Here is a 72089-nt window from a genome sequence, read left to right as displayed (position 1 = left end):
TGCTGCAGCCACAGAGCAATTGAGGGAGTGGGAAACTTGAATTGGCTTTTGCATATTTTGTGGTGTGAGGGGTTGCCTTGAATTCTTCACACTTGGGGCAACTCCACGTTACATGTAATGACATATATTTGCCAAGCAGTTGGGCAGAAATATAGTTTAATTTCTGCCATGGATCTATCCTGAGTTCACTGCCAAGGAATCAACATTAATTTTCAAGACAGCCCTAGCGCTCTCTCTCTCAGTGATACTTTAAGAAGTTAACTTTGTTAAGGAAAAAAGGCATGATGATAATAAAGATCTACTTGGAATTTTAAAAGAGCAGGGCCCCTCCCACTCTTCCCTGGAGAAATTATCTAAGTGCTAATGTGCTATGCAGAGGAGTATTCCAAACTGCCTGCTGCCTAATTAGCTTTATTAAAAATATACAACAAACTTGTTTTGAGTGGTAGGTTTATTGTGTGGAAAATGATACAAACATACAATTACTGAATGAAAACAAGTAAACTTATCATCAAAGATGTTAGAATTAACCAAAAGAGCAGATTAGTAAATTGGTCTTTCTTCTCAAGTTACCAAGCAGGTGGGAGGTTTGAATTGGTGTCTTTAATAAGCTCTTGGTTTGAAATGAAGAGAAGTGTGAGCTTCTCTCCACCCCCGATAATTTCATGTTCATTTTAATTTTCAGTTCTCAAAGATAATTCAAAGTGAGGTACTGTTCTTTCCTTTCTTCTTTCCAAGTTTCATCAATTAGTGTTTGACATGTGTATGAAATGATAAGGATTAGCTAGTATAATAAGGAAGCTGGAAAGCAATTTGCCTGTTACAGCCATATATTTGAAAAATTAATCAGTGCTTATAAATCCTTCCCAACTTTTTTTTCCCTAACAAATGAGTTTATGTTCTGAAATTGTGAGTTTAAAGAGTAATTGCAGTATAGACTAAAAATGGTGACTATGGGAGGGTTTGGCTGAATCAGTTCTGTTTAGTATTTGGCCTTTTGTTTCCATCATTGCTAATTCAATGAATTCAGTCTAGGCTGGAGATGAACTAGTGTATACAAAATTGCTATGAATTCTTTAAGATGCTTTAAATTGGAGAGACATTGTACATTTGGAAGATCCTCGCTCGAGAGACTGGGGATCAAATGCTGATTCTGTCAATTCTGTGTGGCATTGAATAAACAACTTCCCTTTTCCGAATCCTAGTTTCCGTGTTGTAGCACAGATATAATATCACATGAGAAATGACTGTAAGTATTATGTAGTATCATGGCATGGTGCCCCATAATATTAGGACATCATCTTGATCTTCTCTTCTACATCTGATTTGTCCTCCAAAAGACCAAATTGACCTTCTGATACAGAGACCAAGGACAGATAACAGCTACTCTAGTTTAACTGTCAGATAGAGTATAGATCTTGGTGACTGATACACATGCAAATTGTGCAGTTTTTGTGTGGTAATATCTTTGAAAACTCTATTTTGTCTGTATGGGATTATTCTTGCATAAGTCTGAGTTCATATGAGGGAAGGTTTCAGAAGAAACTGGGATATTTTTGGGTTGAAGGTATTCAAAGCTCTGACTAAATCTTAAAACAGAATAATTTTCTTCCCTCAGATATCAGTATGATGGGAAAGATGGTTAGACTACTTGGATGAATATGAAAAAGCTTAAATGAAAATAATGGGGAAAAAATAATGTCATACATACATATTCTAGTTTACCTATAAAATATTAGCTTTCCCTAGCTTCATAAAGAATAAATCCTCTAAACTAAGAATAAGTTAGCACAAAATCCAAACAACCAATACCATTGCTTCATTAATACCAAAATCTCCTCTTCTTCCTCTATGTTCAAAAAAGTCCTTCATAAACCACAAAGTAAAACAAAGAAAAGCAAAACAAAAAACAAACCTCCAATGGAAATAACAAAAAAGTACCATCAATACCATCACCACCAACTACAACAAAAAGCCAAGTCCAAACCAGAACTAACATATTTTTAGTAGTAATTGAGGTCATTAATGTTACCATGTTTCAACAGCATGTGAGACTCAGTTAATGTGCAATTAGGCAATGATTAGGAGAAAAATAGGAATAAAAAAGATACTAGATGCCAAAGATTTAAATTTCTAACACATTTCTACCATGACTTTAACATACTACTAAAAGATTTGAGGTCTCCAACATTCATTCCTTAACTGAAAATTGAAGATTTATTGAGAAATTTATTGAGAACTGTTATTTAAAATTCTTCAGTACCTCCTTATAAGTCAATTACCATTTTCAAGAATATCTTTATTCTTATAACAACCTATGAAAAAGGTATACTTATCTTCATTTGACCAATGGAGAAACCTAATTTCAGAGAGTTTAAGTTATATGCCCAAGGATTCAAGTTGAAAAATGGTAGGACCAGCTTTGAACCCTAATTTAAAAACTGGTGTTCATTTCATTTCACTGTGGATTTCTCCCAATAATTGCTACCTTGCCTACTGTGTAGGATTATTATGCCACCAAATAAAATAATGTGTTTGAAAGCATTTTATAAAACTGTCAAATTCTGAGCATATATGTTAAATACATATGTGATCTCTCCCTTTGGGGCGATTTCATGAGAAACCAAGCTACATGTAAACAATGGAATAATGTATAACGGAAAGAACTTGACTTTTAGGATCAAATGGGGGTTAAAATAAAGTCCTTCTGGGATGTTATTTTACACTTTATATCACATTGGAAAGGGATCTATGGCTTTGCCTTTGGCATTTTCCTCATTCAACAATAGTTTATTACAGCTGATTCCTCTTCATGATTTATATCTTGGCCCTAAATCCTCAGAGATCTCTTCCTTGAATACCCTGTTTAATATCCTCGTTTGCATTAGAATACTCTCTACTGTCTCCCCCAATTTCAGAACTTTAGTTAACATGTTATTGTTTAAATTATTGACTTTTGCTATTGTTGTTTGCTTGCTTACTGTCTTCTTTTGGAATCTTGTCTCTCTTTACTATATCTGTACCCACTGGTATACAGTGGATGTTTAATAAGTATTTGTCAGAAGAGCATTAGACTACTAAGAGACCTCAGTTTCATTTTGAGGCTGGCCACCAACTAGCTGTGTGTCATAGTAAGTTGCTTAACTCTTGTGGACCTCAGAATTCTCAACTTTTAAGATAATAGCAAAACTATAGAATCCACAGAGTTTTCAGATACATTATTGTCTTAAAATAAGGAAATGAGAGAGTCAGACTAAAAAAGCATATAAATCCTTTTCAGTTCTAAAGCTTGATATATTTAAGTCTTGATGTATAGCTTATACTTAATTGACCTACATGATATCACATAGAAATATGTATACATAGGTACAAAAACATATGGGGATTTGGAATCCTTATATGTTATTTCTTTTCTTCTACTGACTACACTGTTTATGATCTAGGCATTCTGTGACTATTATACCTGTATATTTGCTAGGCAGTGCAAGTTTATAAGGTTGAACAGTGTGTTACTTTTTAAAAAGTATTTTTCTGTAGAATTTTAATCATGACCTTGATTGCAATTATAATCAATGCTCAATAGTATAAGCCTCTGAAGAATTCTGCCCTTTGGCTTCCTTTGTCATTGCATTTCACATTTCTCATGACTTAGAGTCTGTTCAGATAGTGATGGTCCACTGTTCACTGTTTCTTTCAATCAGAATCATTTGCATATCACCTTCCCTTTTTTTTCCCCCTAAAATAGCAAGTTAGACTTCTGTAACGATAACACTATGTTTAAAACTAATTAAATAAAGAAGAATATGAGGTTTTTGATGATGACACTATTGAAATGATTGCTAATATGCATTTCATTATGGAATTAAAAGATAATGCTTTAGGTTGATATATTTTTAATTGAAGTATAGTTGATTTTCAGTGTTGTTAGTTTCTGTGTACAGTATATTGATTCAGTTATACATATATATATTCTTTTTCATTACAGGTTATTACAAGCTATTGAATTTTAAAAAAATGATCATGCCCTAGAAAAAATAGAAAGGTCAGAAAGGAAACTCAATGAATCTAATTTCATTCAGTATTTATTTTTCAAGTTTCCATTGCTAAATTGTTTTAGGATTTAGAATGTTGTCAAATAGCCTTGGAGTAAACTCAACTTTTTCTCCTTTAGGTACTGCAACTACTTGTCTAAAAGAGATCCTTGGAGGAGTCAGTTGAACAGAAAATTGTATTTTTGTTTTCAGTCATTCCCTAACTTAAAATTTTCTTTAAAATTTCTACCTTTCCAAAAATACATTTTAAGTTTACAAAGTTAGGATAATTGTAATTCTTGTTTTATGACATATTTGCATCATTGATCTTTGTAAGGTTCTTATTTATTTAATTTATGTATACATCTATTTATTACTTATTTTAAAAAGGCTTCAAGAACCTATGACCCAACACTAAAACTAGAACACTGATAATGACTAACAGCCACCTATAAAGTCATCCCCTTGCCTGTCCCAAATGATTTCAAAACTGCTTGTACCATAAATTTACCTAACTCCTCTACCTACCTACTCTTTATTACTCTGATTTTTACCCTTACCATAAACCTCAGTCTCATTCGCTATCCTTAGTCCATAAGCTATGTCTTGCTAAAATGAAGGATCTTTTAAAATTCTTTGGTTCCAAGTAATAGAAATTGATGCTAGCTAATCAGAGTTAACTAGAATTAAGCAAACTTAATAGTATTTAATGGAATTAAACAAAATGAATTAGGATTAATTTCTAATTAATCAGAAAAATATTGTTTTGATTATGAGAGAGCTTAAGCAATGGAAGGAGAGGTTAGGAACCAAGCTTCAAAGGACAGGAACTAGAGTAACAACTGCAGAAACACATAGACAGGTTTTGTTGGAGGGATGGGGCGTGAATCAACTCCAGTGCCTTTAAATGTGTGATTGGTTTAGCTTGACTTATGTACCACCTTTCATTGGGAAGAGAGCAGAACATTTTAATGGAACTTCCCTCCAGACTGTGTCCAATGGAAGAACAAATCTCCCAAAGCAAATTTAGGTTGTTATTCCATAAGGAAGGAGTTAAACGTTGGGGCCAAAGGTAGCACAAGTCCACGCCAGGAATACTTTCTTCACTCTAGACTTTGGTGCTAGCCACTTTAACACAAGTTTATGATTCCCCAGCTGAATCCAACATTGCAGTCCTTAACCCAGAGCTCAGGGCCCCTTATTCCACACCTATTAATGTTGAACTATTGTTAGTTACTTGTATTTATTTGTGATCTGAAAGAAATAATTTCCCAAAACTCTGGCCTGAGGCTTTTATCATTAATGAAGCATATTATCAAGCTGGAAAGGTATATTATATAGTAACATTTTTAGCTTGTTTAATAACTCTTAAATGTTTAGACATATGACAAATTGGCTCCATATGTACTCTTTTATTGTGTTAGAATAGTTTAATTCTTTAATGATAGATAAATGGGTTATACTTAATGTAAATATAATTTGTAGGGAACTAATTTCAGAGAGAGATGTCATGTTACATCTGCATGTTGGATTTTCATAAGTATTAATAAGTATTTTTATTTATGACAGTGAATTCATTCATGCAGCAAATATTTATTGAGTTACAACTATGTCCAGGCATTCTTAAAGGTACTGAAGTCACAGCAGTGAACAAAATAGACAAAAAGTCCTTGCTTTGGAAGATCTTGTATTCTAGCAGGGGAGGAGGATAATAAATAATAGACAGGTAAAATACTATAGGATCACTTAGTAATAAATGCCTGGAAGAAAAATAAAGCAGGGAAGGGAAGGGGGAGGGTATAGCTCAAGTGGTAGAGCACATGCTTAGCATGCAGGAGGTCCTGGGTTCAATCCCCAGCACCTCTTCTAAAAAAATAAATCAATAAACTGAATTACCTCCCCCCCAAAAAAAAAAATTAAAAATAAATAAATAAATAAAACAGGGAAGGAAGAATAGAGTACTGACAGGAGGTATTGCTGATTTATATGATAGTCAAGGAAGACCTTCATGGGAAGATGTCATTTGAGCAGAAGCCTGAAAGAAGTGAGGGGAAAACTGTGCAGATATCTAGGCAAAGAGCATTCTGGCAGAGGCAGTGGTGAGCACAAAGGTCCTGAGGTGAGAGTGAAAGAGGCATGTTGAAGGACCAAGATGCTGGAGAAGAGCAGGTAAGGGGGAAAGAGAGAGGAGCTGAGGTCAAAAAGGAGTCATGGGTGACAGGGTTCAATGGTCTTGGTAGGGCATTCTGAAGACTTTGGCCTTTATTTTGAGTGAGATGAGAAGCTACTGGTGTTTAGAGCAGAGGAGTGACATGGTCTGAATCAGTTGTAAACAATACCTCTGCCTAATATTGTATGCATTAAAGGACGGGAAACCTATAGGCTGAGTAGTGCAGTTGGGCAGGGATTCAATCTGGGAGATGTTAGTCCAAGCAAGAACCATCATTTTAGACATTACTTAAGAATAAGCAAAACCTGTCTTAAAGGGAAAATATTTAGATATTAGAGTATGAGCTATGCCTCCTCGAATTATTTTATGTTCATCCTTATAAAAAATAGTATTTTCCTTCAAAAAGAAAAGATGTTGAATATAGAAGGTTTGAAATAAAGTTTTTTTGATGTTCTAAAACATAGTAAGAACATATCAATTCAAATAAATTGTCACATTTAATTTTTCTGATGAAACCACAAACTCTAACTTTTAGAGAACAGGTAAGTTCTATCATAGAAACCAAGAAATAAAATATTAATGAAAATACTTTAAACATGGATTTTGTAAGAACATAATCATAAAATTGGAATGGATTTAAATGCAAAATTAAAATGCCTGTTTGAGATGTTGGTTCATCTTCTGTGGCCTTTACAATGTCAATATCACAACATAAAAAAGAAGATTCAAGTTAAGTCAGTAAAGAGTGAATCACTGGAAGCTGTAAATACAACTTTGGCTTACTTTGTTGGTGAAACTGAATCAACATGAAAGACTTCCAACAAAATCACACTTCCCTTTTCCTGCCCATTCTCACTCCTACCCTTTCTTTTTGACAATAAATACTGCTAATGTTTGGTCTTGACATATTCTATTCACCATATGTCATAAAAAACCACAGTCTCCTGAGCAGATTTCAGTTTCTCCAGTGTGATCCTAGAGACTGTGGCTCGTTAATTCTGTATATTATTGTCCATTATGTGTAAACATTGTGATGATATTTAAGATAATAATGTTCTAAATAAATAGAAGTCCTAGTTATATACTCTTGTATAGTGGATGCTGACCTATAATTCTTCAGGTATAGATCTGCTTAGCTGAGCAAACTGAGACTGCCATTTGCCTTGAAAACATAGAATGATTTTAGATACATACTTTCCCACATATGTTTAATAGCATTTTATTCTGTTTCTTATTATGCATCCATGAGCCAAAAAATAAATTTTTATTAAATTTCTGTCAATCACAGTGCTGGGTGCTTAAGAAGGAAAAAAAAATGACTCAAGGGTCCTTGCTCTTAGGGTTATTGGATAACCTGGAGGAACCATTTTTCTGACAAAATTAAGGTTTTTCTCCTTACTATTTACAATTTATAAATTTATTTATAATTTAGAAACTCTGTTAAAGAATTAAATTTAACTAACATTAATAAGAACCCACTTTTCCTCAGGGCCATGCTAGGTGCAGAGGAGTTATAAAGCTATGAAATCCCTGTCTCACAGAGGTTATGGTGACCAACCAGAGAACCACGTGGGGCAGCTATGCTGGAGTTTGAGAGTAGATGGTTGATTCTGCTTTAGGAGCTCAGAAAGGGGCGGGACCATTATGGACCTGGCTTGGTCAGGAGTCTCGAGAACATGGTTCTGGAACTATGGCCTGAAGATAGGGGAAGTCTGTAGAATGCAGGAAAAGAGTTTCAGAGATTCAGTCTATTGAGAGTAAGAACGAATGGCTACACATGGCTGTAAAAATAGATGGGGTTACATAAGCCCTGCAATGAGTAATAAGTGGCTTGATATTACTCCTACCCACTTCCAACCTCCCAGCCTGGGAGTGAACTGACTGTTAAATGGTATTTTCCTTTTTCAGCACAAAATCAAATAGTTATTTTGGCATCAGGGAGGCACTGCAGAAGTTTTCACTCTTACCTTTCGTCGCTTTCCTGTGACTTAAAATTATGGAGCACAAGTTATCCTGACCGCGTTTCATTTAATAACACTCTGTAAAAGCACTTTTGCCCCAAGCTACTGCTGAGATACAGAACATAGAGTAGAGCTATTCTAAGCAGCCCACTTCTGGCAGGAGCTGGAGAGAAGCCAAGAGAAAAATCAATCACAATTATTCTGAAGTGAAGGTTCACAGTGTTCCTTTTACATTTTTATCTATGAGCTTTGTGAGAGCACTGACAATGTCTTACCCACCTTTGATTCCCTCGGTGCCCAGCGTTGTGTCTGGCAAATAAAATGGTAACAAATGTTCGCTAAATAATGGCTTAAATAATAAATTTTGACATTCATGTCAGGAAATTCAAATATTGGTCCTTTTACTCATTAATTATACCTGATTGTTTCCTCCCACATAGTTTGAAGTATAGAAATCTCTGTCATGGCTTATTAATGTATGAAATCTTCATAATTTTTTTTCATGTCCTACAAAGTAAAAGCTGAAATAAAAGATCTGTTCATGGGATTGATTTTAGCTTTCAGATTTCTATCCCACACACCTCTGAAATATGCTAAGGTGGTTGGCTGTTCTGTGCACAGATTCATTATTTCCAGGGAAGTTGCAACTTTTCCTGAAGTTGCCCTTCGGAATATTCTGGAATGTCTTTTGGAGGTGACCTTTAGAATCATGAAGTGAGAACATTCACCCACAGGGCAGAGAAGCGGCTCCACCACAGCGCCCTCACGTTCTGACAGACACACAGCTTTCTTGCTTCGGTTAGCATCCGGGACTGCTGTTCTCAGGGACCTATCTTTGATACTCATGAGAGGAGCTGACCTCCCAGAGGTTTTGCATATACCTTCCTTAAGAAAGATTTCAGGCTCTAAAATTATCTTTGCACAAGAGCTCCAATTTGTCAGAGTCAGGAAATAATAGTTTTTGGTAAACAGAATTCAATATGGGGGTTTCTGATGTTTTAGGAAATGAAATATATATTATACACTTTAAGCATACTGAACAGGAATAAATTTATCTTTGTTGTTTCAGAGTCTCCACTAGGCCTCAGAGAACCTTGAGGTATGAAGGCCATTTGTCTTTGGTTGAAATGACTCTTGTTTTTGAAATCTCATGTCTGCGTTTTGTTTAGAATGGAAGTTAGCTTTTTGTGTCTCCTCTCTGTGTTAGCTGTGGTTTCTTTTTTTTTTTCCGATTTTTTTAACATTTTTTATTGATGTATAATCATTTTACAATGTTGTGTCAAATTCCAGTGTAGAGCACAATTTTTCAGTTATACATAAACATATATATATTCATTGTCACATTTTTTTCTCTGTCAGCTACCGTAAGATCTTGTCAGCTTGTTTCAGGTGTTGTGACTCCTTTTAGCAATTCTCTTTGCTTTTAATTTGCTATTTCTAATCACCTGTTGCTTGATTCAAATCAGGTAATCCCAACCAGAATTAGTGTTCAAAATCTGAAAACATAGTTGAGTGAAGGATCATGGAGGGACCCAGTGACAAAATTACCTAAGCTTTAGTGTATGCACCTTCTAAAACCATTCTGACTGCTCAGGAGGACATTAAAAAAAAAAAGGAAAAAGAAAAACTTGGTTTTGTTCTGGACATTTAAGATGGATTCTTGAAACCTCTATATAAATTAAGTGTTACCTTCCCTGATAGAAAGACATTAATAGATTGATGGACCAACAAGAATGTGGCCCAGATGGAAATCATATAGCTTCATTCTAATTTAATAAATAATTTTGTATTATAATTTTCATTTTTCCTGAAATTGGTAAGAATGACTCAGTTTGCCAGGTTTGTAAATTCAGAGATGAATCTGCAAAACCAAGGTCCAGACTCTGAATGACAGGATTGTAAAAGCAAGGCTGACATTTCTCACTCATTATATTACTTTTTATGGCATTTGCTTTAGATTAACAAAACAGTATGAGAAGCAAGCAAGGAAAAAAAAAAACTCAGAACAATCACGGTGATACTTTTGCTGAATAAATAAGCTGAGTCTGTATCAATCATGAAGGACAGTATAAAGCTGACAGCATTCATCCTGTTTCACTATTCGGCAGGTAGTTGTTATACTTTAAAATTTTTCCTTAGGTTTTATGAGAGTTTTGCTGATGAGGGGATGTAAATGGTGCAAGCCTTGGGCTGAACATGTAAACTTTTAAAGCGTGAATGTGTCCAGCATTGACATGGTTACAAGTCCTGAGGTTTTTTCAAGAACATCTATTTATTATTGTCGTGGAGGCCCAAGACACTTTTTAACTTAAATCCAACTGTATTCTATGTTTTGAATTCAGTCCTGGGTTTAACTGATGAAAGATGTGAGGGTTGAGTGCTGTGTTTCTCAAGCTTGGCTGCACATTAGAATGATCTAATGAGCTTTTAACATTCTTAATCCTCCAAACAAATTAAATCAGAGTATTTGGGAATGTGACACTGGCAAAATGCTTTCTGAAGAGCCCCAGGTGAAGCCAGAGAACCACTGCTTAGTGATAAAGCCTCATAGGGTTAGAATTACCAAATGTGCCATTATAAACACACGTCTCCAAGCCCAGCCGGGCCATGCAAGCTTCTGCACAACTTTTAACATATTCTTACTTAACTCCTTCTCACATGATATCATGGAGGTCTGTTCTATAGCCTTATAAATCTTCTTTATTTTATCATTTCACTTTTTACGTCTTCACTCTTGACAGATGATCAGACTTCCTAGAAAAAAAAAAAAGATATGGTATGAAATTGCTTAGTTTTTCCTCACTACCTTGACCTCCTGGGTTGCTAGTTCCTTCTCAATTGCTGGAGCCATTGCCCTTGACTGCATCCTCTTTTGTCTTCTAGGACTTTGCCCCGGTCAGTCCCCGACTCTCTTGTCTCCAATTGTGCTTCCACGTGCTGCTTCTCCTTTCCTTGGCCCAGCCCTCTGCTTAAGCTGCCACCCTCATTCTCTCATTCTCTTCTCTGCCAGACCATTAAATGCCTAATCTGTAGTCACTGTCTCAGCTTCCTCAGCATGAGCTCTAGTCTGGCTTCCACGCTCTACCAGAAAGAATCTCTTCAAGGTCACCATCAGTGACTTTCAATGGCCAGTTCCAACAATCCCTTTCACTGTTCACCTTCCTGGTCCGCCTCTCTTGCTGAAACTCTTGACCTTTCCACCTCTCCATTGCTTTTTACATGCTCTCTGTCCATAGCTTCTACAACCCCATGCCTCAGTCAACTTCTTTCTTTTTCTCTGCCTATGTCTTAAGTATTTTTGTTCTATAGAGTTTAACTCTTAGCTAACTTCTAGTCTCTTCCTGCATGTCCTCCTTGGGTGATTCTGACCACGCTTTTGGTTTCAGTTAATACTTACGTATTGTTGGCTGATATCCTAACCTCTTTCCTACCTGCTGGGCTTTAATATTCATCCACAGACACTGCAGAAATCTCGAAAATCTTTATGCCTGGAACCAATAACTCCCACCTCTGCAAAACTAAGCCAAACAAACAAAGTGAAGTAAAACAAACAAGAAAACCACAACAAAGAGACTCCTTCCTTCTCTCTTTTATTTGTGTCCTAATTTCCCCAGTCAGCTAATCCCCAAACTGCTGTGTTTCTACTTACTCAGTGAGATGTTCTAACACTTTAATGATCTTTTAAATCCATCTCTTTCTCTGCATTCTAATGCCTGAGCTAAAGGCCTCCTTTTATAGTGCCACCAGGGTGATTTAAAAAGAAACAAAACACAAATGTTATTGTATTATGTTTCTGCTTAAAATCTTTCAATGGCTGTCCATTGCTTTCTAAGGCCATCACACTGTTTCCCACCGCACAGACACTTCCTTCCTCGTGTGTTCCACCCATTCTTTGCCAGCTCCTTGCTGGTGCAGCCCTCAACCCCTCCCACCTCAGGTTCTAATCACACCGCCCCCCTCCCTGCACTGATCCCTTGGGCAGCCTTCTCTGATATTGTTTATTATCTGTAGATTTCCTCCCCTCAAAGAATCCTACTCATTCTTTAAGATTTGGACCAAATATTATTTCTTCTGTAAAGATTTTTTTCTGAACATCGTTCTCTTCTTCCATTTCTATCTCTGTTGTAGAGGTAGTCACTTCCTAATTTGGGCTCACATCAAGAAGATAATAGAATTCATCACATTGTTTTGTAATTATTTTAACTTTAATTTCACTTGTGAGAATCAGTGTGTTCTCTTTGTATTGATTAAAATACTACAGATAATGAAAAACTCTGCTTTGATAACTAACCCCAATTCCAGTCTCTTTCCCAGAAGTAACCATGCTTACTATTCTAAGATATAAGCTTGTAGACCCTTTACTACAATTTGCATGTACAAATAAAAAAATATAGAATTAATTTTAAAAGCGTTCCTGAAATCTAATTGATTTATGATAAACTGCACATATTCTAAATATATAATTTGATTAATTTTGACATAAGTTTATGCCTGTAAAACCATCCAAGTCTCTTCCTGCCACTTTGTAATTGCTCTCTCCCAATCCTTCCTGATCCCCAATCCCTAGACAACTACTTTGTTGTTGTTTTCTGTAATTATGTTTACCGTTTCCTAAAATTTTCTATGAATAGAATCATACAGTGCAGTATTTTCTTCTCTGACCCCTTTCATTCAGCAAAATTATTTTCAGATTCACTCATGTTGTTTTATTCTCTCTTATGGCTGAGTGGTATTCCATTGTATAGGTATTTATTTATTAACATGCTAACAGACATTCGGATTACTTTCGGCTTTGACTATTACAAATAAAGTTGCTGTGAACATTTGTGTACAAGTCTGTAGGAGCACAAGTTTTATTTCCCCTGAGTAAATACCCAAGAATGGCTCGGTCATGTGGGTCATACGAGTCTTTGTAAGTTTGTTTTACATATAATCTCCAGAGTTTTTAATTGTATTGAGTGAGAGATATGGATAAATTACATCTACTTCATCTTCCTGGAAGTGGACGTTGAGCCCCAAATTCAGGTTTTATATCATAGAAAGATACTTGGTCTTTTTCCCTCGTTCCTAGCATAGGTCTCCTAAAACCTTGGAGTTTCCTGAGTGACAGGAGTAGAGAGAGTGTTTTCTGTGCTGATGAGATGACTGCTGATGGGCCCCTGAGTAGCTTCAGGATGGAGGCTGGTTGCCAGAAAGCCCAAGACTTAATTAGAAGCCTGGGACTGTCAGTCTCCTCCTCCTCCCTGCCCTCTGGAGAGGGGAGGAGAGTGGAGATTGTTAGTCATCAGTAATGCCTACGTGATGAAACTCCCATAAAACCCCCTAAAAGATGGGGTTCAGAGAGTTTCTGGGTTGGTGAAAACTTGGAGGTGCTGGGAGGGTGGCAGACCTAAAGAGGACAGGGAAGCTCTGTGCCCTCCCGCCATATCGTGCCCCACGCGTCCCTTCCATGTGGCTCTTATTGAGTTGTATGCTTTATAATGTACCAGTCAAAGTGAGGTAAACGTTTTCTGTGAGTCATTCTAGGGAATTATTGAACCTGTGGTGGGGTTGTGGGAATCTCTGAATTTGCAGTGAGTTGGGGAGAAATATGGGCACCTCATTTGTGGCTGGCATGTGAAGTGGAGCACTCTTGTGGGGCCTATGCAGTCGGATCTCACTCCAGATATTACTGTCAGAACCGAATTGAATTGTTCGACACCACTTGGCATCTGACAACCAAGGACTCAGTTGGTATCTGGAGGAAAACCCCTGCAATATCCCTTTAGCTCTGTGAGATTGTCCAAATACCTACCGAAAGTTCTGACTCTTGGCTGCAGTTCTTGATTTCTCTGCCCCCAGTCCTATGCCTAGAACTGGCAAGTGCCTGAGGGGAAAAAGAATGTCAGTGTCACCTCTCTTGAGATTCCCTTCTCTCTCTAATCTTGGCCTCCCACACACTGGTCTCATCTCAGCTTTCCTTTTTCAAACAGATGTGGGTTTTTTGTTGTTGTTTTATATCTAGCTGTATAGTACAAATATTAGTCTGTTTCAACCTATTCCATCAGAGCCAAACGTGGAAGTCTGAAATTTAAAAAATTATAGTAATGACATCTTGTATTATTAAATAAAAATATTTGCTAATCTGGTTGTTTCTGTGTGTAAGGACTCTGCAGGATACCACCAATGGAGCCAAATAGACCCAATTATGCCTTTATGGATCCTCAAGTAGGAGAACCAGTTGTTAAACAAATAATGACATGAATAAATATAGAATTATAAGCTGTAATAAATGCTAATAACAGTAACCAACTGATGGATTTTTTTCCCCACAAGCAGATTTCTGCCTAAATGCAATCTTACAGATGTGGCCTTCCTTGCCCCTCTTACCTCCGGTGTATCTTAACTTCCTTACTCTGTTTTATTTCCCCCATCATTTGATAGCTTGCTCTCACTCTATCATCTGTCTGTTTTTGGTTGTATGTCTCCCCCACTAAAATGAGAACTCTTTGAAGTAAAGGACTCTACTTTTTTTTTTTTTTTTTTACTGACTTATCTATAGCTTTTTGTGTGTAGTAGATACTCAACTTTTTAAAATGTTGAATGAATGACTTTTTACTACATGCTGACCACTTTGGTAAGATTTTTTGGTGCATTTGATTTTACCTACCCTATTGTGGTAGGCTGAATGATGGCCAACCATAGAGATCAGGCTCTTATTCCTGGAACCTATAAGTGTTACCTTTTAAGGAAAAAAGGGTCTTTGAAAATGTGATTAGATTAAGAATCTTGACATGGGAATATTATTCTGGATTATTCCAGTTGGCTCTAGATCCCATCACAAGTATTCTTATAAGAGAGAGGCAGAGGGAGATTATGTGTCAAATCTGAGATTACAGAAAAGGAGGCAATGTGACCAGAGAGGCAGAGACTGGAGTAATGTGGCCACAAGTCATGGAATGCTGGCAGCTACCAGAAGCTGGGAGAAGAAAGGAATGGATTTTCTCATAGAGCTTCCAAAGAGAGAATGGCTCTGCCAGCACCTCAGTTTTGGACCAGTGAAACTGATTTTGGACTACTGGCCTCCAGAACTGTGAGGGAATAAGTTTCTGCTGTATTAAGTCACCAAGTTTGTGGGTAATTTGTTATAACAGCCATAAGAAACTATACATCTATGACCTTGGTGTTGTTAATCATGATTCCCATCTTACCAGTGAGGAAACTAAGACACAAAAAGTTAAGCAACTTCCAAAAGGTAACATATCTTTACTTGGTAGCATCAGTGTTCAAACCTTAACAGTTAGATATGTGTCTAACTGCATTGATGGATCATAGAAATCTTCTTAAATATGTAACAGTTTAAGTCAAGATTTGAAGAATGGGTAAGAATAAGTCAAATGAAATGTGAAGAGAGTTCCTGCAATGGTAACGATCTTATTAGCTCATTCAAGAATTTGAAATGTAGCTCATTTGTAAGCTTTGTAGCACATAGTTGATGAGGAAGGCTGGATCACCTTGTAGAGATTTCTAGAGATTTGGGGTATTATCTGAGTGCAGTAGAAACTAGGTTTATTTGGTGGAACTATATAATCAGATTTTCATTTTAGCAATCACTATGATTTCTGTATGGTGAATAAAGAGATCTAGTTAGGGCAAGAGCAAGTCAGAGAATATCATCAGTGGTTCAGGCAGAAGGCATTGTAGCCCTGGATTGAAACTATGACCATGGGGATGTAGAGAAGTGGACATATTTGAGGAAAAAAAATATATAAGGGCTAATTTTGATATATGAGATGAGGGGAGAGAGAGAGAGGTCAAGAATGATTCCTAGGTTCCCAGAATGAGCATTTGTGTGAATGAAATTGTTAACTTATTAGAAGGTGAATATTGTAGGGAAAAACCCTTTGTGTGGGAGAGAGAAATCAAGAGCTCAGATGTAGACCGGTTACATTTGAGATGACTTGGAGACAAAGAATAGAGACAGCACACATGGAGTTGGTTAAATGGGTCTAGAGTTAAGAGAAAAGCTATATGTCAGAGATATATATATTTGGAATATCAAAACCTAGGGAAAGGCTGTAGAATGAGAAGATAGAGAACCTTAGGTCCAAGTCCTGGAGAATTTCAAACCTTTGAAGTCAGGGAAAGCTAGCTAAAGAAATTGAAAAGAGTGACCAGAAGATAGAAGAAAAATGAAAAGACTCATGATAATGACAGTACTGTTAACTATGTTGAATGCTGCAGAGAATTACAGAAAGATAAGGACTAAATTTTGGTGTTTGAATTTAGTAACATGGATGTTAGAAAGAAGAATGAATAGAACAATGTGGGCAGAGCAGTATTGAATTGTGCTATCAGCACCATCCATTGTCCTACCAAAATCCTCACATTTTTTTCCTTGATTTTTTTCCTGTCTAACATGTTCTTTCACCACCCCCAAAAGCCCATGTAACTCAAGGGATGCTTACTCTATCCTCAGCTCCAGGTAAAATTACTCAAAACAAGTTGTGGTAATCCCACATTCCTTATCTCTACTGATTTAGGTTTCAGATTTAAGGTGATTGGTATATAGCATTCCTTTGGTGACTGTCCAAGATAGGATATAGGATCTTTTTTTCACAATCAAACTGAAGAGAACTTTTATCATCTGGTTGAAAGGGAGACCCTCCCTCTTTCCTGATGGATATGAATAAGGAAGCATGTTTTCCTAGTTGATGCCAGAAATATCTTATGACCAAGAAGGATGTCTGCCAGGGTCAAAGTCAATACACAGAGGAAGAAAGAGCTCAAAGGATTTCAGAGATACTAAGTTGTGGCCTATGCATGCATAAAACAATCACCTCCTCCTACTTTTGGACTTTCTGACTGTGAAGTCACACTTTTTATTATTGTTTAAACCAAAATCATTCTCATATAAATACTGGAGATGAAGATGTAGAGTCAATGTATTTAGACATTTCTTTCAAGGTGATTAGCTATGGAGGAGAATATAGAAATAGTATGGGTGGTTGAATGCTAAAAGGAAGAAAATGTTAGATGAGACAGAAAGGTAATTGAGTAAGGTCCATGAGCAGATGAAATGAGTGAGATCCAGAGCACCTGGGAATAGAAAGGATGATTCCTCAATTATAGCAAGAGAGTAAAAGAATAGATGGATGCAGATGCAGGAGGTTCTGCATATTTAATTAGAGTAGTCAAGTGAAATTTTACGATTAAATAACTTCTATTTTCTCAGTGAAGTTAGATAATGCGTTGTCTTCTGGAAGATGGAGGTGGCATGGAATGGTGGTTTTTGGGAGCTTGAAGAAATTATGAAAGAGTAATTACCGAGAATGGGTATTAGTAGATGGCATTAATGTCTTCAGTTCTTCACTACTTCCTGTATTCACAGTCTTTGTCATATAACTTTATCATTATTCCCACAGAAGAGGCAAATAATGTATCTACCTTCTGACTTTCGCTAAAGTATGATTGTATGACTTGCTTTGGCTAGTAGAATGAGGTGAATGTGACTTTATGCCAGCCAGTTCTTAGCTTAAATCCTAAAAGGCCTTGCGAATTGATGCTTGATTTCTTCTTTTGCTGCTAATGCCTTAAGAATGTGTCCAGGATGGCTCACTTGTTCTAAGAGGCAGTTGAGAAATATGTGGAGCAGAACTGCCACAGCTGAGCTGTCCCAGCTGGGTCTGGCCTATATCAGACAGCTCCCAACTGACTCACAGATTTTGTGTTTCTTTTGGATATGAATAGGTAACTGATACACTGTGAAAGCAAGCTTACTAGGGAAACTTAGTATTAGGGCCATCTGAAAGTCCAGTTATAAATTAGTAGTGATGTTAATCTTTCCAGTTGAGGAGTTTTCTCCTGCAGAGCTGAGCTTCAGAATACAAGGATATAGAAGACAGATGAATGAATTGGAAAGTAACAAGAAGAGGTGGCTGATGGATATTGGGAGATTGGAGATGGTAGTACATCAGATAATGCATTGACATTAAAAATAATGTAAAGTGGTATACTTAAATAAGTTGGAAAAAAAGAAAATTGTGACTAGGAAAAGGGAACATTTGCACAAGTGATAATAAATATAACCAGTTGAAGGTTATGACCACAGAAGTGGGTGGCTAAGGTAGAAGGGAAGACCCAAGGGATGAAGCAGTGTAGGAACTGAGAGATTAGAGATGGCTAATCTATGGGATTGTCAAATCACTCAGCATGCCTGACAGGAGATGCAGTAGAGGAGACACCAAGTTTGGTGGAGGGCATTGGAAATCGTTTTGAATTTTTGTAGCTCCTATGTTATTGGGATATGCTTCTGAATTATTTTAAACAGTAGGAATCCGTGCTAACCAGAATCTTTCAAAGGTAACCTTCAGTGGCTCTATGTTATATCCACAGGAAATCTCAGGAGGGTTGCATATTTGTATATTTAACAATAACTTATTAAGTTATTGGGAAAAAACCTACAAATTACTTCTGATGATAAAAGTTAATCTTTTCTTAGCAATAGAGGGGTCATATGGTTGTATAAAATCTATAACCTTCACCAGTAATTCAACATGTGCTTGAACAAAACCCAGTATAATACTCTCCTGAATGATATAGTAGTCCTTGGCTTTTAAATCTTAAGGGGTGAATTTTCAAAGGCTTTGTTTACATATAAAAAAATTTTTTTCTTGGCAAATCCTTCTTTGGAGAACTATTTTCTACAAAAGCGAACTTCTAAAGTAACTGAAAGTTAAGCTTTTTAAGAAAAACTGCTTTCATTCCTATGAAACATCTGATGGAAACATTTATAAAAGGAGATATACATATTTTTTATATATATATGTAGTATATTCATACTTATGTCTATGCATCATAATTATGAACATCAATTATGTAATTGTGCTATAGTATAGTGACTCTCAGGACAATTGAATGAATTGTGTTTAGTTTCCTCTTTCATTGTCAAAATATCTCATTTCACCACTCAATGTACACATCTACCTTTGACTGTCCTCCTTTTCTTCCTAATTTTTTTTTTGCTTCTAATTTATTTCAGGCCTATGAAATCATATAGCCAAACTTAATTAATCTATGTAAAGTAGAAATAAATAGGCTCTGAGTAAGTCCCTGAAGGAACTTACTATTATATGATATTTGTTAGAAATATTTTACCTGCTGAAGGACCTTTTAAATGTTATTTGCTGGCTCTAAACACTTGAGATTACTCTTACATGACCTCAAGATCAGCAAGATATTACTATACTTTTTATAAAGACTTTGATTTAAACTTTTTTCTTATGTGGACTCAAGATGCATAGAGCTGTTATTAATATTAACAGTTGAAACCTTCATAACTTAGTTAGATAAGCATAGCCTCATAATGTTTTAAAGCTGAAGAAGGCCTTAGAGTACATTGTTCCAAAGTTAGGTTTAATATCTTACTGTTAAAAAAAAATTTTGAAAGAGTCATCTATAAAGGATATTGAATATCTTACTCTAAGAACGAGGGATATTAAAAAGTATGATATGAATCTCTCACTCAATCTGATTGTCTTGATTCTGGTTGACCAGAAATTGAAACTGGAATTTCCTAATATTAAAACTAAGTATAGTTTTTATACTACATTCATTTAAAACTTATCTTCATGATCTTCAATAAACTGTCTAGAAGAAACATCACTACCATGAATAACTAAAGAAAAATATTCCTTCAACTCACACATGAATATATTCAGTACTGTTTAATTTCAAGCATAGTTATCAACACACAGTTGGGTCATTAAGCATTTAATGCTAATGATAGAAGTATGGTTCCTAAATTTCAAAGACATAGTCAAACATGTTAAAGGCAAGACTGCTTTATATATGAATTTAGAAAGTAATTTTAACATCATAGTAATATTCAAGATGAGCTGCTGAACTTTGGAGGAAGAGATGACCCCAGTGATGGTCCAATTGCAGACTTACTGAGCTTTGAATTCATCTCATCTTCTTTGGAGAAATTGAATCTTAGAAGGTTTAAATGAATTTCCCAATAGGTTACACAGGAAGTATTTTCTTTCTTTCATTTGTTTATTCGTTCATTCATTTAGTCCTCCCACATCTGTTGTACATCTAGTGTGTTCCAGGTAGTACGTGAGGCCTTTGGACTATACAATTAAAAAAAAAATAAACTTCTAAAAGTTCATGGTCAGGTAGTAAAAATGGGACTAGTCCCTAACATCAGAACTAGACTTTTGATGCTTGTTCATGGCTGTTTTCCCATATCCTTCATACTTCATTTGCTTCTACCAACAGTTCAGAAGACTGTGGCTCTATTCTGAGGACTCTAATTTTGGGCAAATTATTTTCAGGTCTTTAGGATCTGTTTTCCCATTTTTAACCTAAAAAATAAGCTTCTTAGTTTCTCTGGGCTACTTTAATAACAATAATATAATATGTGTGAAAACATCTTGAATTGCGCATATAGAGTTATGGGTAAGGAAACTAGTTAAGAGATTTACCCAAGTTCACTCAGCTAGGAAGAGACAGAATCCAGATTTCCTGATCACTGTGTCAAGAAGCTGTTTGTTCCTATTCCATGAATATTGTCCTTCTTTTGAAGGATAATTTGAATGATCTCTGCACAAACAATGGCTTCTGAACTTATTAAATAAAATGTTAGTGTATTAGTCAGGGATCTCCAAAGAAATAAAACCAATAAGATATGTTTATATATATATATGATATGATGTATATACATATGGTATCTATATATCTTATATACAAGTATATGTATGTATATAAAGATTTATCTTATGGAATTAGCTCACATGGTTGTGGAGGCCTGGAGAGTCCAAAATCTGACAGAGGAGGAGGCTGGAAGGCTGGAGACTCAGGAAAGAGTAGCAATTTGAATCCAAAGGCAGTTTGCCATAGAACTATAAAGAGCCTATGTTGTTGATAAATTCTGAAGGCAGTCTTAGAATTTCCTCTTTCTTCGGAATGTCAGACTTCTGTTCTGTTCAGGTCTTCAACTGATTGGACGAGGCCCATGCACATTATGGAGAGCAATGTGCTGTACTCAAAATTCCTAATTTAAATGTAAATCTCATCCAAAAACACCCTCACAGAAATGTCCAGAATAGTTTTTTTTTTTAATTTTGTTTTTTCTTGAAGTGTAGTTGATTTACAATGTTAGTTTCAGGTGTACAGCAAGATGCAGAGTAGTTTTTGACCAAATATCTGGGTACTGTGGTCCAGACAAGTTGACACATAAAATCAACCCAGGTTATAAATACATATTAATCAATAATATTTATAACCTGGATTCTGACCTAATTTACTTTGGAATAAATATAGGAGAAGTTACATTGCCTCTATAGGCCAGTTTTTTCACCTGAAAATTAAAGATTCCAAATAGATGATTTATAATATGTTTTGTATTATATCCTGTTGTTCATCTTGGACTCTGAATTAAAACTAATTAGAATTTGATTTAAAATAGTTGTAGCAAGGAAATAATCATACAGTTTATTTATTCAACAAATATTCATTAAAGAATAAGTTATTTTAGTGCTTCTACTGTTAGGTGCCATCTTAAACATTATTCCACATTATGAATTCAAATTAAACTCTTAAAAAGATTTCGATTTCTAAAAATGACAGTTGCAAAACTCAAGATTCCGTATCTGCTCATTTTCCATTTATTTTTGTTTGGTCACCAATCATATTTATTTTTGTTAATCTTACCTAGATTTGTAAATGTATTCAATTTAAATTTCAATTAATCAACAAATCTACTAATAAACCAGCCAACCAACAAATACCCGCCATGCACAAGCTATCTGGCCAAGCAATTCAAAGTCTTGAAATGTGCCTCTGATGTATGCCTCTAACTGGGGAAAAATTAGGCTTCAAACCTCAAAGGAACACTTCTCATTACTTTGGATAAAACAATCTAGCACTAAAAAGAAAGGTCAGAAAATGCCATCTGCCTTAAGGAAATAGCTTTAAGGGAGGTTTAAAAATTTTTCAAAAGAAAAAAGCTATGAAACACTATGCATAATAAATGCTCATTTGTATGATGCAATATTAATAAAGTACAAACATTTTCATGTCTCAAATCAGGCCAGACTCCTGAGCAGCTTTGAAGAGTGATAATTAAGTATTTAGTCTTAAATTAACCCAATTGTATTCAAAAATATAATGTTATAGGCACACTGGCAGTGCTTGGAATTAGAACAAGAACAGGGCTAAGTAGTTTTTTTTTTTTTTTTTCCTGGTTCCTTTACTCACTAGCTGCACTACTTTGTGTTGTATTTTTACTTTTTCTGGACCTTAAAGCAGAATGAAATTTCTGGCTGTAAACTGGGGGTAAAGGTGAATATCTTAATGAAAACAAAATACTGTTTCAATGCATACTGGATCCTAAACCTGTCAGACTCAAAGTGTATGTCCTGCACTTGGAGTTGCTGCACAGATAGTGACAAGAGGCATTTATTGTAGCCTAAGGTTACGGTCAGTGGTACTTTTTTGGAGTGAACATTTTAACTAGAAGTTTGGATTAAGTGTAATTTTAGGGATCTGACTGTATATGAAATTCAGCAGTCTCATGGACATTAGATCAAAATTTTCACAAATGTAAGTAGAAGATTTACTAAGAAAACCAAATTTGATCTATATGATTTCAAGCTTTAAAACATCTTCTTTCATAGAGTTACAAGAGTACTTCCTAACTACTTGACTCTATGGCTTAAAAAAAAGGGAAAAGGTAACTTTAGATGATTTACTTTGCATGTGCAACAATTTGAAAATTTCCTTTTGTTTGTGATATATAAATTACTCACTCTCATCCCCTTCCTAGACCATTTTAACCTAACCTGCACATGTCCAGGGAAGTGCACTTCCTCTTGGTTGCTCCAGATTTCTTTATTCTTTTATTTGTTATGCTAGACTGCACATACTGTTTCTATGTTTTTGTCTATTTTCACCTCACTTTATCCTTCCTTCCTATACAGTCTTATTTAATTCCAAGGTTCAAAATACAACTCTTAATTCAGGGATCCTATTTCATAGCCAGAGTCTTGATTTCTTACTTGAGCTCCAAGTCTCTGATCTTTCCTTTTACTTATATTTTTCATTCACTGTCCTCCATCAGAGGAAATCAATAAAAATAAACCAGTTTTGAACATTGGGAAAGAAATGGTTCCTTCTTTAGGGGAATTTGTGTTCCAGTAGGTAAGGGAGAAATTAAATAACCAATTACCCAGTAATTTTTTTGATCATAATTTTATGTAGTATACATTCCTGACATTATCTACTCAGTTGTGATCTAAGAAAGGCCACTTTATTCATATTAAACACACAGACATACTAGTTTCTTACTTGAAGGGCTGGTACCCTTAGAGTTCCAATCTCTGCTACTGGTGGTGATGACATCCTGGAGGTTGACTTGCCCTTACAGCCCAGAGGATCGTTGGTAGATGGCCCAGCTGACCACACAGAGGCTTGGGGTATGGCTTAGTCCTCTCACCCCACCACACTGGAGGAACTGGTGTGTGTGTGTGTGTGTCTGGGATGACAGGGACAGCCTGTGATTTGGAATATGCTTTAATTCTGGATTCCATGAAGAACTTAAAATTCCCTGCTCTTCTGACTTTGCCTCAGGGAAAAGGGGGAAATTTGAGGAAGGATAATCCTCACTGTGCCATTCACCACTTTTTACAGTCCTGCCCACACTTCAGTTGGACAGGGACACATTTGCAGTACTCACTCAGCAAAATCTGGCTGAATGGTACAACCTTCTCCTTTGCTGCAGATGATTCCAAACTCTGGAGTCATAGGAAGAGAAAGATGAGCAAGCAGCAAACGTGCCAGCATTTCAGATTCCCCAGTGCTCCCTCAGACTTGTCCTCATTCTGTATCTGGCTACACTGAGCTCATTCAGTTCCTGGAAGATACCTGACTCTCTTTTACACCATGTATTTGCAGATGCTCTACCATCTGCCTCAAATTTTCTTCTTTAACTCACCACACCCCTTTTCTGTATTCCTCCTTATCCTTCAGTTTCTAATGTAAATACTACTTCCTGGCGCAAAGTGCTCCTCTTTCTTTCATATGGTTTTACAGTAACTCAAATGCCATTTCTTGTGGACCTTATTTACATAAATCTTTTATTATCTACTGTGATTTACGAAAGTCTGTCTCTTGCACTTACCTTGACATTAACAATTGAGAGTCCCCAGCAACAGAAGGGACACCAGTATCCAGTAGTCAAATATATACAAATATATGAATCCTTATGAATATAGATATTTCTAAGAATAAATTGAGCTTCCTGTTGCTCATAACTGAGTGAAGAATTTCAATAACACATCCTACCTATCATTTTGAGGCCTGGGACACATTTATGCTAATCATTGAATACCAGTGGTGCTGGCATCTAGTAGATACTCAGTAAATACCTGATGAGTGAATAAATAAATGAATGTTAGCCCTAATGTATTTTGACTAAAAAAAAGAAGGATTACAGAAGTTTTATTATCACAAAACATAAATTTATATGCAAAAGCACTGTAGATCAAGTTTATCACAGTCAGTGAGCTGTTTCTTTTTCCTCAGGAGGAAATACAACTGTGGTAAGGTCTATCCTTGTAGTTCTGATGACTTATGTTTTGATGATCAGATAAAAAAAGAAAAGGGCTCAAAGAAGAGAATGAAAACTAACAATCAGATGCTCTAGGAAAAACAAAAAAACCCTGCTATATACTTTTTTAACATGAAAAAGTGGCTTTGGTCACAGTTTCCATCATGGCTTTTATTTTCACTTTAAGGCAGCCCAGATGTTTGAAACAATGCCATGTTTTTAATAATGATGAAATCAGAAACTGCCAACATGGAGACATTTGAGTAATGAACCATAGACTCAAGCCTGAGTTTATTAAGAATCGATTGCAAGACTTCGTAAAAAATATATCTCTAAATGTACTGTCTGCACTAAATTTAAGAGACTTTAAATTCTCTTAATTACTAAATTCACTTTTTATCTTATAACAAACACATTTGTCATTTTTTTCTCCTACTCCTACTACAAACAGCCAGTGTGAAATACACATCAATCTGTGTTCAGTCTAAACTCACTAAATTTGGGAACATTGCCATTTCATCTTAACTCTGTCCTGAGACCACAGAATTGCAGCAAAATGGCAAGGACCTGGGCTTTGAGCTAAGAAACAGATCACTTTCTTCCCATCCTATCAGCCTGACTTTAGACAGGACCACACCTGAGTGCTACCTTCAAATGAAGGCCTTGTTCCCTTAAAGACATTCATAAAAGGTGATTATACAACATTAAAAAAAATTTAAAAATATGTATTCAACTGAGATTGGGGACACTGAGATTACTTCTGGTTCTCAGGTTATCAATCTCTAAGTAACTGTTAAGTACATACCAAAAATCATATTAAACTATGCTTGGCTGTTTCTTTTCTACCAGAATGAACCTAGTTTTTTTCTAGTGTTTTGTTGATTTTCAAGTGTCAAGCTACCTGCAGTTACTTGACTAAACTAGTATTTTTTAAGTATCCACTATTATACAGGGTTTGGGTTTTTTTTTTTTTTTTTTTGGAGTAATACAGAATAAAGCTGGAAATTATGTGAATGAGTTCTATCGATAGAAACCTCTAAACACCAAGTAGCTGAATACATGAGCAGATAAGCAGAGGATTTTGGCCTTCTGCTATATATATATATATATATATATATATATATATATATATATATATATATATATACACACACACACACACACACACACACACACACACATATACATACACACATACATACATACATACATACATACATACATACATATATCTCCTTTCCAATTTCCTTGTTTCCGCATCATAATTCCTCAGGACTGAGAGGTAAAAGGTGGTGTCTAATTGGGCAACATGGTCCCGGTGAAGCCCAGGTTGTTTAGGCTCTGTTGTTAGTGTGTGCACATGCCCACAGTCACACTCCCCACATACACACATGCACACAGAAATAAAATAGTGTACCTTGAAAAATAAGAAATAATAGAAAAAATAGTTCTTACCCACCAAAATTTGGAGCAAGTAGGCTCCATTACAATTTCTTGAGCATGGGAGTAATATTATTTTTTAAGGGTTTCAGCCGATCCATGTGGCAATAAAAGCTGCATTGTGCTTGCCAGATTATCAACTTTAGGCAGAGTTTACTGATGCCCTGCTATGTAGCAGGGAGAAACAGGAACAGGGAGATTTATCAGGAAGCAGCCACAGTGAACCAGGCATGAGTGAACAAAGGTCTCCTCTGGCTGATGTGATGTAGAGATGAGTGGGAGCTGAAGGACTGAAAGATGTGGAGAGGTTTCTAAGTTTGTGAGAAAAGAATGGGAGGTGACTTAGGGGTAAAGGATAAAGAAGATACCTGTTTTTAGGCATGTTAGTTTATGATAATACTGGCCTATCCAAGTGAAGATGTTATGTGGGCAGCTGGAGGTGAATGACTGAAACTCAGGAGAGGGAAGGCAGAAAAACAGTTTGAAAATACAGAGCTGTGGAATATGTTATATCAATTTTAGCATCTTATTCAGCTCAAGGCCTCACTGCCTTTTTTGATTCTTACCCTTCTTTCCATCATCAATAGATAGAAAGTATTCAAAAGTTCCTTCATTCTGGTGTTAATTGTACCTTGATTTAACTATCTCAATACCTTGTAAATTCGTCTCATCAATTTGTTCTCTACCTTGCTCGAGCATATCATATATGACTTGACAAGCCTTACTTTTCCAAACAATTCTGCACAAATAATATTTTTGGCTTCCTACTGCCTACAAAATTAAAGCTAGACTTCTCTCAGCCTGGCGTTTCAGCTCCCATCCACTATTTGCAGGCTAATTTTTTCATTATTGTCCTCCATGAACCCTATGCTGTAGCAAATTGATCTACTTGCTGACCGTCACACATACTTGATGCTTTCTTATCTCTGTGCACTGCTTACTCTGATCCTGGATGTCTTTCCTAAGTCAGCATGCCCAAATCTTAAGCATAGGCCAATTCTACCATAATTGCTCTAACTGGAGATCCCTTTGGCATTTCACCTGTATCTCTTACACCACTGATCTTACTTTATGTTGAATTAAATTTATTTGCTACTCTTCCTTATCCCCCTAAAAACTCTTTAAGTTTCTTAAAGACAAGAACTAGTTCTGAAAGAATTTTTAGATTTATTGGTATTTGCTATTATTTTTTTGTGCATACCAGTACTCAATAGTTATTAAAATAAATATACTTTCTCTTAATTACATTAGAGTTTTAATTTTTTTAGTTGGCATTCCTTGGCTGCAAGCAAGAGAAAAGGACTCTGCTTAACTTACACTAAAAAAATAATTTATTAGAAATCTATGATGCAACTCATAATAGTGACGGAAAAGGTAAAGAACCACCACTCAAAAAGCCAAGAAAGCAGGGTCCGAAGGATATAGAGGATGTGAATTACGGGAAAATCTTCTTAATATGTTACCATCGACATGAACCAGCTCCAACAGTTTTGCTGTCTCAACATCATTCTGGTCAAGATTGAGATTCCCTGAAGGATTCTGATTGGCTTAGACTGAGCCACATGCCAGGAGCAGGTGGGTCTCCTTGGCGGGCAGTTCTAGCAAGACTTTATGAAGGGAAGACAGTTATTTCCCAAAGCAAAATCAGAAGGAGTAGATATACAGCAGAGAAGAACAACGGACTCTAATGCATCCATCCAATAAAACCTCTGTGTTTATAAATTCATGCAATTATTCACCAACCAAAATTTATTGGGTGCCTGCTCTACCAGGCAATGTACTAATTGCTGGGAGTACAAATATGAGTAAGTTGTTAATCCTGTCTTTAATGGGCTTATAGTATAATATGTTTCTATTGCTTTTCTAATTCATATAATCATTTTATTAAAATTGATGGTTAAACAATTAAATATATACATCTCTCGGGAGCTTTCTGTTGCATCATACCTCACTCATGTTCTATGTGACTTCAACCACAGGTGAATGACCTACCAAGCATCCTGGTCTCTCACTTCATTGACTTCCTCATTAGTAATAAGAATGGCATGAGAAAAAAAAAATCAGAAATGTCTTCAGGGAAAGATATGTAGGGTCTTGGAAGCTTTGTTAAGAATTGAGATTTTATTTTAAGTGTAATTGAGAGCAATTGAAAGAATGCTGAACTCAAAGGAGGTCACTCTGTCTACTATGTAGAGATGGGATTATGAGAAGATCAGGGAAGCAAGAGCAGGAGCAGGACGTCTATGAGCAGGATGTCATGGTGATCTAATTGTGCACTAGAGAAGTGTGTCAGCGGAGGATATGTGAAAAGTGGACAGGTTTAGGAGATACTTCATTTGTGGAGCTAACAAGAATTGCTTATGGAGTAGTCACGGGGATAAAGAAGGAATCAAGGATAATTTCTAGGTATATAAAGATAAGATCTTTATTTTCTATTTAATTTACTTTCAATATGCCAATTCTTCTATCTTGTTTTGACCACAGATTCATTGACCCTTTTATTATTTCTCTATCAGTTCTATCCTGCTTTCATTTCCCTTAAAGCTTGGATCAGTGGTTTATTATTTCTACCACTCTTAGGGACATTTCAAACCCCTTACTTCATTCTTCTTCCATTGTACCTCTCTGGTGAAACATTTATAAAACTACCCATGTTTTATAATACTTTGACTGGACTTTGGAAATATTACAATGAAACTTATTCAGGACACAATAAAATCAGCCTCCAATCTCAACTCAAACAATGGAAAATTTGCCAGTTCTCCATAAGTTCTTGCTTCTCTTCTCCATCTTGACTACTCTGAAACTTCTTGGGTATTTGAGTTTTTTGTGGTTCCATAAATTTTAAGATTATTTGTTTCAAATCTGTGAAAAATGCTACTGATATTTTGAAAAGGATTGCACTGAATCTGTGCATTGCTTTGGGTAATATGGACATTTTAACAGTATTGATTCTTCCAATCCATGAGCACAATATATCTTTTCATTTATTTGTGTTGTCTTCATTTTTTATCAATATCTTATAGTTTTAAGAGCATAGATTTTTTACCTGCTTGGTTAAATTTATTCCTAAGTATTTTATTCTTTTTGATGCAACTGTAAATGGGACTGTTCTCTTAATTTCCATTCTGATAGTTTATTATTAGTATATAGAAATACAAGAGATTTCTTTATATTGATGTTGTACCCTGCAACTTCACTGAGTTCATTTATGAATTCTAATAGTGTTTGGTGGAGTCTTTAGGATTTTCTCTATATATCATGTCATATGAAAATAGTGAATTTTTCTTGGATACCTTTTCATTCTTTTTCTTGCCTGCTGTGGCTAGGGCTTCCAACACTGTTAAATAGAACTGGTGAGAGTGGTCATCCCTGTTTTGCTTCTAATCTTAGGGGGAAAGCTTTCAGCTTTTCATCACTGGGTTTGGTGTTAACTTTGGGCTTGTTGTATATGACCATTATTATCATGAGTTATGTTCACTCTATACTCACTGCACTGAGAGTTTTTATTAAAAATGGATGTTGAATTTTGTCAAATGCTTTTTCTGCATCTGTTGAGATATTATATGTATCCTTTGTTTCAGTAAATGAAATCTTCTCATATGACTCAGGTGCTTTTCAAGCTGCTGCCTCTGTGCTGGTACTGAATGAGTTAGTTTGTGCATAAACTTCAAGAGTGATGTCTTAGTTTCTCATAGCCCTCCAGCTCTCTCAGAAGTAAACCCTGCTGGTTTTCAAAGACAGATGTTATGGGGCTCATGATCCCATTGCAGCTCCCCCCTGCTGAGGAGCCTGATGTGGGGCTCAGAACCCTTGCTCCTAGAGGGGCACCTCTGCGGTTGTGATTTACCTCCTGCTTGTGGGTTGCTGCACCAAGGGTGTGGGTTTTGACTAGACCATGTCACTGTCCCTCCTACCTCTCTCTAGGTGTGGTCTTTTCTTTATATCTTAGTTGTAGAAATATCTGTTCTGTTAGTTTTCAGGTCATTCTCAGAGTTGTTCTGTATGTAGCTGTAGTTTTGCTGTGTCCATTGGAGCGAGTGAGCTCAGGAACTTCCTACTCCACCTTCTTGATTCGGCCATGCTTTACTTTTGTGTTGCTACTACTGCCTCTCAGGCTTTCTTGTTCTTTCTCGCTTTTTCATTTCCTTCCTTCCTTCCTTCCTTCCTCCCTCCCTCCCTCCTTCTTTCTCTCTCTCTGTCTCCCTCCCTCCCTCTTTCCTGCCTTCCCTCTTCCTCCCTCCCTCCCACTTCCCCCACTCCCTTCCTTCTTTGTTTCTTTTTTTCTTGAAATTTATTTTTTTTCTGTCAGTTCCTTGTGCTGCTCTCCTCTTGAGTTTCTCTTCTAAGCTTTGTTTTCTTTCAGTAATAGAAAAATCTGTAGTTCCTCTGTCTGGACCCATGAAATTTCCTTGGAGATGACTCTTCCTGTGATCTGCTGTGTGTGTGTGTGTGTGTGTGTGTGTGTGTTTATTTATTACATTGGTAATATGATTAGCTGCCTATATTCTTCGAGCCAGGCAAGGAAGGGAGCTGGCGGGGTTAGGGGAGAGACCTACTGTTCAGCCTTCAACTATTCAATTAAACCCCCTGTTCTCAGTCTGGCTTCTCACCTTTGCCCTCTACCAGGTCTGGGATACCCAAATCCACATCCTCTTCTGTTCAGTTTGTCTCAGGAACAAATCGTTTACCTCCTTTGGGATAAGGGGAAAAAATTGTCAACTGACTATTTTGGTTGAAGTGGGGTTTCTAATAACCTTTAAAAAGAGAGTGTCTGGGCAATATATTTTTAAAATGACATCAGCTTTATACTTGAAGTCATTCATTAGGATGAGAAATTAAATTTTAGAAGTTTGGAAAAACAAAAAAATTATCTTATGAACTAATTAGCGACTATGAAAAAGAGAAGGCTTGGAGTCTTTTTTTATTTAATTGCCCAATGTCTGGGAGTAGTTGCCAAAGATACTATTTTATATTTTAAAGCTATTTTAGCTTAGAATGTATGATGTTCATTGCCTATGTTAGAAATTTAATTTTTGGCTTACCTATTAGCCTTAACAAAATTGCCCTGAGAAAACAGCCCTGGCTTCAAACTATGGCTTTGGAGACTGTATTTTGGCAATATTTATGTGTGTTAACTGAAGAATTTTCTTAAGGTTTGTATTTCAAGTTTCTACACTTAACAGCTGTTGTCTCCGCTACTCTCCCCTACATTTCCTTTCTCATATTCTCTGATGAGTCGATCCTTTATTCATTACCTACAGAAAAGTAAATTGCACTCTATTCAAAATTGTACTTTTCAGAAGGTTGCCCAGCTGAGAATCATTAGTAACACCACACTGTGAGACTTTAAATTGGTCTCTTTTCATACAGACATATGTGCCTTGCAGTTCTTGTAAGCATTGCCTATTTGTTTCTCACGTTTAATCAATGGAATATATCCCAAAGGCTGCTAGTTAGTGTAGAATACTTTCCCTTAATTAAAAGACAATTGTACATAAAGAAAGTGGAAAGAAAATTAGAGCTTATACTCAATGAATATACAGCTGCAGTAAAGTATTCTCATTATAAAACATAATGCTTGATTTTTAGATAAGGGAAAAAATCTTATAATTGTGGATTTTTTTATTGAGGTAAAATTGGTATGTAAAATTATATTAATTTCAGGTGTACAACATAATAATTCAATACTTGAATACACACAAAGTTATCATCACAGTAAGTCTCATTACCATCTGTCACTATGCAGTTGACTCCCTTCACCTTTTCTGCCCACCCCAACCCTCTCTGCCTCTGATAACCACCTATCCATTTGCTGTATCTTTGAGTCTTGTTTGTTTATTTGTTTTGGTTTATAGATTTCACATATAAGTGAAATCATGTTTGTCTTTCACTGTTTGACTTATTTCACTTAGAATAATGCTCTCAAAGCCCATCCGTGTTGTGACAGAAGGCGATATTTCATTCTTTTTTATGTCTGAGTAGTATTGTATATAAAGTTATATATATATATATAAACAGTTTTGTGTATGTGTATATACATATATACATAAACATATATATATATAAACATTTTATATAATATATATATATATATATGTTATATATATATAAACATTTTCTTTGTCCATTCATCCATTAATGATGGATCCTTATGTTGTTTCCATATCTTGGTTGCTGTAAATAATGCTGCAGTAAATATAGGGGTGCATACATCTTTTCAAGTTAGTGCTTTTGTTTCCTTTGAGTAAATATCCAGAAGTGGAATTGCTGGATCATGTAGTAGTTCTATTCTTAATTTTTTGAGAAATCTCTCTACTGTTTTCCATAATGTCTAAACCAATTTACATTTTCTAATTGTGGATGTTTTAATGTGTAAAAAGGGGTCTCAATAAATTGTAAAATACTTCTGCCATCCTTCTCCTGCACTTTTTCTTCTTAGCTATTAAAATCGGTGTTAGGGGTGGCTATATTTCAATTAGGTAGGAGCACTAGTCACTTGAGTAGTGAGATGACTGTATCAATTCAACTTCAGTTCAAATCAAGTTAAGACTGCCTGCTTTTCCATGCAAAAACTACTAAAGCTGATAAATTCAGCAAAGTAGTGTGGTACATATGGAAATATGTTGCAGTTCTTTATACTAACAATGAAAGATCGGAATATGAAAGTTTAAAAAAAAATCTCTTTTAAAATTACATCAAATTAAATAAGTAAATAAATAAACCTGACACGAAGGAGGTGAAAGATTTGTATACAGAGAACTATAAAACATTGATTAAGGAAATTAAAGATGATTTAAAGAAATGGAAATATATCCCATGTTCTTGAGTTGGAAGAATTAATATTGTTAAAATGGCCACACAACCCAAGGCAATCTACAGATTTAATGTGATCCCTATCAAATTACCTAGGACATTTTTTTTTACAGATTAGAAAAAATAATCCTAAAATTAATATGGAATCACAAAAGACCCAGAATTGCCAAAGCAATACTGAAGAAAAAGAGTGAAGCTGGAGGAATAACCCTCCCAGACTTCAGACAGTACTACAAAGCTACAGTAATCAAAACAGTGTGGTATTGGCAGAAAAACAGACATGTGAATCAATGGCTCAGAATAGGTAGCCCAGAAATAAATCCACATACATACAGTCAATTAATCTTCAACAAAGAAAGCAAGAATATGCAATTGAAAAAAGACAGTCTCTTCAACAAGTGGTGTTGCGAAAGCTGGACGGCAACATATAAATCAATAAAATTACAACACTCCTTCACAACATAGACAAAAATAAACTCAAAATGGCTTAAAGACTTAAATGTAAGACAAGACATTATAAACTTCCTAGAAGAAAACATAGGCAAACTATTCCTAATATAAATCATAGCAATGTTCTCTTAGGGTAGTCTACACAGGCAATAGAAATAAAAGCAAAAATAAACAAATGGGACCTAACTAAACTTTTAAGTTTTTGCACAGCAAAAGAAACTATAAACAAAAAGAAAGGACAACTTATGAAATACGAGAAAATATTTGCAAATTATGTGACTGACAAGGGCTTAATTTCCAAAATATACAGACACCTCATACAACTCAATAACAAAAAACAAACAACCCAATCCTAAAATGGGCAGAATACCTAAACAAGCAATTCTCCAATGAAGATGTACAAATGGTCAATATGCACATGAAAAAATGCTCAGTATCACTAATTATCAGAGAAATGCAAATCAAAACTACAATGAGGTTATCATCTCACACCAGTCAGAATGGCCATCATTCAAAAGTCCACAAACAATAAATGCTGGAGAGGATGTGGAGAAAAGGAAAACCTCCTACACTGTTGGTGGAAATGTAGTTTGTTGCAGATATTATGGAAAACAGTATGAAGATTCCTCCAAAAGCTAAAAATAGACTTACCATATGATCTAGCAATCCTACTCTTGGGCATATATACAGAGGGAATTCTAACTAGAAAAGATACATGCACTTTAATATTCACAGCAGCACTATATACAATAGCCTACACGTGGAAGCAACCTAAATGTCCACTGACAGATGACTGGATAAAGAAGTTGTGGTACATTTATACAATGGAATACTAGTTGGCCATAAAAAAGAATAAAATAATGCCATTTTCAGCAACATGGCTGGACCTGGAGATTGTCATTCTGAGTGAAGTAAGCCAGAAAGAGAAAGAAAAATACCATACAATATCACTTAGATGTGGAATAAATAAAAAAAAAAAGACAACTGAACTTATTTACAAAATAGAAACAGACTCACAGACATAGAAAACATACTTATGGTTACCAAGGGTGAAAGGGGAGAGTGGAGGGAGTTTGGGATTTGCAGATACTAACTACTATATAAAATAGATAAACAACAAAGTCCTACTGTATAGCACAGGGAAATATATTCAATATTTTGTAATAACCTATAATGAAAAATAACATGAAAAGGAGTATATATGCATGTGTATAACTGAATCATTATGCTGTATACAAGAAATTAGCAGAACATTGTAAACCAGCTACATTTCAATAATAATAATAAAAAAGACTGCCTGGCCTGCCTCTGGCATAGTGCTAGGTCCATAGTATAATCAGTGGTAATGAAAGCACTTGAAGTTCCTCCCGTAACTTTCTAGATTAAGCGATATAGGTGAACGAGAAATCAGCATGTTTATCATGTATTGTCAAGTCCTATCTATGAAATAGGATATTGAGATGGAGTCCACTTTGGGTTTGAAAGCTGAGGTGATCTTTTCTGGCAAGCTGACAGAGGATATGATGAGGATAAGTGAGTGTGATGAGAATAAATTATGAAGAGGGTAAGTGAGTTATTAGACATAAAACATTAAAAATATGCCAGAAAGATAGTTAGTCCTATATAACTTCTAATATCATAACATCTCTATAAAAAGTATAATCATCTAATGAATTATGTTGTAGTTTAAAATATGATTGCTGAAATTTTTGTAAAAAGTGAGTTGAATAAAACTTAAAACTGGGTCTGGAAAATAAATAGGAAAAACTGCTTAGAATATAGACACAAAACAGAAAGACTGGAGATATAAGGTTAAGTTAACATGACATGGGGAGATTAATTCAGATGCCCTGCCACCTGCTTAAAGGAGATCCAGAGGCTGGTGGCAAAGAAGATGGAAGAGAAATAATATTGCAAACAAAAGAAAAGATAAAGAAAGCAGGGTGTAGATAGAAATAGTCCACTGAGTGGCAGACAGGGCATATGAATGACACAGGTAGATCCTGAAAATTTTAGAATAGCACGAATAAAGAGAAAAAAACCCTGAAAGCATTCAGAGATGAAATGGAGATTTGCTGTGAAGGAGAGAGAACCAGAGGACATAAGACTTCTCCATTCTACTCCAAATTCTCAAGTATGTGGCAAATTAATATTTTGAAAGTGCAAAGACTCAAAGTTAACCATTATGTGCCTTGTGAGAAAAAAAATCTGTAATGAGATATTCCCATAAAATGAAATAATACCAAAAAATAAAAAGTAATATAAAATACAAGTTCTAGTTGATTTTAATGTAGAAAATTTTGAAAAAATGGATGAGAAGTATATAAAATGAATTACTTCACTCTCCAGTCCTTGGAATACCTTTAAGTAGTAGGGGTTTATTGAAGTAAGATTACATTTATTTCTTTTTTTGTCCTATACATACTGCTTGATTCTTGAATGAATAAAATTGATATCATCATAGATTTGAAATACTCTTACATGTGTTTATATTTATAGGACCAAATTCTAGACAAAATGAGTAGGACTAATTATTTTTGAGGAACAGAATGTAAAGATGTTTATAATGTTAAAAGTAACAACATAACCAAAATACATATCTGGAGGTGGATATAAGGAAAGGAGGAGAAGTTAGCACAAAAGTACTAAATTCCCCATCTCATTCTCATATCAGACAATCAAGTTGATAAAGCTAGCATTGCAATATGTATTCTTATCAAAGTATTTGTTTTATAACTGGGCCAGCTCATTATTTAAAAAAACAACTGTTAAATATGATCATATCTGGCTAATGGGATTGCAAAGTGAAAGGATTTTTATTCTATTTAGATAGTCTGTATTTTATCTTAGATACTTCTTTGCCATAGTAATTTTTGCAACTGTTTGCAAGCATAACTTTAATTTATAAAACTGCTTTAATATTGAAAGCCTGTAATTCTAAACAGAAGATCAAGTATATAATATGTAGAACATTCATATGAAAGAAGACTATGCAGCCTTAGGAAAGAATCAGGTAAGTCATAGGGATGTTTAGGGAAGCGTGTCCAGGATGCAGTGAAAAAATGAAAAGAAAGTCACAGAAAAAGCTGCATAGTACAATACTCTTTCTGTATAGAAAGTGACATTACATGTAAATGTATATTAATAGGAAGATTTTTTTTTAATTGTGAGCTCATACTTGGCCAAAAAAAGGGAATAAATTACTGATACATGTGTCAAGTGGTAGAAAGCCAAAAGCATTATGTTGAGCAAAGGAAATCATAAACAAAAGGTACAGAAAATTAAAGAAATAACAAATCTATGATGTTTGAAATCTATTAGTATTAGTTACCTCTGGGGTGGTGAGGAGGGGCTGTTGGAATTGACTAGAAGGCTGCAAGAGGGAACTTTCTGGGACAATGCATATGGTCTATATCTTCATTGGGGTGATGATTACTCAGGAGTACATTTGTTAAAACTCATTAAATCATACACTTAAAATGTGTGCATTCTATTTCATGTAAACTATAGCTCAATTTACAAAAATTATATGAGTGCACAGATGTATGTATATATGTACAAATGATTATGTATTCATAAGATAAAACTGAAAAAATTCTACGTATCAAACTCTTTAGCTCAGGGAAGGATGTAGGGAAAGAATTTATATTCTGCATTTATTTTAATTTTTATGAGCATATTACTCTTGTAATAAAATCAAGAGATAAATTTAAAATGCAATTTGAATCCTAAAAGGCCCTGATTTTCAGTGTTTTAAAACAGGGGTGCTCACCACCAACACTGCCTTCCTGCTTCCCAGCTCTAACAGAAATGCCTTTTCCAGGGACCTGTCACTTGGCTTTGTTTCCCCCACCCCTAGTGGGCTGAGGAAGCTGTGAAGGGTAGAGCAACTACTGGGCTGGCAGGAGATTGTTCAGAAATTGAGCACACTGGAGAGAAAACAATAGAGGAGAGGGGGTGGGTAAGAAAATCAGTTCTGATTTTCAGCAGAAATTTACCGAGGGTCAAGCACAAAAAGGAAAAGGTATTCTGCAAGATCTCCATTTACAGAATTTTCTGCCAGTGTCTTCAGCAACCTTCCATGTATATAAGGGTCGTTTGGAAAAGTACATATTAGGTGCACATGTAAGGTCAGCAGTGAACTGCTGTCTGCGTAGGAGAACCAAAACCAAAAAAAAGAATGCAGCTATGAGGCATGTCTTTAGCAAGCATTGTTAACTCTTTTAAAGAAGCCAAACTCAAAAGGACTTTTAATGATTGCTTTGCTCCAAGCCCTCCTGCTGCCACCAGATTTTAACTCAGCATTCCCTTCGGTTATTTCCCCTTTTCATCCTTCCATTTAATACAAAATATCTGCTGCACCAGAACTCAATAGCTAATTCATGCTAACAAGCTTTCACTTACCTTGTCCTGGTATTTTGACCTTCTGACACTTAAAAATCCCAGGAGTTTCTAAACTCAGGCAATTAGTGCTTCAGATTTCTAACCTGGACATCCCTTGCAGAGGGCAGAGAAAAACTGGCTTTTCATAAGAGAGTGAACTTCTTGCATGTTAACTCCCTGCTGTTAAATTATTGTTTTAACAGCCAATGGCCCTAGGTTTTCTTGTTTTTTGATTGTTTTTGTTTGTTTGAGCCATAGAGATTACAACTTTTAATTTCTTAGCAAACTAAAGCAGACTCAAGTTTTCTGTAATTCCTAGACAGACAGACAGACAGACAGACAGACAGACAGATTAGGTGACTATATTAATGTAAATAAACCAATGACTACTGCCCTTAATAAATTTCTGAATCCTCTTCCATTCCTGTAGGATCCTGCTTGGCTGGCCCTTGTTTCCCATTAATCTTAACTCCTCCTTTCCTTACTTGCTATTCTTCTGCTCTACTGACCTCTATTTTTAATTCCTTGATTTAGCTAAGCTCTTGTCATCTTTAGACTTGTAATATTGTTTATAATATTTTTATCTGGTTCTGGAAGCAAGATTATGTTGCCCTCATAAAAACAGTTATGAAATTTTCTCTCTATTTCTCTTATTTGGAAAATTTTGAGTAATAATGGTGTTATTGTTCTTTTCATGCCTGGAAGAATTCACCTATTAGATTGACTGCCTAGGATTTTCTTTGTTAGAAAAATGTAGCAAATTCAATTTATTTAAAAGATCCTTATTATTCAAATTTGCATCTTCTTTTGATGTCAATTTTGGGAAGTTGTATATTTTTAGGAATTTATCTATTTGATCCAAATCATCAGGCATACTTTTATCTTTTTAACATCTCTATGGTCTGTAGTGAAGTATCATTTTTCATTCCTGTCGTTGATAATTTGTGTTTTCTTTCTATCTTTTTCAGAACCCTAGCTTGATTCTAGTGTGGTCTGAAATAGAGTAGATTCTTTTATAGTGAACACATGATGATTAAATTTGTGTCGATTGGACTGGGTCACAGGATGGCCAGACTTTTTTTTTTTTTTTTTTTGGTCAAACATTCAAGATGTTTCTGTGAGGGTGTTTTTAGATAAGATAACATTTAGATTGGTAGACTGAGTAAATCTGATTGCTCTACATAATTTGAGTGGGTCTCATGCAATCACTTGAAGGCCTGAATGAAACAAAAGGCTGACCCTCCCTCAGGGAAGATAGAGTTCTCGTCCCTGATGATCTTTGAACTGATACATTGGTTCTTACTGATTCTGCAGAATCCTGATGCCCTTTTGACTCAAACTAGAATGTTGGTTTTGCAGATATTGGACTTGCTAGCCTCTATGATCCCATAAATCAATACATAATAGAATATATATATATTTTTTTTCTATTAATTCTGTTCTTCTGGAGAACTCTTGACAAACAGAACATTGTATACACAATTTTATACACTGTGAACATAAAAAGAATTGTGAAATCTATTTTTGTTCGATGTAGCATTCTATATATGTCAATTAGCTCAGATTTAATTATACTATTTACATATATTCTATGTACTTTTTTGTTTTTTCTGTGAGCTATTTTGAGAAGTGTGTTAACATCTTCATTATGATTGTGAATTTGTCTATTCTCTTTACAGTTTGCTGATTGTATTTTATATATTTTGAAACCACGCTGTTGGATGTGTGTAAATTTAGGATTTTGAGATCTTGTGGTTGTATTGACCCCTTTATCTGTGGTGTCACTCTTTGTCTCTGATAATGTTACTTCTCTTAAAGACTGTTTGTCTGATATTAGTATAACTATGTCAGTTTTCTTTTGGTTAGAATTTGAATGAAATATTTTTCTATCCTTTTATTTATACTCTTTCAGTGTTTTTATATTTAATATATGTTGCTGTATATAGCACATAGGCATTTTAAAATCTAATCTGATAATCTTAATCTTTTGCTTATAATATTTAGTTCATTTATGTTTAATACTAGTACTGATAATGCTGGGCCTATATCTACCATTTTGAAGGTTGTTTCTGATTTGACTAGCCTATTTTTCTCTCACTTTCTCTTGGATAAACCAACTTTTTAATTCTTCCATATTTTATTCTATACTTGTCAATTATGCATTGTTTTGCTATTCTTTTTATGTTTCATGCACTAGGATTTTAGCATGTATACTTGATATAATTGTATAATACAAAATATTACTCTTACCACTTCCACATTAGTGCTAGAACCTTAGAAAATTTTAGCTTTATACATTACTGTCTACTGTTTGAGTAATAATTGTTTTTGAGTTTAATTATACATATTTTTTAAACTTTCCAGGACATTACTAGTATCATTTTGTAGCCAACATTTATTAATAGTTATCTACATGATCATCTTTTCTGATATTCTTTGTTCTTTTCTGTATGTCCCTGTTTTAAATTTCCTTCTGCCAAAGGAGTTTTCCTTGGTATTTTTTAAAAGTAAGCTTACTGGGAATGAATTCTCTCAGTTTTTATTAAAAACATCTCAGTCACCTATATTTGCAAAAGATATGATTGTTGAATATACCATTCTAGGTTTGTAGGGTTTTTTACTTCCAACATTGTGGAGATGCTATCCCATTGTCTTCTGGCTTTCTTTCTCTTGATAAAGAAAATTGCCTCTCCTTTGAAGTTAAAGTGTCATTTTCCTCTGACTTCTTTTAAAAATTATCTTTTATTTAGGTTTTAGCAGAATTGCTATGATTTACTAGATATTGTTTCTTTGTATTTATCCTGATTTGGGTTCTCTAAGCTTTTAAATCTGTGGGTTGATGACTTTTTATCATCTTTGAGCCATTACCTCTTTAAAGTATTAGTTATGACACAGTCTCACTTCGTTTCTAGAACTCCAGTTCTTTCACTCTTCTCCTGAGACTCTAATTGCATGTGTATGAGAACTTTTAGTTGTGTTTTGATAGTTATTGGTGTTTCACATACTCTTAAGTCCTTTTCTGATTTATTTTCTCAGTACTTCAGTCTGGATAGCTCCTGTTGACCTGCCTTACAATTTATCATACCTGTCTTCTTCTGTGTCTAAACTGCTGGTAAATTTGCCCACTGGATTCTCCTCCAGACATTATATTTCTCAATTCTAGAATCTCACTTTTTTTTTTAGATTCAAATTCTCTATGGATATTCTTCATGATTTTGCCAAATTTGTCTATTATTTTACTTGCTGTATTTTTAAGCATAATAATCAAAGTTATTTTTAAGTTCTCCTGGTAACTCCAATACCTGGATTACCTATGAATCCATCTCTGTTGTCTAGGTATTATTTTCCTCCTTTTGTTGTTAGCAATTTGTTTCTGTATCTTGGCATATTAATGTCACACATTGTGTATATAAAAAGAAATTATACAGCCATATTTTTCATCAGAGGATATCTTCCACAGGAAAGAGTTTACCCTTTACACTGCTATTAAAATAGAATTCTATTAATATATAATATACATAAAATTAGTAAGGACACAGTGGAACTTGATAACACCAACTATCAGCTGAATATATTGGACATCTACAGACTGCTTCATTCAACAACAGCAGAATATACACTCTCCTCAAGTGCACATTTATCAAATAGACCACATTCTGAGCCATAAAACATTCCTTAAAAATAATAAAAATCATATGATGCTCTCAAACCACAATGGAAGTAGAAGTCAACAACAGAAAGATCACTGGAAAATCCCCAAATACGTGGATATTAAACAACACACTTCTAATTACACATCAGTCAAAGAAGAACTTTCCAAGGAAGTTAAAGGGTATTTTGTAGTAAGTAAAATAAAAAACACAACTTATCAAATTTGTGGGATACAGTGAAAGCAGTGCTTAGAGGGAAATTTATAGTATTGAGTGCATATACTAGAAAAGAAGACAGCATTACCTAATACCAAAACCGGGAAGACATTACAAGACAACTATAGACCGATATCTTTCTTAAACATAGATGCAAAAATCTTCAAAATATTAGCAAATTGAATAAAAAAAATATTTAAAAAGTATACATTACCTATCAAGTGGGATTTATCCCAGATATGTAAATCTGATTCTGCATTTGAAAATCAATTAAAGTAATCAATTATATCAACAGGGTAAAAAAGAAAAATCATGACCATATCAATAGTTGCATAGAAAGAATTTGACAAACTAAAAAAAAACCCATCATGATAAAAACTCTCAGGAAACTAGGAATAGAACATAACTTTCTCAACTTGTTAAAGAAGACAAGTTACACATTGGGAGAAAATATTTGCAAAAGACACAGCTGATAAGACTGTTATCCAAAATATACCAAGAACTCTCACAACTCAACAATCAGAAGACAAATAACCTGGTTGAAAATTGAGCCAAAAACCTGAATAGACACCTCATGGAAGAAGATATTCAAATGCCAAATAAGTATATGAAAAGATGCTCTTCGTCATATGTCCTCAGGGAAATGCAGCTTAAAACAGCAATGAGATATCACTACACATCCATTAGAGTGGCCAAAATCCAGAAAACTGACAACATCAAATTCTGGTGAGAATGTAGAGCAACAGGAAGTCTTATTGCTGGCAGGAATGCAAAATGGTTCAGCCATTTTCGAATACAATTTGATAGTGTCTTACCAAATTAAATGTATTCTTGCCATATAATCCAGCAATCACACTCCATGGTATTTACCCAAAGGGGCTGAAAAACTTATGTCCACACAAAAACCTGCTCATGGATGTTTATAGCAGCTTTATTCATAATTCTTGGTAGTAATTAAGATTTCCTTCTGTAGGTAAATGGATAAATAAACTGGTACATCCAGGTAATGGAATATTATTCAGTTCTAAAAAGAAATGAGCTACCAAGCCATGAGAAGACATGAAGGAAACTTAAATGAATATTATTTAGTGAAGGAAGCCAATCTGAACAGTCTGCATACAGTATGATTCCAACTATATGACATTCTGAAAAAGGCAAACTCTGGAGACAGTTAAAAGATCAGTAGTTTCCATCAGTTGAGTTTGGGGGAAAGAATAAATAGGCAGAGCACAGACAATTTTTAGGGCAGTGAAACACTCTGTATGATACCTTAATGATGGATACAAGTCATTACACACTTGTCCAAACTCACAGAATGTACAACGCTGAGAGTGAATTGTTATGTAAACTATGGACTTTGTGTGATTATGATGTATCAATATAGCTTTATCAGTTATAACAAATATATTACTATGGCGAGGGATAACAGGGGAAGCTATGCATGTATAGGGACAGAGAGTCTGTGGGAATCTCTGTACCTTGTCTTCAATGTTGCTATGAACCTAAAACTGTTCTAAAAAATAAAGTCTTAATTAAAAAAAATATATATATATATGTGTATATGGAGAAATTATCACCTTCATCCAATCATAGACTAAGTTCAGGCTTAGATGCTGTTTTGGTAAGATTTAGTCTACCTGTGGTTTGTATTCGTTCCTATGGTTGCCTTCAATAGGCTTTTAATTGAGAATTTAGTTTCTTTGTCTCTTTGGTACTAAGAATTTCCACTCTGCTTTTCAGAGTTATTTGAAGTAGCTCTTTAACTTTTGCTCTAAACATCTTCAGAATATAGTAGTCTTGAGATGGACATGAGCTGTGTGCTTGGACTTCCAGTTTTGTCATTCTCACCCACATAACTTCCCAAACTGTGATTGTTTATGTGTGCCTTAGCAGTAGCTCTGCCTTCATGCTCATATTCTTAGCCGTTTATTTATACCCAGACTCAGCAAATGTCCCTAGGGAAAAGAGAAACTATAGGTCCTCAGTCTATCTTTGAAACTTCTGTTTTTTCTGGAATTCCAGTACTTCTAAGTCTTTCTGCTTCAGCCGCTCTCTGAAACCTTAAAAAAAAAAAAAAAAGGGCATTTTTATAACTTGCCTGGCTTTTCTAGTTGTTATAAATACTTCATCCTGCCCTGAAAAGGAAATCCTGGTATACATATTGTACTTACTTAGAGGACTCCTAAAATTATACAATTAAATTGTAAATCTTTCCTATGCTACAGGTTTGTTTTTCTAACTGCTTTTATTTTAATGAGTCCAGACTCATCCCTTTATTCTCCTTATCTATGATAACTTCATCAGATTTCTCCTCACCACCATGTTGTGGGTTAGGCATGGCTGCAGTATTAAATAGGGGGGTTCAGAAGTCCCCATTGAGAAGGTAAACTCTGAACAAACATCTGACAGAGAAGAAGCAAGCTATGGACATTTCTGGGGAAGATGAGTGGGAATAGCATGTTCAAAGGCGCTGACATGGAACTATGCCTGATGTTTTTGTTTAATGGCAAGGAGGTCAGTATGTCTGGGGCTAAGCGAGAAAGGGGGAAAGTAACAAAGGGTAGATTCATACCAAGACTAATCTAAGCATTCTCTTTACTCTTCATTTTATTTCAACTCTCCATGACAAATATCATTCAACAAATATCATATACTATAGGTTTTACCAATAAAATGTTATTCACATATATATCTCATTTATAATTCTGTTCATTTACCTCTTATTATTTACCTTCATTTACCACTTATTATCTATAGATAATTGCAAATAGAAAACTGATCCTCCCAGTCTTGGAACTCCCCACTCTAAATAAATTCCAAATAAAACATTATTTTCTGCCATAACCACCAACATGTTAACAGGGTAAGACTTCAAAATTCCTAACTCTGGATTTTTCCATTACTATACTTGAACAGGCCAGTTGAAGAGGAGAAAAGGCCTATTTTCTACAATAGCTGACTAGGATGTTTGAATGTGAATAACTACACTATTTTAATGTGTACATTAAAATACACATAATGTATTCCACAATGTCACAAATCAGAAATTCCACAACATCAGAAAAAAACTGAGAATTTTGAAATCTGTAGATCTGTTCAAAAGTCAAATGGATTTGGTGAGACTGCACTAGAAAATAAGTAAAGTTTTCAACTTCCTGTTGTTGGGGAAAATCTAAATAAAATAATTATTTGGCCTCATGACTTCCTGGCAGAAAAACAAAGTTCTCTGCTCCTTCAGACAACTACTACCTAGAGAGCAGCCTGAATTTCACGCTGATATCAGTTCTTTTCATGTATACATTATGCTGATGCATTCAGCTTTTCACAAAATAAGCAAATGTTTTTCTGAGTGAAAAAGTGATTTTTTAAGATACACAAGAATAAAAATGTGTATTGTCCATATAGCCTCAACTTCCTGACTCTTTCACTGACACAGTTAAAAACTGGTTCTGCAAGCTCTATACATATCCTTTGGGAAAACATCTGTTATTTTCTGCTAAATGAAATAACATCATTTTTAGCCTTTTTAGCCATGGGCTTGGATCATCTGCCTCTAATTTGGCACATTTGAGAATCTTATCATTCCTCTGTTCCCAAAAATAAAATTAAAAGGTTCAGATATCTAATAAATAACACAAAGTTATATATAACCAAAATCACAGAAACCAAAAAAATACATTTGGAAACAACAGTAATACAAATCTGATTTCTTGGGAAAATGTTAGAACATTTCAATTTTTCTTTTCTTTTTTTTTTTTTTTTCTTTTGGTAAAAGAGACAAAACACAGCTTTTTATGGTAAACACTGAAACTTTTCCTTTGGAGCAGGAAAATGGAATCTGCTGTAGTAAGTAAGGGAGGGAAGGAGGAAAGAGATGAAAAAGGATGATGTGTAAATTTTCATAACATGTATTCTAGATGTTAGATTTAAAAATGTCTGCAATATATTGTAAAGAATGAAATGTGATGGGAGTTAAGCAAGGGAAATGGAATATTAACGTAGGTAAATTAAAAATCACGTTTTTAAAAAAGTCTTTGGTTGATACAAATTAAGCAAATCTGTTCAAATTCATAAAAACACACTTTAATCTGTTTCTCATTTGAGTAAATAAAATTAACACCTGAATTTTTATGTAAAGAAATATGGCAAAAACAATGTTCCTTGTTGTTATTGTAGATGTAACCTTGTATATATGTATACATGTGGGATGTGGAATATAACAATCTAACATAAGAAATATTGTGAAGGTTGCGTGAAAACCATGACTGATTTGCTAATTAATTTGCTTGTTTACATTCTCAGAAAACTTTTTCTGAATCTGAAGAAAAGGAAATTTAATTTTGCAGGTTAACTTAAACTTCTGTGAATTAAAATCTGCTTCAAATCTTCAATTTTAAAAGCACATTAGACATTTTAGCCCTGGCTTATGAAAAGGATATATAAAAGTGTGTTCTCTTCTGTCGAAAATATCTCAGTTAAAAATCTTCACATGTCCTGAAACACATCTAATTTCCTTTACTTTGTGGTCACATGTAAACCCCAAAACCATCAGTGAGGCAGGAGCTGTTGTGTGTATGTGGAGACATAACACAGTGCACTGAAGTCCAGGCTGAGGCTGGATGAAATAGGAAGAGAAAGAGCAAAGCCGATTCTGAAGGGTCTGCACTTTTAGATTCGGGGGAGCTGCTTTGGGGCAGTTTTATAAAGGAGGTGAGCCATTGGGAGGATTTTCAAGAAGAGTCGAGGCATCACTGGGCAGAAAAAGGTGGAAAAACATTCTAGGCGAGAGTGAAGAAGAAATGGTGTCGTGTAGGAAACATGCAAAGCAATTGAGGGAAGATAAGGTCTTGGGAGATGTTATCTCCTCTTTGCCATGTTTGTTCAGTGTTGGATTGAAGAAGCACATTAAAGTGGAGAAAGTCTCTCAGAAACTACTGCATTTACAAATAAGTACAAGTAAGCCTTCTTGAATCTTTCAGCGCTTAAAAACTTCCCTGCACTCAAGTCTCTGATACCATAATCAACAAGGCAAAGACAAGTCTGAAATCCAGAAAGCTCTGAAAGCTGACATTTTATTGATGACTCATTTAGCGGCAAAATCTAACTTGGCCTGAAGTGACACAAAGCTATAGGTAGTCTTTCTTTATCCCACTTGATGCAACTATTCACAGGTTTGACTGCAGAAATTTCAAGGAAATTAAGAGCAGCTAGTATGACTAGATGAAATACATACATGGACCAAATCAAAGGGACCATCTGCAGCTCTAGTAGGACTTTAGCCTTTGTCTAAAGGCAGTGAAGCACATTGACTCAAATCTTTGCATCTTAGAAAGACATTTCTGGCTGCATTACTGAGGATAGATGAGGGGTTCAGAATCTGAATTTGCAATGGAATGGTTACAGTATTCAGTGAGAAATACTGATGGCAGAAATGAAGTGATGGTTATGAACACAAAGCAGAGAAGGGACAATGAATGGTGAGGAGGACACATTCACCTGCGAGTAGAGCGTAAAACATCGGTAGTTTGATATCAGTTATGGTGGGGATACTTACACTATAGAAGTTGGAAAGTTCAGAAACTGACTCCCCTTATCTCTACCCCCTCCCTCCAGAGTCCTTTTAAAAGAGTTACGAGCATAGCACTGAGAATATATTTGGAATAGAAACAAATTTATATTCCACAACTTTTTGGTTTATAAAGGCAGTCAAATATTGGCGCACTGAGACCAAGTTGGCTTTTAAGTTATTTTAAAGATTTGGAGTCTTTTACAAAGAACGATCTCTTCTCTCTGTTTTGCAAGTAGAGAAAGAGGAAAATAATTAGGTCTGGAGATTATTGTGTGACTGGAAAAAAATGTAGGAGAGGCTTCTGCAGGTCTCGAGAGTTTCAGACAACTTCTGAGTTGCCAGGCATATTTTATTTGCTCAGAGGGGGATTTATAGTTGGAGCTGCATATTGAATTTTTGAGTTCTTTAATATGAGCAAAGAAAAGAAATATATTCTAGAGAAAAGGGTTAGTTTTAAGAACGTTGCTTAAAATAATAGTCCCTGTAATCGAAAACGAAGGCTAATCTTATAATTCAAGTGGATTTATTTTGAGTGTAAATACACATTACAATTATTGGCATACAGTTCTATAGAAAGTCACTCATACATATATGTATTTACAATGTGGGCCTGGCTCTTCCATTCTCAACAGGAATAACTCATTGATTTTATTTTCTATGTCTGATGGTAAGTGCATTTATAGTAGATTGGCTGATGTAATTCATTAAAAATGTATTTAGTCACAGAAATGAGAATTTGATACTGAAGGTAAATTTAACAATATACATAAAGGTCTCTCCTTTTCCTACCGTTTCCTACACTAGAGATGCTTAATTTATGCATGTTATAGTTGCTCTGTCTTCCTTTCCCCTCCTCGTTCCCTTTGTGAGTTTCCTCCTTCATGGCTTCTGCTTTCCTTCTTCCAAGCAATCCTCCAAAATGAAGAGATCAGGAAGTTGAGTAGTCACAGAGGCAAGGCCATATCTGCAGACTAGGAACTCTCAGGATGCAAAAGATTGGGAAGGCCAGGCAATTGAGGGCAATGTGCAAAAGGGAATGAAAATAAGCTGATTTGAAAGCAATATAAATATGTCATCCATTCCACAAGTATATTTCACAGCTACCCAATCTAGGTTTTCCCCCTGTTGGTTTCATGTTTAATAAACACACCAGAAACATTTTAATAAAGGGTGCTTAGATATTACACCTCCTCCAGGGATATTAACAACTTTTTTCCATTCTTCAATTTTATCAACAACATTGTTGACCTAACATTTCTATAGTAGATGTACTTTGTTTCCTAACTTAACTCTTGGCTCTATTTCTCTTCCAGCCTGTATTTTTCATATTTATGTTTTTTGCATATATGTATGTATTCATCTTTGTTACCTACTGTAGGTTCTTTGTTTTTGGAGAAAGATGGCATATGGATAAACTATAAAAGAGAATACTTCAAGTAGAGAAGTGTTGATGGTGATATTTCATTTGAACTCTTTTTCTGGAACAATTTAGGTACAAGTAAACAAATTAGACAATGCAAATAGAGAAACGTTGGAGCTGACATTCCAGCTGGGATAATAGCCACTTGAGTGGCTTGAGGGTCGGTTATTTTCATGAAATAGCAATTGTATTAGTTTGCTTCCTGATTTGCTGAGTGGGTGTTCAATTCTCTCCTATCCTTCCCCTTTGTCTTTGAAAATGTACACTGTTTAAAAATTTCAGATGCACAAATAGGAGATCATGGCTCATAAGTTTTTGTTTTGGTTATGACTCAGAATTATATACCTTTTGGATTGTACTCACTCAATTGTCAACCTTTCTGAGGGAAATAAAGTAAAACACCCTAATATTTCTAAAATGTAAAAATGGACATTGTTAATAGAAAAAAAGCAGGTTTCAAAGCAGTGTATCTAATATGGCAATGTTTGTTGAAGAAATTTGAAGTTCTTTAAATATATGTGTTCCACAGAGTAAGATCTAGAAGGGTATGCACTAAAGTATCTGCTGTGGGGCTCTCTGGGCAGTGGGAGTGTTTTCTCATTTATTTTTCAAAAACTTTTTGATAATTGATCATTATATGAACTCAGACGTGTCAAGTGTAAACCCCTCACTACTCCCACATAGGTGATATTATTCTTGTAATAATTGATATCTACTCCTACTTAAGTGTTATTATAGAAATCCATTTTACTTAAAAAGTTAATAAAATCATTCAGCCAGTCAGTCAGGGAAGGTGCCAGAACAGTGCTTGGTGCAAGGATATAATAGAAGACGAAATACAGACGGACACTTACAGGTTAGAGCTACAGAAAAACAGAAATGTAAATTAAGGATTTCACTTGCCACCATGTGCAATGATTTTACTTATGTGCCTGACTGTTAGCTGTCTGTGTATCTTACACAGTATATAGTAAGACCTCAGTAGGCAGGTTTACCGTGGTCTTCCCAGAGCCCAGAGTAATGTCTGGCATGTGGCAGGCAATCAACAAATGAACTGAATAAATAAGTGGATCAAATCCATACATAATTAGAACTATGAAGCAAACAAGTAGGGTGATATAAAGACAAATGGGTGAGCAACCTTAGGTTGGGGGTTGAGGTAAGATCTCCTTAAAGAGCTTATATATTAGCTATGACCTGATGGAAGAGAAGAAAAAAAAATAGGTAAGTCAATGAATATTGATGTTGCTTTTTTCCATTTTCTTCTAGCTTTTGTAAGCCTCATTTCTTGCTCTTGTGTTTTGGAAAGTAAAATTTGAGTACTCTCTAGTCTGGATAGATACTAGATGCCCAGGAAAGTGTCTTCTTTCTAAACCCTCAAATACTCTCTCAGAAAGGAGAGAGAGTTGTTTGAAAGAAAAAGTGGAATATGATCTATACTCTTTGGGGCAATATATAAAAGAAATATACTTTGTGTACTTTCCCCCTCCTGCTTCTAAAATAATTTCTGGAAGAAAACTTATTTGTTTATGATTTTTTGAGCAGCTCAAGATTGCAGATGATGTTTTGGTTTGATATATTAGCAAAACAAAATGAACTATAGAACAGTTTCATTCACCTTCTTTACAAATATTTTATTAATAACCAGATAAGTTATTATCAAGAAATGAGTTAGCAAGTTAAACACTTTAAAACTGTTGTGTGTGTGAGAGTGAGAGAGAAAGAGAGAGAGGAATGAAGGAAGGAAAGATGGAAGGAAAGATGAGAGGGAAAGAAAGAAAAAGAAGGAAAGAGAGAAAGGTCACTAATCCTGACCAGAGTGGCAAAAAGAATAGATCCTGTGCTGGTCTAGCTTTGTCTTCTTCCCTTTCATTCGATGCTATTCTAAGTCCCCTGAAGGCAGGTGACATTGAGTGAAGCAGCCAGTGCTGCAGATGGTGCATTGAACAACTCCAAGGAGCTCCATTCACATTTGTAATCTTTGTAGATGAGTATATCTATTAAGACAATTTTCTGGACGATGGTAGTAAATTATCTTAAGAAAAGGCAGCCCTTTCTGATTTGCCCAAATGAATCATTTGGACTAATTGTAGAGCAGGAACTATGAATAACGGGAAGGAGGGAATCCTTTCTATGGGACAGCTGCTACTCAATGGCAATCAATTGTTTCAGTGCAAAAATGTCATTCTATGATTGAGGAACATGGATTTTTTTTTCAAAAGAAGCTAGAAATAAGGCATTGTATGTGAAATCTGATTTTTAAGTACTGTTCAATTAAACACATAAAGTAATCATGCCTATAGGCAGGATGTAGTCCATGAGCCACTGGTTGCAGACCTCTGCCCTGGATTCTCTCAAGCCCTTTGGCCTAGACAGGTGTACTTTTTGCTTCAGGCATCTCTGGAACAGTTTCCTTCTGAAAAATAATGCATAATTTCTTTCTTCTGAGACACCCTCATCTAAGCTCTCTGTTAAGGCTGTTCTCTCGGAAGAATTAATGTCTTGTTCTGGTTTGTTCACTTCTTTTCTCTTTCATGTTTGAAAGACTTTCTGGAATGGAATAATCTCTCCCTATCTGCCCAGCATGATGTCTCTTCCTACAGGCTTTATTATACAGCTCTTTCTCTAGTCTCTCTACACCAGATTCACAAGAACAATTACAGGCACAATATTGAGCAAAATTCACTAAAATGGTATGAGCCAGGAAAAGTTGTAATTTTTTAACTTAACAGTGTGGCAATTTTTAAAAATATGTGATTTCTCCAAACCATCAAAGACTGTTTAGGTTGTGACATTTGTATCAACAATCAGCTGCATTTAGGTGATCACTTCTCTGAGAATTGTGAGTAGAAATATTAGTATGTTTTCTTTTAGGGTAAAAATCTGAACAAAGATCCAAGAATGATCTTGTTATTCTATCAGATCCATATGATATACAGAAAACAGGCAATGTTACTGGTTATTTGTAATCCCTTACATGCTTCATAACTTTTCCATCAACTCTTTTTTATTGCTTGTAATACTAATTGGTAATTGTTGGCTTCAAGTCAACCATTTCTTATAGCTGGTTTAGTGAAAAGGTAGCACTCTAATTACAGATTGCCATGCTGTGCACAGAATACAAAAGTTACCATTCAGATCAATCTTCAATTATTTATTCCACTAGAATGCAGCTAGATTGAGGCAGATATTGACCAATTGAATATTTTTAAACAAAATTTAGAAGCATCTGCCAGTTGTAGTAAAAATATAATAGTGATCTAATAGTGCTTTATTTCTTACATATACATGATATTTTAATAATTTTGCTTTACGAAGGTTTTAAATAATTCTAAATATCTGAAGTTCTGTCAGTTTTAAAAAAATTTCCTCATATTTTAAAAAATGGTCTAAAGACCAAATATGACCATAGAAATTTATATGGTACTCTGTTATTCTACTATTGACTGTAATGTACGTTTGCTATCTTAGAGGCTATTCATGATATAAGTTTGAAATAAATTTCATGGAGGAGCAAATAATCAACTAGAATTCAGGTAAACCATTAACGTGTGAATGACTCACAATGTGTGTGGATCAATGGGTTTATATCTCTCTAGAAATACTTTACATATATATAAACGTGAACATCAGAATGTGTGTATGCTTTCAGGAAAAATAAATGGTATCCTACAAGACCTATTCTTTTGAACCTAGCTTTTCACTTAATAATAGTACATTTTTCTATATCATCTTATATTTCTACTTTGTTCTGTTAAAGTCTGCATTATGCTCCATAATTTACATCAGTGCTCAATATTTATGTTGATTCAAGGTTTTTTTGTTGTTGTTATTAATCACAATGCTTCATGGAACATCTATATATAAACATATTTTTGTGTTTTTATATAAGCATATTTGCAGAATTTCTAAATAGGGTATTATGGCTAAAAGAGTGTGGAATATTAATTTTAATAAATAGACCCAAATTGATTTTTGGTTTGTGCCTCTATCACCTGTGCATGAAAGTGCTTGCTTCATCACATTAATTTGGTAAGATTGTTTAATATTTGGCAAACTTGTTTACATATTTTAATTATAAATAAACATCTTTTCATATTTTTGTTAGTTTTTTTTAACTGTCACTTGCTCATTTTTCTATTGAGTTGGCTTTTTCCTTCTTAATTTCATTCAGAATTCAGTCAATAAATATTTAATGTCCTACCATGTGACAGGCTCCATTGACGATGCTGGAAGCAGAGCAGTCAACAAAAACAAATAAAAACCTTTTTCTTATGGAACTTTCATTCTAGAAGGAGGAAACAAAAATGAACATAGTAGATACCACAGTATTATAATGTTAGGTGGTTGATAAGCTCAATCATGAAAAGTGAATAAGAAAAGTGGGAGAGGGAATTCAAGGCACGAGTTTGGGTTGTTAAATAGCACTATCTGGGAGGGCTTCAGAGAGAAGGTGACAGTTGCATAAGACACCTGAAGTGGTGAGGGAGAAGTCCACGTGATGTCTAGAGCAGGAATATCCATACTGAGGAGTGGCAAGAGTAAAGGCACTGAGAAACAGGGGTCCAGAATGCCAGGTGGCTAAAGCTGCATGAGCAAGTGAGGAGAGCCTTGTAGGACACAAGATCAGCTTGATAAGGAGAGGCCAAATCAAGTAGGATGCTTTAGGATGCTGCCAGCCATTGTAGGGAACCTTGGCTTTCACGGGGAGTGTGGTTGAAAGCCTTCTGAGGGTTTTGAGAGAGAAGGGACTTACGACTTTGGTTTTAGCAGGGTCTCTCCAGTTGCTGTACTGAGATTTGACTTTAGAGTGGAGCCAGTGCAGGGAGCCTCGGCAGGCAGTCTAGTGAAAAGGCAACTGCAATACTTCAGGGTGGAGATGCCAGTGCTTTGGACCAGAGAAGTGGGAGTGGAGGTGGTGACAAGTGGTCAGATTTTGAATATAATGTAACTGTGAAACTGACAAGATTTGCTGATGGATTGGATACTGAAATGAGAGATAAGAATAAGGATGACTCAGAGCTTTTTATGTACAAAGGAAATTAGCTTATTGTCAGTCATTTGTGTTTCGAATATTTTTTCACTTTTTATATTGAATCTGATTACAGTAATTTTCCCTTGAAGAACATTTTAATATACAAAGTAAAATGCATCTTTCTTTTCCCTTATACTTTCTAGATTTTGTATCGTGTTTTAAAAGGCTGTCCCTACTCTAAGATTTAGAAATAAACTTGTCTATATTTTTTCCAGTATGTTTATAATTCAATTTTAAGTTTAAAGTTAATATATCTGGAATTTTTTGGGTGCTGTTTCCTGATATTGTAAATGTTTGTTGCTCTGGCTTCTATGCATTATTAATTTCTTGGTTGCTCTTGAAACTTAATTTCCATTTCGTAGTTTGTGGGTTCACCATGACAAGATTGTGCAGCTATAGATGCCTTCTCACTAAGACTCAGTGCAGTTTGGTACCTTCAAACCTCAAAGCCTCACACTATAAAAGTCCTCTCCTTGAAGGCTCAATCCAATTACCACCTCATTTTCTCAATGTGCTAATCTTTTATCATTTCTTCTTTTTCTCAGTCCCCATATAACTTCACCTTTACCTTTAAATTAGTTTGGTAATGTACTGTTTTACATTTTGTTGTTTAGTGCTGATCACCTCCTTTGAGCTAAATCTTTTGATAGTGATAAATGGCAATTATTCAGGGTGTACTCTTAAATGACCTCCTCCTACAAGAAGAATAACTTTAAAACTAGTTAGCAGGTTTAGCAATTAGCAGGTTACTACTGTCATTATAAAGTGATGAGAACTTTAGTCATGGATTCATTAGATGTATATTGAATGTCTAACAAGGATGGAAACACACTGCCAGACTCTAGGGGCATAATTTTGAGCAAGATAGATAGGGTCATCCGCCATTGTAACACACATAGATCAACAATTATGATTATTAACTTACATTTATAATTAAATATAACTACTCATTCCATACAGACATTTAAAAATAGTTAATACCGTAATACAAAAACGTAGGAATTATTTTATCTTCCTCCCCTCTATCTCTTTTCTAGAGTATGCTAATTAAGCCTCTCTTCTATCCCATCAAGCTGGGATAATAAATGAGGGTGGGAGGGAAGGTGGAAAACTTTAACAATCCTTTATAAGTAATAGAGGAAAGATAGTCAAAGTAAACATAATCATGCTTCTGAGTTATGCTGTATGTGGCAGACAAAATCAGGAAAAAATTTTGATTGTCTCATAGACCGGTGTTTCTAAGTGGATAAAGGGGGCAACTTGGCCCCCAGGGGACATTTGATAATGTCTATGGACAGTTTTCGTTGTCACAACTGGGTAGGGGCGAGAGGGGGGGCATGCTACTGACATCTAGTGTGTAGAGGCCAGGGATCCTGCTATACATTCTACAACATAGGGGATAGATACCTGCAACAAAGAATTATCTGGCCCAAAATCTTAATAGTGCCCAGGCTGAGAAACTCTGCCCTAGGTAAAGGGTCCTAAAATACAAAGTCTGATTATCATGAATTGGTAAATAAAACCCTGCTGCTGTTAAGGCTGGTTTATCTAATAGACTTATCTCTAAGGCAATAACGTCAAAATATTGAAACAGATTAAATAAAGAATCAATTCTGAAATTATATCATCATAAAATTAAATTTGAGATTAAGCCCAAGGTCACAATGCAAAGAAGAAAAAGGTGTATCTGGAATACATATCAAGTTTTTGGGACTATACAGCTGATGCCAATGTCATATAAGCCATATTTATGTGTGTTATACTATGCAGTCTATCCATGTAAGCAGACCTTCATGGGAACTAAATTATAATCAGAAAGGAACTTCATGAGTATGTAATCAGATGGAAAAAAGCTTATTATTTATCTGAATGCTTAATGTGTATGTTGTTATGTAATACCTGCTAAGTAAACAATTTTATTCATCCTTAAATCACAATTGTTTTAGCTATCAACATAGAGGTTAAATATATTGCAGATGTGTGACTATAAGCAAGCAGTTACAAAAGGAAACATTAAATAAAATACATAACAAACATTCTGTGTCATTATGGGTCAGTTACTTAGCCTCTTTAGGTCTCAGTCTTGCACCTTGTAACCTGTTCTACTGGATAATTTTGGGTAAGCATATAGGTTTGTTTGTTTTTTTCTTGGCAAAAGAATAACTTGGTGCTTGGAGTAATTATGTTTACACTGAAAAATTGGAAGAAATATTTTTCTAACATGATTGGGAGGTATAATGGGCCACTATTAGTTGCTATTGGCATGCATTCTCTTTGAATTGACCAAAACTTACCCTCTATTGTATGCTAATTTTATACTAACCTGTTGTGAGTGTAAAAATATATTCTACTCATGGATGGTTTGTGTAATGATTTCCTTCCACAGTGTGTTCAGGGAGAGGCTTCTATCTTTAGTTTTATTTGAAATATGAATTTCAATTTGATTTTTACTGAAGAGAGATGGTGTTTCTTCAAGAGAAAAACAGATGACCTTTAAAAATATGATGACAGAAGGACTCTGCGTACTCAATGAAATTTGTGTAGTTTAATATTCAGAGATAATTTTGAGAGATTACTTTTGAGAGCCCAGGGATGAAGCATAGGGAAGTATATCCCAACCAAAATAATAAGAGGAGATTTTTATTTATTAACCTTTATAGAATCTAGTAAACTGCCTCAGCTCTTCTCTATTCCTTTTATCTCTTCAGATTTGTCTTATCCTTTAAAATGCCAGTTTGAATCTCTTTTCTTCTCTTCTCTAAAGTTTCTTCTAACTTTTCCAGGCCTCAGGAATTTAATTCTTCTCTGGATGCCTACAATCTGTGCCAAATATTTTAACTGTTAATTCCATTGATTCTTGTTGTCTCACAATATTGTCACCTGGATTAGATCAAAAGTTTCTTGTGGTCAGAAATCATGATATATAGTTCTTTTATTATTCCAAATTGCTTAACACAGTGATGAGTACATGGTTGGTAATTAGTAAATATTTGTTGCTTATATTTTAGCTCTTTATTATGAGAAATTTCAAAATAATCTAAGTAACCCATGAATCCATTACCAGTATCAATAATTACCAACTCATGATCAATTTTTTCATCTTTATCCCTGCACATTTCCTACCCTGTCATTTTGAATCAGATGTCTAACTTCTTTTATCTGGAAATATTTCAGTATATGTCTCTAAAGGTAAGAATACTTTTACAGACATAGGTCATTATGAGGTAATTAGACTTGCATACCCCATTTTATTGCACTTCACTTTATTATGCTTTGCAGACACCATGTGTTTTACAAATTGAAAGTTTGTGGCAACCCTGCTTCAATTAAATCTTTTGGTGACATTTTCCCAACAGCATTCACTCACTTTGTGTCTCTGTGTCACGTCGCGGTAATTCTCATAATATTTCAAACTTTTTCACTATTATTATATTTGTTATGGTGATCTGTGATCAGTGAGCTTTGATGTTATTATTTTAATTGTTTTGGCATTTTTTTGGCAACAAGTATTTTTAATTAAGTTATGTACATTGGGTTTTTTAGATATAATGCTATTTCACACTTAGTATACTACAGTATAGCATAAATATAACTTTTGTTTGCCCTGGGAACCAAAATATTCATGTGACTCATTTTATTGTAGTATTCACTTTATTTCAGTAGTCTGGAACCAAACCTGCAATATCTTTGAGCTATACTACCTAGGGTAATTAAATATAATTGCATGATGATATACAATATTTGATTAGTGTTCAAAATTATCCTTGATTGTCTTCTTTTATATAACTTGTTAGAATCAGGATCTATATAAGATCCAAAATTCCAATTGACACAGGGCTCTTAAGTTTCTAGGTTATCCTCTTCATATTTGTTTTGTTTTGGTTTCTTTTTTTTCAATTTATTTGTTGAATAAAGGGAATAATCTGTCCTGTGGTGTTGCCAACATTTGGATTTTGTTGAATGTCTTCCTGTGGTGTCATTTAACAAGTTTGTCTTTATACTGCCAAAGGTGTTGTAGTTAGATCTAGAGATTTATTAAGAGTTTATTTTCTTTTAGAAGACTATTTCAAAGAATTAACATGTGTTCTTGAATCTGGAGATACACAATACTTAGTTGCCACTTTTTTATGATTTTTAGCTGTCTTTGTTATTCATTGCATAAATCCATTCATTAGAGTGGCGACTTTCTAAGTCTATCATTTATTAGTTGGAATATTTATCTAAAAAGAAAATTCCTGACAACAACCTGCACTCCTGCCAAAGTGCTTGACTTCAGTTGCATCCAACTGTGTAACAACTGATTCAACAATTATTTAAAAAATAAAATAACTAGCCAGCAATTAGTAGTGATTAAGAATGGCATGTGATACCAACAAAAAGACCAATTAGATACTTAATGGGGTGCTCACTTCGGTAGCACATATACTAAAATTGGAATGATACAGAGAAGATTAGCATGGCCCCTGTGCAAGAATGACATGCAAATTTGTGAAGTGTTCCACATTTTTGAAAACAAACTTATGGTAACTAGGGGGATAGAGGTAGGAAGGGATAAACTGGGAATTCAAAATTTGCAGATACTGAATGGTATATATAAAATGGATAAACAAGTTTATATTGTGTAGCACAGGGAACTATATTTGATATTTTATAGTAGCTTATTGTGAAAAAAGAATATGAAAATGAATATATATATATTTTTGTATAACTAAGCAATGTGCTGTACACCAGAAATTGAAACAATATTGTAAACTGACTATACTTCAATAAAAAAATAAATTAAATTAAATTTTTTAAAAAAAGAAACTTAATGGGGAGATCAGGAAAGGAGACAGTCAAAGAGAGTAAGCTAAAATCACAATCATACTTCATACTGAATAAGACTATGTTTGTATTCCAGATGGTGCTTCTTTAAGAGTGATGTCAAAAACTGTATACTATGGGTAAAATAGACTTCACTAAATTAGTCTAGCCAGGTCACTTAAAAAAAGAGACAAGCAAACGACATCAACAAACACTGGGGATATGAATCAGTATTCAAGGTGCTTACAATATATTATCAAAAATGTCCAGCCTTTGGCAAAGATTAAGAGACATCCAAAGAAACAGGGAAGTTTGACCCATACTCAGGAACAAAAGCAGACAATGTAAACTCAAAAATATTTAGCAGGTTTAAATATCAGACTTAACCAGACAAAGAATTTAAGGAAACTACATAGATATGTTTAAAAACTAAAGAAATCATGTTTAAAGAATTAAAGACAGATATAATGACAATGTCACATCAGATGGTAGAAATCATTTAAAAAGAGCCAAATGAAAAGTCTAGAATTCAAAAATACAGTAACTAAAATGATGAGATCGCTGAATGGCTTAACAACAGATTTGAGCTTGTGAAAGGAAGAATCCATAAAACTGAGGATAGCTAATAGAGATTATGCAATCTAAATAACAGAGAAAAAAACAATAGAGAAAAATAAAGAGAACTTCAGAGAAATGTGGAATGCCTTTAAGTGCATCTAGATATGTGTAATGAGAACACTCAAAGAAGAGGAGAAAGAGAAAAAGGCAGAAAAAAATAAAGAAATAATGGCTGAAAACTTCTCAGTTTGATGTAAAATATCTATATATCCAAGAGGTTCAAAAAAGTCTGATGAACACAAAGAGATTCATACCCATGCACATCATAGACAGAATGCTGAAAGACAAAGACAAAGAGAAAATATTGAAAACATCAAGAGAAAAGTGTCTCATCACATACAAGGGAACACCAATAAGAGTAACAGCTGACTTCTCATCAAAACAATGTGCTGGAAAAAAAATGCCTAAGAATCTTACATCCAGCAAAACTATCTTTGAAAAATGAAGACAAAATAACGATATTGCCAGATAAATAAAAGGTGAGCAAATTCACCAATAGTAGAGCTACCTTACAAGAATCACTAAAGGAAGTTCTCCAAGTTGAAAGCAAGTGGCTATAGTTTGACCTATAATATATAGAAATATTATAAATAAATATATATATAAATATATATATATATATATATATATATATATATAAATATATATATATATATATATATTTAACAGCACAGGCCCAAAATGCATGAAGCAAAAACAGAAATAAAGAGAGAACTAGACGATTCAACAATATTTAGAGACTTTGATAATCCCCTGCAATACAGAAGAGAACAACTAGAGAGGAATAGAAGAACTGAACAACAAGGAAATAAAAGACTTGAATAACACCATAAACCAAGTAGACCTAACCCACATTTGTAGAACACTTCACCCAACAACAGCAGAATATACATTTACCTGACACATATATGGAACATTTTCCATGTTAGACCATATGTTAAACCATAAAACAAGCCTCAATCAATCTAAAAGGGTTGGAATTGTACAAAATATGTTCTCTAACTATAAGGAATTTAAATTAAAAATAAGTACCAGAAAAAACTTCGGGAAATTTGTAAATATGCGGAAATTAAAGAATATACTCTGAAATAACCAGTGGGTCAAAGAAGAACTCACTGTGGAAATTAGAAAATACTTCTAAAGAAATAAAAACAGAACACAGAAAGCCAAAAATTGTTATATGCAAGTAAAGCAGTACTCAGAGGGAAATTTATACTTGCAAATGCCTTTCTAAAAATGAAGAAAGATCTTTTAATACATAATCTAACTTTTCACCTTAAGAAACTGGAAAAAGAAGAGCAAAACACACCCAAAGATAGAAAAAGAAAGAAAGAATAAAACTTATAGTAGAGATCAATATAATAGAAAATAGAACAGTAAAAAAAGAAATCAGTGAATTCGAAAGTTTTCAAAAGAATTCACTTCTTGGAAAAGATCAACAAAATTGACAGAGGGAAAACTCAATTATTGAAGATAAGGAAATTAACAGGAGACATCATTACTGATCTTACAGAAATGAAAAGGATTGAAAAGGAATACTTAGAGCAACTAGTTAGAAATGCCAACAAACTGGATAACTTAAATGAGATGGACAAATTTCTAGAAAGAGACAAACTATAAACTGACTCGAGAAAAGACAATGTACATAAACAAATAACAAGTAGTGAGATTGAACTAGTCGTGTAAAAACTTCCCCAAAACAAAAACCTAGGTCAGATGGCTTCCCTGGTGAATTCTACCAAACATTTAAAGGATTATTACTAATCCTTCACAAACCCTTTAAAACAATAGAAGTGGAAGCATTACCTCCCAACTCATCCTCTAAGATCAGTATTAGCCTGATATCAAAACCAGACAAAAATAACGGAAGAAAAGAAAACCATAAAACAGTTTATCTCATAATTATAGTTACAGAAATCTTCAACAACATACTAGCAAACCAATCAAGCAAAAAAATTATATACTATGGCCTAGCACAACAAGGTTGGATTACCATTCCAAAATCAATTCCTGTAGTATACTTTGCTAATAGAATAAAGAACAAAATTGCATGGCCATCTCAATAGATGCAGAAAAAATTCATTTGACAAAATATAATACTCTTTCATAACAAAAACATTTACAAACTAAAAATAGTTGGGAACTTCATCAATCTAATAGAAGACATCTGTATAAAACAGCTAACCTCATACATAATGGTAAAAGACTGAAGACAAGCAGGAACAAGACAACATATCAAGAACAAGACTAGATGTCTCCTCTGCCACTTCTTTAACATTTTACTAAAGGTTGTAGGCAGGGCAGTTAAGAAAAGAGAAAAGAAATAAAAGGAGTCCAGATTGGAAAGGTAGAAGTAAAACTATCTCTACTCACAGATGGCCTGATCTTGCATATAGGAAATCCTAAGGAGTCCATATACACACAAAAAAATTATAATGAATAACAGTTTCAATAAGTTTATAGAATATAAGATCAATACACAATAATCAATTGTATTTCTATGCACTTGCATTAAAGAATCTGAAAAATGAATGTAAGAATATAATTTCATTTATAATAGCATCAGGGAGAATGAAATACTTAGGAATAAATTTAAGGAAAAAACTACAGGCTTGTATACTAAAAACTATAAAACATTGTTGGATAAAATTAAAGATCTAAATAAAGACATCTCATGGTTATGGAATGGTAGACTTAATATTGTTAATGTGGCAATGGTCCCCAAATTGATCTATAGATTTAATGCAATCCCTATGAAAACTATAGCTGGCTTTTTTTTTTTTGCATAAATTGAGAATTTGATTCTAAAATTCATATGAGACTCATAATAGCCAAAGTAATGCTGAAAGAAACATGAAATTGAAGAACACAGTTTCTATTTTCAACATTTACTACAAAACTACAATAATCAACAAAGTATGGAATAGGCATAATGTTAGATATGAACACCAATAGAATAGAACTGAGAGTCCAGAAATAAGCTCTTAGATTTACTGTCATTGATTTTCAACAAGGACAAACAATGTACAAAGAATAGTTTTTTTTTCAATAAATAGGACTGGGACAACTGGATGTACATATGTAGAAGAATAAATTTGGATCCCTACTTCTCACTGCACACAAAAATTAACTCAAATTGGACCACAGACCTAAATATAAGAGCCAAAACTATAAAAAATCTTAGAAGAAAACACAGAAGTACATCTTCATTATCTTGGGTTAGGCAATGGTTTCTTAGCCAAAAGCAAAATAGGAAAAGAACAAAATAGATAAAATAGATTTCATCAAAATAAAAAACTTTGTACCACAAGTGATACCATGAAGAAAGTAAAAGAACATGCCACAGAATGGGATAAAATATTTGCAAATAATATATCTATCTGATAAGGGATTCTCCCCCCTCCAATTTAAAAACCCTTTACCACTCAATAATAGAAAATAAAGAATCCAGTTTAAAATGGGCAAAAGATCTAAATAATTTTTTTCTAAAAAGATGTACAAATGACAAATAAGTGCATGAAAATATGCTTAACATCATTATTAGGGAAAAGCAACCTTGAGGTACCACTTTACATTCACTAAATGTCTATATCAAAAAAGACCAACAATTACAAGCATTGGTGAGGATGTAGAAAAATTGGAAGCCTCATTCGCTGCTGTTGGGAATGTAGAACGGTACAGCCACTTTTGAAAACAGTTCGGCAGTTTCTCAAAATGTTAAACCTAGAGTTATACATGAACCAGAAATTCCATTCCTAAGTATATATCCAAGAGAAATACAAAGACAAGTATTCACAAAATCTATGCATGAATTTTCACAGTTCTCTTCATAATAGCCAAAAAATGAAAACAACTCAAATATCCAGCAAGTGATGAATGAATAAATAAATAGGATGTATCTATAAAAAATAAGTTGTTATGCAACAAAAAAATAAAGTACTGATATATACTATGGCACGGATGAACCTTGAAAACACTATGCTAAGTGAAAAAAAGCCAGCTACAAAAGACTGCTTATTGGATAATGTCATTTCATGTGAAATCTATAGAGACTGAAAACTAAATTAGCGGTTGTCTAATCTCTTGCAGTCGGGGTTGAGCTGGGTAATAGTAACTGGCTGCTAATGGGTACATGGTTTCTTTTAGGAGTGATAAAATGTTCTAAAATTTGAATGTAGTGATGGTTGCTTAACTCTGTGAATATACCATAAAACAATGAATTAGAAATTTTAAATGGGTGTATTTCATGGTATGTGAATTAGATATCCATAAACTTAATCAGTTTCATTTAAAAAACCCATGTGCAATTAGGTCTGTTTTTAAATTTTCTATCCTTTTTCTTTGGTCTGTTTAATTGTAAATACTATACTGTTTTAACTGCAGAAATTTCATAATGTTTTTCAGTCTCACATGGCTAGTTGGCTCCCTTTGTACATGTTATTGGGATTTCCTGCATATTCTTGCTTGTTTTTCTCTCTGAATTTTATAATCAACTTGTCTAACTCCAGAAAAACCCACTCCTGTTATTTTTATTGGTATTGCGTTCAATTTGTGGCTTATCCTGGGGAGTTAAAAAGCAGATCTATAAATCTTTTGTTAATTAGGCAGTTGATATGTAATGCGGAAAATGTTGTATGTAGCACAGTGGAAGAGAATGAGTTTGGGGGAAATCTAATTCAAATTCAGATTTGTTTGCCCCCTAATAAGATGTGCAAACTTAGACAAGTTGATTTATTTCTCTATGCTTGAGTTTTCTAATTTAGAAAATAGAGATAATACTTAGATATAGTGAATATATACATAAATAAACATACATCAGGTATATAAGATTTGCAAATATTTTATCCCATTCTGTGGCATGTTCTTTTACTTTCTTGATGGTATCACTTGCAGTATGATTAATTTGGGAATTAAACCTCTATAAGTGTGTGGATTTTTCTGGTTCTTTTGCTTTTCTCTCTAATGCACTCTTAATGCTTAGTATAGTATCTGGTCTGTTGTAGAATCTGAATACATATTTACTGGATAAAAGAGTGAAATATCTGTTAGGGTTTGCTGCATGTAATGGGTAATCAAATGTTAGTTCCTTTTTTTCCTTTATTTTAGAAATAATGCCAGCATCAAATTTACAGTGATAATCTTAAATTATTTTCTTTGTCTCTTTATATTACTGAAATATTTTGTATGAAAGTCATGACCATTTTCTTCTATGATATAATTTACTACAAAATTTTCTATTGCATATTTTTTTATTGAAGTATAGTCAGTTTACAATGTTGTGTCAATTTCTAGTGTACACCACAATGCTTCAGTCATACATGACAATACATATATTCGTTTTCATATTTTTTTTCAACATAAGTTACTACAAGATATTGAATACCATTCCCTTTGCTATACAGTATGAACTTGTGGTTTATCTAGTTTATATATGTTAATATCTGCAAATCTTGAGCTCCCAGTTTATCCCTTCCCACCCCCATCTGCCCTGGTAACCATAAGCTTGTTTCCTATGTCTGTGAGTCTGTTTCTGTTTTGTAAATAGGTTTACTTTTTTTTTTTTTTTTTTTTTTAGGTTCCACATATAAATTATATCATGGTATTTTTCTTTCTCTTTCTGGCTTACTTCACTTAGAATACAATGAAATTTTGATGCGGTTGAATATGATTTCCTAAAGCTTATATTTTCATTTCATATTTTCTTCAGTTTTGTATTTACAATAGCACTAAGTGATTGCTTACTGGAAGCAACTCATATAAATAACAAATTAAAAGCAGACTTACAGGAATAATGAAAACAAAGGGCAGTAAGTCATACCCACATCATCCATATGCATTTTAACACAGTGTAGGATTTGCAGTTAGAAGAAAATGCTCTGAGCAGACATTGTTACCAGTTTGATTTGTTCACGAGTGAGCTTATGTTTGTTATTAAATTGTAAACTTTCTACAGTAAATTACTGCAAAGAAAAACAAAACAAACCCCTGGAAAATACTAATCTTAGTGAGTTGGTAGCAAGATTAGGATGAGAAAATAAGTAATGCACCTGTAAGATTCCCAGCTATTGTTAAAATAGCTTTAATTGCTGAATCTCTCTCAATATATATTCCCTCCATATTCTCTTTTTCTTTCTCAGAATATATGTTTCTAATATTTTAAATATATATTTTAATTATTATAAATGTACAGAGAGAATATAGAAAAAATATATATGGAAAGAGAGAAAGAGGGAGACAGAGAGGGAGAGGGGCAAAGACATGAAAAGAGACTGTTAAATTACAATAAACCCAGTTCCAACCTTGTACAAATAGGTGCAGGATAGAAAAATGCATGCTGATAAGTTCATAGAGGTTCTAACTTCTGACAATGACTGGTGAACATCTATCTGCATCTTAATGATTCTGAAAGTTTGTGTCTGTAGGCGTGTATTTATGGAAACAAGCTTATCTTCTTTTAATTCGCTGGAACAGTTTTCCTAATGATGTTATGGAGAGATACCTGACCTAGTTATAAATGTAGTGATTTTTTTTTTTCCCTTCTTAAAGTCCGTGTTATTTAGACAACAATCAACACTATCTGGCTTGAAGACAGATTTCCCTGGTGGTTTTGGCCCTTCTAGTATAAAATTATGCCTCCAAGTTTTTCTCTTTTCATCCTCTTTGGTTTTTTTTTTTTTAATTATTGTTATAATGACACATACATGTAACTAGATGCGTATCTCTATCAATATATAATTGTAGTAGGGTAGAATTTGTAAGCTTTGAGTTCAAGAAACTTCAAATTCAAATTCAGTTCTACTATTTATTAACTAAATAACTTGGGAAAATTATTTAATTTCTCTGAACCTCAGTTTCCTCATAGGCAAACTAGCAGGTAATTTCTTCAACTGCAAATCAGTGGGTAATAATCTCTATGTTAACAAAGCTAATATCTTCTAAATGCCTAACACAGTGCCAGCTAAAGTGAATACTCAACCCAGAGCTGTTATTTTCATGATCAGTATTACATCTCTGTTCATCATAATCTGAATGATTAAGTTCCCTTGAAGGATGTATGGGCAATCTCGCAGCCATGTGTATGTCTCCTTTGGAAAGTTGTTTGGAAGGGAGGAAAACAAGGTTTCTTCCTTCCAAGTCTTCATGTCTTCCACATTGCTAAATTCACTCATTCATTTTCAGGCTTCACTTTAGCACTTCACGCAGTTGATCTCTCCACCTTGAAACACTTTCTGCACATGACTTCCCGGTGACTGATCTGATTGTCTAGATGCCCCTTCTTAGACTTCTTTGCCTGCTGCTTTTCAGCAACTTGATACCTAAATTTTACAACATCCTAAGACTTAGTTCTTTGACTTTTCCTTTTATTGCTTACACTCTTTCCTTTGGGATCCTGTCTAGTTTCCTAACTTTAAATGCCATGTTTATGCTGATTGCTAAGCCCTTGACCTCACTCCTGAACCTCAGACACAAATATCCAACTGCTTACTTACCTCAGTTTTCTCGTTCATAAAATGAGTTTGGTGATACTGCTTTGTAGTCTCTCTGACTCTGACTCATTATTTGATGGTGAAAATAAATTTGTAGATGATATTAGAAAAATCCAAAGATAACTCAGACATGAAGCTACATTTATTTTATAATATTTAAATATATGTAATATATTATTTAAACACTATAGTAACTGTATTTATGATTCAAAACTAGACAACTAGCCTAGTAACTAACATTTATTCAATAGCTTTATATTTAGGTGTACTATAGGTATTAAATGGTTTGTAAGCTTTTAGGCATAATTCACAGGCTTGACAAAGATGTTATTTTTTGACATAGTTGGTACACAAAACATGTTAGCATGTTTCTTGTTATTACATTTATTTACTTTATTTCCTTTTGCTAATTCCCTATAATGTGAATGAGTAAGATTTCCTAATTAAAAGTTGAGAATGTCAGATTGAGAAAAAAAAAAAAAAAGAAAAATATTCCCATTTGGATGAGCTATGAAAGTGACTCAAAGAAAACAAAGGACACACAGAAGTTAAAAAAAGTTAAATGGTAACACAAAGAAGGTAGAATAGCAAAGAGCACCCACTGCAGAGGGGGTTCTCAATAATCAGGTGGGCAAGAGGAGACATTACATGGATAAAAGTCAGTGGTTGCTTACAAGCTGCAGTGCTTGCTTAACAGACTCATAAATAAAGGATCTACATAGGGGGAAGGAGGTTATGCAGGGCCTTGAAAACAGGAGTTTCCCTTCACCAAGGCTGATCTGGATAACGTGTCTGCAAAGTACCTCACCTGTCAACAGTAGTCTAGTATTGAGCCACCTGTGTGGTACTATTTCCCCAGGAGTACCAGGCAGCCATTTGGTATAGGTTAATCACACTATACCCCTATTTCATGGAGAGAACAGCAATTTGGCTCCTTGGGAACAAATATTTACTCTGGATAAAGATTTGCTTTTCCAGCTTGGCATGCTCTTGCCATCAGTATCATCACAACTAGGATATTGACACTGATACAGTCAAGATACTGAATATTTTCATCACCACAAGGATCCATTATGTTGCCCTTTTATAGCCACTCTCTCCTCTCTTCCACGCCCCTACTTTTGACTCCAGGCAACCACTAATCTTGTCTCCATTTCTATAATTTTATTTCAATAATGTAATATAAATGAAGTGATATATCATATGACCTTTTGGGAGTAGCTCTTTCCACACAGTATAATTCCCTGGCAGTTCATCCAAGTTGTTGCATTTATCGATAGTTCATTCCTTTTTCTTGCTGAATAATACTCTGTGGTATGAATGTATTGCAGTTTTTTTAACCATTTACCTACTGAAAGACATGTGGATTGCTTCCAGTTTGGGACTATGCGCATTCCTGTATAGCTTGTGTGAATGTAAGTTTTCATTTCTCTGAGATAAATGCCCAAGAGTGCAATTGCTAGGTCATATGGAAATTGAATGTATAATTTTATAGAAAACTACCAGATTGTTTTCCGTAGTAGCTGTATCATTTTCCATTTCACTAGAGAAAAAATGAGTGATCTAGTTTCTCTTTATTCTCTACAGCATTTGGCGTTTCACTACTTTTTGTATTAGTTATTCTTATAGATATATAGTGATGTCTCATTGTGGTTTTAATTTGCATTTCCCTAATGGCCAGTGATGTTGAGTATCTTTTTATGTGCCTACTTATTATTATACATCCTCTTGAGTGAAATGGCTATTCGTATCTTTTGTCCATTTTCTAATTGGTTTGTTTCTTCTTTGTTTAACTGTTGAATTTTGAGAGTTCTTTATATTTTGAAAGTTCTAAATAATAGTCCTGTGTCAGATATGTGGTTTGCAAATAGTTTCTCTCAGAATATAAATGTTCTTTTTATACCTTTAATAGGATGTTTCACAAAGTAAATGTTTTTCACTTTGATGAGGTCTAATGATCAAGTTTTCCTTTTAGGGGTCATGCTTTTTGTGTCAAGTCTACAAACTCTGCTTGGACCTAGATCCCAAGTGTTTTTTTTCCCTATGTTATTATTCTAAAAGTTTTATAGTTTTCATTGTACATTTAACCTGCGATCTATTTTGAGTTAATTTTTATAAAAGATACAAAGTTTAGGCTGAGGTTCACATGTGTGTGTGTGTGCTCGCGCTTGAGAGAGAAAGAGAGAGAAGCCTATGGATTCAGTTGTTCCAGTACCATTTGTTAAAAAGGCTGTCCTTCTTCAGTTGAAATGCTTTTGCCCACTTGTCAGAAATCAGCTGGCTGTATATGTGTAGGTCTGTCTCTGGATTCTTTATTCTGATTCATTTGTCCATGTATCTTTCCTTCCACCAATACCACACTGCTTTGATTACTATAACTACATAGTAGGCCTTAATATTGGGTAGAGTGGTTCCTTCCACTTTATTCTTTTCTGTTCAAGCTTTTTTCTTCTACTTCACTGACTATGTATATAAATTTTAGAACAATCCACAGATTTTAAATACCTTATTCACCATCAGGATACCCCACACTTTAACCAGTTCCCTGTCTTGCCATTTACCTTGTCATGCAGCAGTAAGTGGCCTGATAGCAAGAGGAAAGTCCCTGTTAAAGACTCAATTATGGAGTCAGTTGGATAACAACATTTGAGGAGGGGGTCCTTTCCTATAAGATGCAGTATGTGCTTTCAACTGTTACCAGTATGATATGAAAGATACGGTGTATCTTTCTTAGCCAGAAATCATGGAGAGCCAGGGGGCAAAAGTGGTCATGACTCCTCCCACTGTTATCAATAAATCCCTTACAGAATTTCTGCCTCTTGTCCTACTACTTTGGATTCTGTTGATTTAGAGGTGTTCGTTACTAACTAATACAGGCTTTCATCCGGCCATTTGGAGCTTCTAGTCCCTCTTCACCAGCAGGCAAAGAAGGAATTTACTGTGTTAGCTTGGGATCTTGATTCGGATTATCAAAAGGAAATAGTATTTGTGCTTCACAATGGGAGAGAGGAGATCTAATCCTAGAAACTAGCATTCCTGGAGTGCCTTTTAGTACTTCTATACCCAGTAGTAAAAGTGAAGACTATAGAAATACAGAGAAGAAAATTAAGGGCTAAATTCCTTTAGCAATGAAAGTATGACTCATAAAGCACCATGCCCACCTGTGGGACTAGCAGAGAAAAAAGAGAATATGTTAATAGATGCTAGAAAAACAAAGTTAATCATTATCAACTGCAACCTTGTAATCAAGTGCAAAAATGAGGATTAGTTATGCATATATTTTCCTTGCTTTATTATGATGATATTTGTACATATTAACTAGTTTCCCCCCTCCCCACTGTCTCTACTATTTAGTATAAGAGTTATCGGTAGTTGTAAATCTAGTAATCTTTAGTTGAAAATATCAAAGGGGGATTGTGGCTTTACTGGAAGAAGAATGAGCGTTACTTCAGGTTGGAAATGGTGACATGGGATTCGGGGGTCTTCTCTTTTTTGATAGGTGATGAAGGTATCTTATATAAGAGATAGTTGCCTTAGGTGGATGGAAACATGTTTCTGTTTCAGTTTGTAAGTTTAAATATGGATGAAGGATATGTGTAAACAATGAATAGCTATCAAGGAACTGGCCCTCATTCTGGGCCACCTTTTTTCTTATTTTTTTTTTTTATCTATCTATCTATCCATCCATCCATCCATCGATTCATTCTAAGAGATCCTTTGTGATCAGTGAAATGTAAAGAGATAAAGACAGAGCTGTGGCATCTGATCTTACTTCCTGTCTACCTCGCTTGGCAAAGCCCTGCCTGCTCATGAGCTCCCCACAGATGCACTGCAGCCCATCCAAGCCATCTCCAGCACCTGAAGTCCAGCCATTAGCTCTTTGCCCTGCGTCCCCACTTGCCAGCATTTGTAACCTCATCTGCAGTATAACCCTGAGCCAGCCCATGGGAGGGTGCTGCTCGGACCATTCCCAGTGAAAGCCTTCAGGTTTATAGGTCAAATGAGACCTGTTAAAAAGGTTTTTCAGAGGGCTCTATCCATTTGGGGAACTAAATTCAGTATATTCTTTTATTACTGGTGACTTAGTGTCCAGTTCCTTATCTGATGTCCTTTGGTGGGCACTGATCTATGAGCAACTAGAGAAAAAAGAGGCTGGCACAGTTGATAAGTAGCTGGCACACTTCATAGGCAGCTGCTGTATGATAACACAGTTAGATACAGGTGGATGCCATTGTGGTTTTTTTTTTGCTTCATCTTCACCTGGTGACCTTCCCCATTTGAGCTCATAGATGGGAGCCTCTGTCTCCCAAAAGGAGTGCATAATCAGAAGCTAAAGGAAGTCACGTTATTGGTTTATAAAATCAAAGTGAATAGTCCAGGAAAGATGTGAATGAAGATGGGATCTGGCAGAACGAGTTTACTTCTTTGGCCTTCAAGTATGTAAGAGTCCTCTGAGCCGGGAAGGGAGAGAAGAAAGCTATAAGGAAAAGAGCTGGGTGCTGGCATACATGTGTATGTTGAGTGGAGGAGGGGGCTGCCCTTTCCTCCTTCTCGGGACTGAAATAAAATGCAGCCTCAGACAGTCCATATCCCCTAAAGAGCTAGTGGAATAGCCAGATATTTTCTGGTGAGGCCAAAGTTCGCCCAGATTTGACACTGAGCACTAAAAGGTGAAAAGGGTTCTGGGAGGAGGCAGATGGGGTGGCATGGTCTGTGAGCTGGAAGCCAGGTGGCAGATGCTGCCTCCCTGTGGATTCCAGTGTGGAGAGGCTAATGACAGAAATGAGTAGCTCTCCCCATTAATTTTGCACCACTGAGTACACTCACAGCTGAAAATCAGCCTCAGGGAAAATCCTCTATTACTGAGTTTCAAACTAAAATGACTAAGAGAATAGTGAATTTGAATAATTTATTTACAAGTGACTAGATTAACTTTTCTACCTTAAAGTAGAGACGGAGACTTAAAATAGAAACCAAGTCCATATATAGAGAAACAAATTGAATATCTGCACTTCTGATACATCAGTAAATATATATGACGTGCTTATGATAATTGTATCCTATTCCAGTCATTCTAATGGACCTCTTCTTGTTTTAGTGCGATGTGGCAAAAGTTAGTATTTTTAATTTCAACAAGAGCAAAAGTTATCTTAGCACTGATGGGATTGGAAGGGTGGTGAATGTTAAGTCTTATGAATAGAGCTTCTCAAATTGCTAGATTAACATATAGTTGTAATGAGTAACAGCATCATCTTAAAAGAGGTTTTGCAATTGGTCTTTTGTAATACTTCATATATTTTAAAGCATATATATTATCATACAGAGATTTTTACTTCACAATTGGCTTACCTTAGTTCTTCAATTTCTCTAGTACTAAGAAGCTTTTAAAAATGCTAATATTAAATATTCTGTATATAGTTGTTAACTTTTTTAGACAAGAAAATTCCTT

General features: G+C 34.7%; 1 non-coding gene across 1 annotated transcript; it reads left to right on the top strand.

Moving 5' to 3' along the window:
- Positions 1–58133: 58133 nt before the first annotated feature.
- Positions 58134–58240, top strand: LOC123616039 (U6 spliceosomal RNA). Its single transcript, XR_006723901.1, has one exon. It is a non-coding gene; the product is annotated as a U6 spliceosomal RNA (small nuclear RNA).
- Positions 58241–72089: the final 13849 nt, after the last annotated feature.

This window comes from Camelus bactrianus, chromosome 1 (genome assembly GCF_048773025.1).
Source record: "Camelus bactrianus isolate YW-2024 breed Bactrian camel chromosome 1, ASM4877302v1, whole genome shotgun sequence".
Lineage (NCBI taxonomy): Eukaryota > Metazoa > Chordata > Mammalia > Artiodactyla > Camelidae > Camelus > Camelus bactrianus.
Note: the sequence above shows the minus strand (reverse complement) of the source record. Positions and strands in the feature narration are given on the sequence as shown.